We start from the raw sequence: 72,089 nt of genomic DNA, 5'->3' as shown, positions 1-72,089 counted from the left end.
TAGTTCAGATAATACGTAAAGATGGAAGTTGATCAGTTGTATATCTTTTTGCTGATTTTTTTCTTTGGTTTTTTTTCTTCTTTCTTTCAGCCGGTTTCCCTTCTTCACCTCTTTCTCTTCTCTTCTCTTCTCTTCTCTTCTCTTCTCTTCTCTTCTCTTCTCTCCTCTCCTTCTTTTATTTTCTTCCTTCGTTTCCTTTCTTCTTCCTCCTTTTTTTACTATCTTTTTTATTATTATTATTATTATTTTATTTATCCTTTTCATATAAAACAAAAATAAATTAAATTAGTAGCAAATATATATCATAACTGGTCCACTTTTTTAACTTTATATTCGTTTTGACTTTTATTTTATTTTAAGATAGTCTGAAATTATTTATATTTTTATTTAAATTGGGAACCTAAAATTTAGGTGTCTACATAATGCTTTTAATGCTTTCTTGGACAGAGTTTAGAAAATGTTTTTATTTTAGAAATGGATGTTCAAGTTTTCACTAATAGACACTTCACTACAATTCCCAATTTATTCAGAATTTTAAAATGGTTAGTAGGATAGATATCAAACTTCAAAAGCTTCACAAAAGGCTTGTGTATCGTGATTTTTTTAAATATCGTTATCTTTCTCACTTGAATTAAGGGGTAACCTTTTACTCCTTCATGAGTTTTGATATCCTTTGACTCCTTCTAGAGTTTATGATATCCATTTTACTCTATTCGGGTTTCTAGGATGCCCATTTACTCCATTAGGACTTAGGGTAATCTTCTACGCCATCTGAGTTTTGGGCTAACTTTTAATATTGTAAAGATTTTGATGTTATATTTTATCATGATATATATGTTATTCTCTTCTTTTTTTAATTGACGTTGTTTACGTTAATCAATTTTTGATAGATTTTGAAAAATTAAGATTTTTTCTAATTGATGACTTCTACGTCAATCAATTCTTAATGGTTTATTTTTATAATGTTTGTGTATCATAATTTTAAACGATCTTTATCTTTCTCGCTTGAATTAAGGGGTAACCTTTTACTCCTTCAAGGTTTTTGGTATCCTTTCACTTATTTTTATAGTTTATGGTATTCTTTTTCCTATTTGACGATTGTTGTGGAATCAAATCTTGATGATTTTAGTTTGTCAAGATATTTCCTAATTGACGATTGTTGTGTCAATCAAATCTTGATTATCTATTAATGACTTAATATTCATTTCTTAACGCTTTTCACGTTAATTTATTCATTGTCCCTCTTTACAGACCAAATGTTCAAATTGACTTTATTTATGCCAATCAAATATTGCCGTTCTTTAGAAGTCAAGATTCCTTGTTAACATTTATTCCATTGATTTCATTTCTGGTTTATTCCTTAAGTCAAGATTTTTACAACAATAACTTTGTATTCTTAATGAGAGTTGACAAAATGTTTCCCCAGTCAAAATTTATTAATACAATTTTTTATTTATTTTAAGGTTAACCCCCCCTTTTTTTGCCCTTCGTTTTTATCGAAAGGGTTTAAAATAGCGATGCATTTTTTTTTAACAAAATGCCCATTGTACAGGATTTCATCATCACTTCTTATTTCGCTTTTGTTTTGGAAGTTAGAATAAAATATTGATTTTTTAACATGTTTTGATTTAGTTATTAGGATTTTTAGGATTTAAAATCTTTTTAGAGTTTAGTCTTGAATACCAATTTTTGTGGATCATCTAAAGAAGTCAATTTTTTTTTCCGACTTCAAAGTTATCACTCTTGAATTCAATCTTGTGTGTAAACGATTATTTTGAAATTTTAATTTCTCGTGGGAGTTTGATCAAAGTATTAAAACTTTGATGCTGATTTTTTTATTATAGGCCTTACTTCGAGCCACATTTCTTTGAATATTTACTTCATCTTTATTTCTTAGAGAATGTTTTGCAACTTTTGGCTTTGAATAGAGCATTATTGACTCGGGGTATATTTGATAGAATCGGTACACTTGAGTTATTTTTTTCTTTTAAAAAAAAGAAGTCAAATTCTTTTCGACTTCATAGTCATCACACTTGAATTCAATCCCATGTAAGAAAAAATGATCTAACAAGATCATTATTCACAAATTTCATACAATGTATAGTATTTGACACCTCTCTACACATGAGAGGAGAAAAAGTTCTATCTTCGTCGATCAAAGTATTGACGGATGAAAGGGAATCAATTCCTTGGAGACCAGAAGAGTTAGCTTCCTGATCTGGATCAGCTATCTTGGGAATCCAAACAATGTTTTCTAGGGAGTCGCACCAATAGTTTGTTCTTTTTTTAATCACACAAACAGAAGGGTTATGGTTATGAAGACAGTCTGAAAAGATTTCGAGACCTAGAAAATTTCTTTATAAATTTGGATTGGTAAAGGGTTGGGTTAAGTCATAGAATATGGTGCTTTGTCCATTCAAGGTTGGCGAAATAGTTATGCGATTTTTGGATATCATTTCCTCGTGGATTTTTTCGAATCCTATAGGCACATATCCTAAACCATGGAGATCCATGTTGTAACATGGTTGAGGAAATGATGGCATACCATTGGTGTTTGGGCCTAAACCCATGTTAGGTAAATATCCCATTTTGCACATCATTCTATAGAGGGGAGGCTAAACGCACTAAAGTTAGGGTATTTGGATGAGTCATTACCTTATGGGAAGATCAGACATATCTCGAACTCTCTTAGTTCAACCTTAGAGTGTCAATATGGGTAGACTCAATGACTACTGTAGTGTTAGTCTCACCGTTGACTGTGATAACCTGGTCGTTGGCTATGAACCTGAGTTTTTAGTACAGCGTGGAGGCTAAAGACGAGGCTTGGTGCAGCCATGGTCTTCCTAAGATTAAGTTATAAGAAAGTTTCATGTTGATGATGCAAAAGTCAACTTCAAAGGGTATGTCAACTACCTGAATGGTGCATTTAAGGCAACCCATGATCTCACGAAAAAAGTTGTCGAAACCTTTGACACATAGGTTAGATGGTAGGATATTATCTCTAGATACGCCTATCTTCTCAAGAGTCCTCCAATGACATATGTTGAGATCAGATCCATTGTCTATAAAGACCATTGGAACGGTCTTTCCATCTATTTGCACAAAATATAAAGGGATTTATCATGGTCTGATTCAGTTGATGGAAGATCCTTGTTTTCAAAGCCGATCATGTTATGTTGGGAACTAGCAGAAATAATTCATACTAATTCCTCTAGGGTAGTGTTGGTAGGGACATTATCCTTGCTTAACTCATTGATTACTGTTTTCTTATACTCAATAGAGTACATCAGGAATTCTTACATGGAAATGTTAACATTCGTCCTTTTAAGTTGACTTAAGAGGCTCTCTCCTAGGTTAAGAGCTCTGGTCTCGTCTTCCATTCTTTTCCATACTGGTAGTTGGGAAGTGGATGGCACATTGGCCATTGTGGTCTTCATGAAACTAGGTTGAAAATCAGTTCCACCACATGGTTCCACGATATCTATCGGTCGTAGGTGTGGGAAGTCATTTTTGACTTCCACCATTAAGAAGTTTTACTAGAATGGGTTTTGGACTTCTTTTTGTGCCAGGGATTAATCATGTTGATTTATGGTTCAACTTCATGGATCAAGTCCAACAACGTATTGGTGTCAAAGGATGCTTCATCGATTGTGAACATGTTGACTTGGTTATCCAATAGCGGATTCTTGGCTATCTCCGGCTTGGCGATCACATTCTTATCGATCAAGTCATGGAATAAATGTTTAAATGAGCTACAAATATCGGTAGCGTGTCCCTTTTGTTGATGATAGTTGCCCCAAACATTCTCATACTTTCTCAAGAATGGTTTGTCCGTTCTTGGGGTTAGGTTTGATAAGATGTTTCTCTTGGAGAATCTTCATCACCTGACTCAAATACATCCTAGGTCGTCAAAGACTCTAGGAGGTTTATGATAGGATCGACTTTATCGATAGAGACGGGGGTCTAACTATTGATGAAGGCTTATAAAAAACGGTTTGAAATAAATCTTGTTAGAGATTTAATTCGCTTTCTATTCTACGCAAACCCTTGTAAACACTTGAAACAGAATCAAGGCGGAATTGTTTACTTAGGTTTGAAAGTCAAGATGAAAAATGTGAAGATGACAGAAATGAAAAGACACAGTTGTTTGTTTATGGATGTTCGAAGCAAACTCTCCTACGTCACCCCTTCTTCCAACCACCGGAAGGATTCACTATAATATAATTCGAATAAAATACAGTTTGCACACACTTAGCTCACTATTGAACAGAACACACTTTGTTCAATTTACAAGATGAAGAATATCACTCAGCTAATGGTGTTTTTGATTCTAGCTCTCTCTCTTGATTCACACACAATACAATCAGAAAAGCAGCTTGCGACTTGAATATTCAAAGAATTGATATCTCAGTAGTTCTTCTCAGATAGTATTTCTTAGTTGATCGAATGGCAGTTCGTCCGTTGTACTTGAGATTTGATAAATACTGGGCAGAGACTAACGGTCGAATCTTTAGAATGATACGTGGCACTCTTCCATTGGAAAGCCTCTATAGTACACATCGGGTTCTGAGCACAGGGATCGTGGCCGTACACCAACTGGTAGTGTGCCGAATATTCCATCAGAGATGTACCTACAAAACAAGTAATATGAGGGAAATTCTCTTACGTGGCATTCGTTGGTTGGTTGCATATAGCCATCGTACTGATCTTCACTAGAAAGTGGAGCAGGAGTAGAGTACAACTATAGCACGTGGGTAGGCGGGTGCTAGCTTCAAGCATACTTCTTAAGCATATCATTAGACGTATTTCAGTTAGACGACCTCGTCTAATGAAATCAAACGTCCCCGTCTAAGAGCAGAATCCATTAGACCGCATGGTCTAATGGGATTAGACTTACGTCTAATTACAATCACTTCAGACTAATCTGAAGGAGTTAGACTACACGTCTAACTTTCACCAATTAGACTTCACGTCTAATCTTTCACAAACCATTAGACTGCACTTCTAACTCCATTGAGTTAGACTGCACGTCTAATTCTGGTTCTACTTCAGACTTGTCTGAAGTAGTTAGACTACACGTCTAACTTTCAGGTTCTATTAGACAGCACGTCTAACTCCACAAGTTAGACTGCACGTCTAATTACGGTTCTACTTTAGACTTGTCTGAAAGATTTAGACTACACGTCTAACTTTCTCTTTCCATTAGACTGCACGTCTAACTCCACTGAGTTAGACTGCACGTCTAATTACGAGTTCCATTAGACTGCACGTCTAACTCCGCTGAGTTAGACTGCACGTCTAATTCCGAATATATTAGACTTCACGTCTAATTACAAATTCATTGGACCGCACGTCTAACTCCACGAGTTAGACTGCACGTCTAATTCCAAATATATTAGACTGCACGTCTAACTCCACGAGTTAGACTACACGTCTAATTCCGAATATATTAGACTGCACGTCTAACTCCGCGAGTTAGACTGCACCTCTAATTCCGAATTCATTAGACCGCACGTCTAACTCCACGAGTTAGACTACACGTCTAATTACGGAGTCTATTAGACTTTACGTCTAACTCCATTGAGTTAGACTGCACGTTTAATTCCTCGAGTTAGACTGTACGTCTAACACCGCTTAGTTAGACTACACGTCTAACTTAGCTAGTTAGACTACACGTCTAACTCTGTGCATCTAATGCCAAATCGGTCTAATGAGCCTCATTAGAATCAAGTCTAATCAGATTGTTCTTTAATGCACCTGCATCAAAAACAATTAGACGCATAAGTTATTTCATCATCAAAATCCCAATTGTCAAACTATTTCAACACAAAGTCAAAATAATTTGACCCAACAATTTCCTCCTTTTTTATGATGAAATTGAAGACCTACATATATAATAAAATACACATTCATCATATAAATAACCTTCTTTTCACTTACAACAAACTTCACAAACTTCCAAAACTAATATTCAGAACATAATTAAAGAAACATTGTTTGAGAAACTTAAATAGAGTAAGAGATAAGAAATTATTGTTCTTCCCTTTTTACTCGAGGATCGGTTGGGCTCATATCTTGACCGCTTAACAGATTTAGAAAAGGAGGAAGACTGCGACCACCACGACCGCTTCCACTTGATCTCCCACCACGATCACCGCCACTTGCACGACTTCTTTGATCAATACCAGATTGCCTACCACGACCACCACCACTACTTCGGCCTCCACGATCACTACCGCTTCGACCTCCGCCTCTTTTAGTTGACCTTGGATTTTCATCGTTGCTCGGCGCTCGTCTAGATCTAGTTCCAGTTGACACACTATCACTTCTTATACTTGACTCACCTTGGGTGATACGGGGTTGATCTTTTTCGGCATCAGCTTTTGCATTCTCTTTTGCTTGGAATTTTCTTGCAATAGAGTCAGCAAATTCCAGTCATTCATCATCATTTCTTCTTAAGAAACCTTGAATTTCAACCATCTGTTTTTTCACCAGTCTGAGTTCCTCCATAGTCTCTCGATGACGATCATCATTGATGTGTCTTTCAAGGTCCATCATTCCAGATTGACGACTGTAGAGCTTCTTTTCAAATTTGGAGAAGTTTAAATTTGAGATGTGAGTCTCATACGTGTTCTTCTTCAGAGTATTGTTCAATTCATTAAGAACTTTGACAAAGTCAACAAATTCCTCTCTCTCTTCTTTCTGGGTGTTCAAAGCCTTTATCATATTTGATCCCATAGAGACCACGTTCTTCTGAAGAGACGAGAGTACAGAAGTCATGGACTTTAGAAGCTTGATACCGTCAGCAGAAGATTTTTCATTAGATGAATTCTCTTGAGATTCTGCTGCCATACTCTGAATATGTTCAAAATGGGTATGAATCTGCATGGATTACTCCGATTGATCCTTCTCAGACACGTTACCAGTTTTATTTAGCCCTTCTTTACCAATTCCCTTTCAGCCCTTTGAAATCTTTCATACTGATCTCCCTTGTAGTGAAGAGGATTGTTGATATTCTCATGAACACTACCCGCAATTATCTCAGGGAATGGAAGGGGCCTGACATAACTAGCATTTTGATTCTGTTCCTCCTCAGATGAGGAACTTTCTTCTTCATCATCTTTATCTTTGTATGGTTCCTCCTTAGATCTGATGATTTCTGGTTGTGTCACTTCAGCCTCCTTCTCTTAGGCTTCCTCTGTTCTTACAATAGGGGATTTCATAGATTTTTCATCATTAAGAGCTTGAGCAGACTCCTCAATAACATCTTCTTCAACAACTTCTTCTTCATGAGTTGGAAGACCTTGTTCAGGCTCTTGAACAATCACCTCTTCTTCTTCTAGGAGAAGATTCTCTTGAATGGGTTGATCCAAAAGACGTCTTTCTTCAGCAGAAAGATTCCCAAATTCAATTAGTAGAGTAGCATCTAGCTCATCTGTATCATCATTATCATCAGGGATATCCATTGGTTAATCATCAACAAAATAATTTTCTCCAGAGCAATTAGCGCCATGAACGTATCGAGTAACAATTGAGACGTAATTATCCATAATGTTGTCTAGTCTTTTCAGAACTTTCGCTTCCACTTCAGAGCCTTTCTCAATGGGGTTAAAGTTTGTCTTTCTAGCTTCAAGAATTGGGAATAACACTCTTCCTCTTAAACACGTTTTAACAAGATCCTTTCTCTTCAGAGCTTCAGGAACATATGAAGTTTTGGCCCACTTGAGAGCCTTCTTCTAATTAGCTACATGCTTCTTCCATTCACAAATTATTTCATAATTTGTTAATGCTTCATTGTATTTAACAGACAATCTTTCCAGGATACAGGATTCAAAAAGTTCCATCTTTTCAGCCATAATGGCTTTGACTTGATCTAACACGAGGTCAACAATGCCTGTTGCCTCCGATACATCTTCATTAACAGCAGTTGCAATATTCTTACCTTTTCCAGCAACCTCGACAGGTTTTGGAGCAGGTCTAGGTTCACTCAAATACAATTCCACCCAACATCCTTGTGGAACGCATCAACTCGTACGCAGATTGGGGTTTCTTGCACAATTAGTAGGGAGCTATACACGAGTGACCTTCCCGGTTACTAAGGATTCCTTAGAAATGGGATTTAGCAGGAGAGATTCTCTGATAGAAACAGAGGACTCCTTTTCAGCAGACTTTCCAGTAACAAGGGTAAGGACAACACCTTTTTCTGGTTGGTAAATCTCTGTAGCACCTACGACTACTTGATCAGGTTGAATAACGGGAGACTCAGTCATGTTAACATTTTCAATATTTGGACCAGCTGACTCAACAGCGGGCCCTTCAGTAGATTCTTTTTCAGGAGTAAAAACATATTCAACTTGTTCCAACACAGGAACACCAAACTTAGGCACATCGGCCAATGGACTAGAAGAAGTTACCTTCATGGATTTAGACGCGCGGGGTGCCTTAGACTTCTTTTCTTTCGAGACACCGGATCTCGAGGGCTTTCTTAGGATGGTCGCCGGAGAAGACAGAGAGGACATGGGAGTAGAAGAAAGTGCACCTGGACCTTGCCTGATTCTTGAATCGACTGATTCAGAATCCTTCTTTGTAAAGCTTTTTAGACTGGAGGAATTAGCCTCTAATTCATTGATGGTCTTTGATCTCTTCACCCCCGTTGACATAATAGAAGTAGACGACTGTCTAGATCGAGTAGAAGGCCTACCACCTGTCTGATGACTAGAGGCACCTGAGGCAGATTCCATATTGTTCTTCATTCTCATCAGGGTGCTGGCGACTGTAAAGGCAGAAAATACCCTGGGAGAATTGATTTGCTCAGGTTCACCCATCGGAACCCCCAAATGCTCCAACAATCGACTAAGTTGAGCTGCGAACGTTATGCTTTCCTTGTTTGCCTGGTTGATAGAAAAGCTAAGGTTCTGAAAAAGAGTTGAAGCCCAGTTTACCTGGATTCCCTTTGAAATGGCGCACCTATAGTCAAAACGATCTTGACTATAGAGATGGAAGAAACCAGCCTTCCCTTGGAGTGCTTTTGCTATCACATCGTTTAGCAAAATAAAGTGAGGTTTGAGGACCTTCTTACTTCCATTTACGTGAATCATCGAACCATCGATAGAAAAAGCCTTCTTCATCTCTTGCATTATATCTGATGAGAGAAGCATGTCGAACGTATGCCCCTCCGTCGGAAGTTCAAAGAACTCCGCATAAACAGTCTCATCGAATTAAACTTCCACGCCATTAACGGTTGCTACGATAGAGTTGCTTACCATTGTTGCAGATTTGAAGAACTCACGAACTTCCTTTTCGGAGAATATGAAAGGACCTCCAAGTTATTTTCTCAACCAAGAATACTCTAGGGTTTTGAACATATCCACCACTTCCGGCTGATCGAAAGTGTAGACCGATGGAAAATCCACCTGCAATGTACAATGACCCAACGTGATTCTCTTATTCACCATTTTTAGAGGAATATGAACAGACACAAGATTAAGAGAGATTTAGAGAGAAAGATGCAAAGAAAACTAGGGTTTTTAATAATCTTGAGAGATGAAAAGCTTTCAAACTCATGCAAGGATGTCCTTATATAGATAGATAAAAGATATACAGAATAACCGTCACTTTTCTTAGGGGTATGGCCCATCAATTAATATTAGACGTTCTTTCCAAAGAGTCATCATTAAAAGTGAGGGTATATCAGTCATTCACTCTAAACTTGAAAGACACGTGTCTTCATGTTGTTAAGAGATGAATGTTTAATATTTGAGCGGGAAAAAAAGATAGCTCTACACGTGGGACAACTGTCATTGATTAGTCTAATCGGCACGTAGTTAGACGTTTTTCTTACTGTACATATCCATACAACTAAACGTCTACTAGACGGATGGGTCCATTAAACGCATACGTCTAATTCCGTGTTGTGAAGATTACGTCTAATGTCTATTAGACGTGTACGTCTAATTACGCATGAACACCACGTGTTAGACGTGTGTTTGGTTAGACGCGATCATCCTCTTGCTCATGACGTAAAAACGTCTAACGTCTATTAGACGTGTACTTCTAACCGCGTAGGTTTTAAACCTCAACATATAGACTTATCTGTATAGATTGTGAGCAAAAATATGTCTAAGTACAGACCGTTTCTTTTAGACACCCTTGTCTAATAGATCGATTAAGATCATTTGTCTAGAGAGTATCTTTACTTTCAAAGTAATTTTCCCTCTCATTTTGTATAGGGACAGAAAAGCATAAGAAACAGTTTTTGTGGTCCAAAGACCAAAAATATTTTTAACAAATAAAAATATTTAATCTATTAGAATGGCAAGGGTCATTGTTGATCTTCTAGGCTGTATACTCAAAAGAGTATTTTTCCTGCTTCCTTCCTGCAATGCTCCTGCATCACCTACAAAAGAAACTATTTACATATTTTGGTACTCATATTTAATTGGGTCCTCGATCAATTAGTCCCTTAGGAATCCATATTTGAGCTATTCTGATGGATTTCCCATTTTGCGTTGTGATTAATGCATAAGATTTTGACTTAGCAGATGACTTCCTGCTAGCCACTGATCCCTTAACTTTAAAAGAAGACTTTCGTTTAAAACTCTTTGACTTAGAGTCAGGTTTTAGATTGCCAGATTTGCTGGCTGCTTCTAGCTTATTCTTAAGCCAGCTAACAATCGGCGGAACATAAATTATTTCATTTTTGAAACCTACTTCTTCATGAATAGGATGAGATTCAATGTCAGTCATACTCCCTTTGACAAAACTTATTAGCTTAACTTTGTCAGTTGCTGAGTTTGACTTTTTGCAGGACAGGTTATGGTCATTGTTATCAAATCCCAATCCGGATATAGATCCAGCAGGTTTTAACTTGATGATCTGATATTTGACAGCTTCTCCAGACCTTGTCTATGCATAGACAATATAATTTAATCTCTTGTTTTCAGATGAAAGAGTTTGAATCTGTTCTTTGAGCATCTCATTCTTAGATGACTCTTCAGTTTGAAATAGAATCGGTTAGTTTACATCTGATGAAGATTTAGTTTCATTTAGGGATTCTGCTAGCTTTCTGTACTCGATGACCATGTCATCTAGTGCATCTATCAGTTGTTCCCTTGAAAACCTTTTGGAAGAGAAGTAAAATACCTCAGTCTCCTGAGTTATTTCTTCATCTTCTCTTGCCATGAAGCAAGCCACCTCTTCTTCATCACTTTCACTAGATGAGAAGTAGGAATCACGGTTGTTTCGTTTGTTCTTCCCATCACCTACCATAAGAGCCTTCTGCTCTTTTCCATCATCCTTTGCATCTTCACGTTTCGGCTTCCGGTATTCCGATGCATAATGACCTTTAATACCACAGTTAAAACACGTAATATTAGCTTTATATTTATTAATGTCATTAGAATTTGAAGAGTTTGAGTTAGAGTTGCTCTTCTTCATTAGTCGCCAAACTTCTTCACAAAGAGATACATGACGTCGTTGCTCAGCTGCTGAGCTGCCATCTTCACACCCGGAGCAGTTGGTGGCTCTTCAGCAGTCACCAGCGCCTTGGCAATGATAATGGATGTGGATTGATCTTCTTCCATCATACAGTTCAGCTCGAACTCATAAGCCTTGAGATCAGCAAAGAGATCAAAGAGAGAGATCTTGTTAAGATCTTTGGATTCTCTCATTGCCATCGTCTTTATGTCCCATTCTCTTGGAAGAGCACGCATGACTTTAATAACAAGCTCCCGGTTGCTATATGTCTTGCCTATGATGGATAGGGAGGAGACAATCTTGCTGAATCTGGTGTCGAAATCGTTCATTGTTTCACCAGAACGCATCTTGAAGCTATCAAACTACTGAGTGGCAACCATGATCTTATTTTCCTTGGTTTGCTCGTTACTCTCACACAGTTGGGTGAGTCTGTCCCATACCTCTTTGGCAGTATCGCATTCGATAATTTAGTTGAATATTCTATCATCGAGAGATTTGTACAAAACATCAAGAGCCATGTTATTGAGGTTGTTCTGCCTCTTTTCTTCAGCGGTCTAGTCAGCCTTCTCCTTATCGATCTTGATAGGGCCTTCTGTGACAACACTCCACATGTCGTCATGAAGAGAAGATAGATGAGCACGAACTCTTTTCTTCCATACAATGTAGTTTTCTCGAGAGAAGGTTGGAATGGCTGTATCACTGGCATCTTTGGTTATGGTCAACATTTTTCTGGAAAAACTTTAGAATAGAAACTTGGCTCTGATACCAATTGATAGGATTGGCTTTATTGATAGAGACGGGGGTCTGGATATTGATGAAGGCTTATGAAAAACGATTTGAAAGAAAATCTTGTTAGGGATTTAATTCGCTTTCTATTCTACGTAAACCCTTTTAAACACTTGAAACAGAATCAATGCGAAAATGTTTACTTAGGTTTGAAGCTCAAGATGAAAAATGTGAAGATGACAGAAATGAAAAGACACAGTAGTTTGTTTATGGATATTAAGAGCAAACTCTCCTACGTCACCCCTTCTTCCAACCACCGGAAGGATTCACAATATTATGATTCGAATCAAATACAGTTTGCACACACTTAGCTCATTATTGAACATAACACACTTTGTTCAATTTACAAGATGAAAAATATCACTCAGCTAATGGTGTTTTTGATTCTAGCTCTCTCTCTTGATTCACACACAGTACAATCAGGAAAGCAGCTTGCGGCTTGAATATTCAAAAAATTGATTTCTCAGTAGTTCTTCTCAGATAGTATTTCTTAGTTGATCGAATGGCAGTTCGTCCGTTGTCCTTAAGATTTGATAAATACTGGGCAGAGACTAACGGTCGAATCTTTAGAATGATACGTGGCACTCTTCCATTGGAAAGCCTCCATAGTACACAACGGGTTTTGAGCACAGGGATCGTGGTCGTACACCAACTAGTAGTGCACCGAATATTCCATCAAAGATGTACCTGCAAAACAAGTAATATGAAGGAAATTCTCTTACGTGGCATTCGTTGGTTGGTTGCATATAGCTATCTTCACTAGAAAGTGGAGCAGGAGTAAAGTACAACTATAGCATGTGGGTAGGAGGGTGCTAGCTTCAAGCATACTGCTTAAGCATAGCATTAGACGTATTTCAGTTAGACGACCTCGTCTAATGAAATCAAACGTCCCCGTCTAAGAGCAGAATCCATTAGACCGCCTGGTCTAATGGGATTAGACTTATGTCTAATTACAATCACTTCAGACTAATCTGAAGGAGTTAGACTACACATCTAACTTTCACCAATTAGACTTCACGACTAATCTTTCAAAAACCATTAGACTGCACGTCTAAATCCACTGAGTTAGACTGCACGTCTAATTCTAGTTCTACTTCAGACTTGTCTGAAGGAGTTAGACTACACGTCTAACTTTCAGGTTCTATTAGACTACACATCTAACTCCACGAGTTAGACTGCACGTCTAATTACGGTTCTACTTTAGACTTGTCTGAAGGAGTTAGACTACACGTCTAACTTTCTCTTTCCATTAGACTGCACATCTAACTCTACTGAGTTAGACTGCACGTCTAATTACGAGTTCCATTAGACTACACGTCTAACTCAGCTGAGTTAGACTGCACGTTTAATTCCGAATATATTAGACTGCACGTGTAACTCCGCTGAGTTAGACTGCACATCTAATTACAAATTCATTAGACCGCACGTCTAACTCCACGAGTTAGACTGCACGTCTAACTCCACGAGTTAGACTGCACGTCTAATTCCGAATATATTAGACTGCACGTCTAACTCCGCTGAGTTAGACTACACGTCTAATTATGAGTATATTAGACTGCACGTCTAACTCCACGAGTTAGACTGCACGTCTAATTCCGAATATATTAGATTGCACGTCTAACTCCGCGAGTTAGACTGCACGTCTAATTTCGAATTCATTAGACCGCATGTCTAACTCCACGAGTTAGACTACACGTCTAATTACGGAGTCTATTAGACTGCACGTCTAACTCCGCTGAGTTAGACTACACTTCTAATTCATCGAGTTAGACTGTACGTCTAACACCGCTTAGTTAGACTACACGTCTAACTTAGCTAGTTAGACTACACGTCTAACTCTGTGCATCTAATGCCAAATCGGTCTAATGAGCCCCATTAGAACCAAGTCTAATCAGATTGTTCTTTAATGCACCTACATCAAAAACAATTAGACACATAAGTTATTTCATCATCAAAATCCTAATTTTCAAACTATTTTAACACTAAGTCAAAATAATTTGACCCAACATTTTAGGTGTCTTTGGAGGCGTGGATTTAGTAGGGATTATCATACTTACCTTAGCTTGTAGAGGCTTGTTTGACCTCGTCTTTTGAGGAGGACGTTTCTGTCAGGCAGTTGTTACTTGGTGTACTTCTTTCTTTTGCTTTCTTGGGAAACGAATTGGAGGTGGGGGAGCTTTGACTGTTTTCCCTCTCTCCCTTCTTTCTCGATGGCATCATGGAGATTATTGAAAGTTCTCAACAATTTCTTCATATTTTGGAAGGTTTTGACGGCGAATCCAACATAATATCGTCCGTTAACGCTTTCCAAGATCATATCGATCTGTCGATGTTCGCTCAAGAGGGAATCAATGGTCTGTAGATACATTATCTTATGTTGGTGATACCAACGTAGTACAACGTCATCGGGGTATTAAGGGAATAAATGGAGAACTGTCGGTTCTTCAAATCGCAATGGGGTCATTATAGAAGTGCACATTTTGAAAAAGATTGACGAATCGTTTTTTCTGATGTACTTGGATATTCCTGGTAGCTTAACACCTAATGGGATGACTGCTCGTTCGACAGTTTTCATAGAAGCTTTTCAGTCATAGTGTTCCTGAGTATTTTTAACTTTAGCTATTTTATTTAGATGGACTTGCATCTCTACTTGCATGGTTTGAACTTGAGCCATCGGGCGTTCATATTCCGTTAGTGGTGGTTGATCAACCGCTATAATTTATCTTTCTTTTGGTTTAGGGAGTTGTGTACTTTCTCATGTGTACCATGTTGATCTTGTGTAGTTTGGTCAAAATCTTCTTCGGAGTCTTTGTAGAGAGAGACTTCCTCTTGAGTTTGAGGACTAGTAAGACGGGAGTTGATGAGAGTGAACATAACTGGGATAGACTAGGTGGGAAATCGAGAAGAAGAATGCATGTTTTAGGATGTGGACGAGATTTGCTAATTAGCTAAAGAGTTTGTGATCAACGCAAGTTGTTCCATCACATGTTGCAAAGCGGCATTCATTTCCCTAAATTTGGCTGTAGAGACCGTTTTAGGTATTGGGACTTCTTCGGTCATTTGGTGGTATATAAAATATCCGGTTTTTTATCTCTCTTTCTAAGGGTTGTGTCGACTATCGCAGTCATAGACTATTGCGAAAAGAAAAAGGTAGAGTTTGTAATTGTAACAAAGTACAATGTAATACATATGCATGTAAAATGAATCATGCAGAATGGATATCTTCTTTGTGATTCAAAAGCATGCATAGAGTTGTTATACAAACCATACTCGTTAAGTTTGTTACAAATATATGCCTCTTGTTAAGATTTACAAAGACAGTAGCCTGTTCCTACACTAGAAGCTTCATTCTCTTCATTTTTCTTCACATGCTCGTATTATTTGAGAATGATAGTCAGGTAGTTCACCTTCTCCTTTGGGATTTCCATCTAAGAGGCGTTGTGCCATTTCTCGAGATATCCCACATAGGCCTTGTGGTTAGTTGGTCTGTCTATAGCGATGATATTTTCCGTATATGAAGGCATAAAGTCACAACCGAACTATTTGATAAAATCGTGAGTGTAGTAGGAGGTAATCCATTTCAAGCCCATAAACATGATCATGAGTTCATCATCCATCATGTATGTCATCTTTTTGATGGGATACCACATAAGTAACTCCCTGATTTCGTCATCATTCTCTACCAGAGGTTTAGGCAAAGAATTTTTCATCCTTCGGTATTGAAGAGAAGGGGAAATGCTGTCTCTAGGATATACTAGTGGCATATGTCCAAGTTTTTCAAGCAATCACACGTAGATAATTAGAGGAGAGCCTCTTTTTCACAATAAAGTTTAAGAATGAATCATTCAAACCCATCAACGTTTCAGCTAGAATGATACATGGGGGTTCTTTGTTTCCCCTACGCATGTGGTATTCTACCTCCAAGATTTTGGAGGATGGTTTATCATTTGTTGGCGTTAGGAAGAAGTGAACTAGTAGGATCGTTACCGTCATCATGGATGATTCTAAAGTCAAAAGAATTTCTCCATTCTTCACTTCAATCTTTGTCCACTTCAGGAATAGTATTGGATGTTGTCTTGGTATATCCATACTCCTCTTACAAGAGCTTCCTCAAGGACATTGATTCTAAAAATTCTTTTAGATGTAGAACATTCTTGTTGTCCATCATTAGGATAGCTCGAAATTCTTCTATGGTTGGGCACATTACCTTTCTCCCATGAAGTATATCCATCCCACGGGGCTCCACATTTTTTGCATTTGTATCATAAAGGTGTGATTCGTCTTAAAGTTTCTGAACATCATGATGGAGTTTAGTCCATATATTTCATGGTTCCACTCGTTTTTGTGGAAACTATTGATCCACGTGACTAGTGAGATATCCTTCAACATTGACATCGTCTATAATTTGGAAATTCAAAACATTTACAAAAATGCGCTTGTTTTGAAGAAGGAACATGTTTGAGATGTTCACTTAGACTATACATGCATACACATAATACATATATAGTAGTCACATAAGGGTTGTAGTGACAAGGTTTTGGTTGTTTGGGCACGGTAAACAACTGGCTTGGTGAGAGTATCCATGTTTTTTTGTGCTAAAGGGAATTATAAGAGATTATCATTCACCGATAATGGAGGGGGTAAAACCATCACCACAAACTAGGGAATATTAACTCAATTAGGAAGTTTCCCTTACATCCACAATGCATAGGTCCTATCGGACGGCTCATCGCCAAAGGGTGGGGTCGATCCCTTCCATTCTAGTTTTTCCTCTTACAACATCACTCGTTTTGTAACAAATGTCATTCCTCATTGACAATCGTTGCACATAAGTGTAGAAGTATTGAATCCAGTCGTATACTTCTTTGCAAGTAATGTGAGGGTGATGTACCCTTTCAAGTATATACATTTAATATGATATAATTTATGCATCTCTTAGGTGTTGTATCATTCGGGGTATACCTATTAAGTTGAAAACGTGATACAAACATTTTTCAAAAGTGGGGTATACCTATTAAGTTGAAAACGTGATACAAACATTTTTCAAAAGCCAAGTTTATATTTGTAAGTTAAACATTTAATCCCAGCAGAGTCGCTAGAAAGCTGTAACCCCCGGAAAACCCTTTGGTTTCGGAGTAGCTTTAGGTTCAAGAATTTCAACATCGGTTTGCGTGTCAGGAATCTTTTTAAAATAAAATATTATTTTAAAAGATTTTAAATTCTTGACAGATTTTGAAATTAATTATAAAAATAATTAGTTTTGGGTTCAAGTTAAAATAATTATTTAAAATTATGTAGATTTGTTATAATCAAGTTAAAATTTGATTATTTGAAAATCTGTGTTTAAATTAATTAAAATAATTAAATTAAAAGATTATTTATTTGAAATAGAGTCGCCAATTGATTTTTTGAAAATTAATAAAAATGCATACGTGTACAAACGTATTTTAGCCAGAGTTTCTATAAGTTTGTAGTTTGATGATACTCGAGAAAGGGCTTTCACGCTTCATCCTCAGTACTCGTTTTAAAAACGGTCTCTACTTATAAATTTGGCTTTTGAAAATCGGTTGAATAACGTTTTCTTTTAACCGATTATTCTTTCGGTCCTAGACCTACATATGTTTTTTTGTGTATTTAAAGAATTTTAACAACAATTATTTAAATGTTGGTACATGTTGTTGATGATGACTAGGGAGGAAAATACCTTAAGAACATTTGTTTAAAAGATATTAGGGTATAAAAATAAATCCTAAATAAGCCTTTGGCAAAATATTTTTGTGGAAAAATCCCAAAAATATTTTGAAATTATTTTTCTTTCAGGATATTTAGAAAATAGTTTGGAGTTTCAAAATTACAAAAATAATTTTGAAAATTGAAAATTGGAACCAAATAGGCCTTAGGACCGGTGTCCTAAGTCCTATGTTTGTTTTTTCGGTCAAGGCTAAAAAGCCCTCAGTCCTAGTTAGGAACCCCTCAGTCCGAATTTAGGATCCTGGCCCGGGGTACGAAAGTCCCTTGGTCGGGGTGCTAGGGCCTCTTGGTCCTTGGCTAGAATTCTTGGTCGGGGTGCTAGGACCTTTTGGTACGGCTAGAATTCTCGGTCGGGTGCTAGAATTCTCGATCAGATGCCTCGGTCCTAGGTAGAAGTCCTTGATCCTAGTTTTGGGAGTTCTTGGTTGGGTGCGAGACTTCTCAGTCATATGTCTGACTTCTTAGTCGAACCTCTCGGTCTTATGTGGAAGTCATCGGTGTTGAGTTTAGGAGTTCTTGGTCGGGTGCAAGACTCTTCGGTCCTAGGTTCGATTTATCGATCGGACCTCTCAGTCATAGATGAAGAACATCGGTCGGATCTCTTGGTCCTAGATGAAAAGCCTCGGTCGGACCTCTCGTTACTGGTCGGACTTGTCGGTCCTAAAGAACATCAAAATTGTAGGTTTTGCAATTTTGATAGAGGCTTGGATCCTTTGATCCAAGAGCTTGGGTAGCTTCACAAAGTTCCCAAGAACATTAAAATCATCATCTCAAGGTATCATTCGACCTAGGTGGTGATCAATCTGTTCAAAACAGTTTATGGCCAAAATTGGGTTTTTGGTTTTAAAGATGTTTTGAAGTAAAAGGAGCTCGCCAATAGCTTCATTGTACTTCATATACTTTTTTTGGTAATAACATTTAACACCATTTCATTAAGAAGCACAAAAAGTGGGAGGGACAATAATCAAAACTAGAAAACCTCTAGTTTTGATTGTAAGATGACAAACAAACGACCCAAAAAAATTGAATGGTAGTAGTCAAATCACATTACAAACACATATTACAATGAACAAAGACTATAATCTATATATCTCAACCTGTGTTGTGTCAATGTCCTCCTTTTTGACCATATTTCCTTCTTCCACGTCCCATTCTCTCTCATTTTTTTATGAAGGGGGGTTGAATGATGATGCTTTTCTGCTCACATTGTTTAATCTTCCTCTGTATGAACCCGTACTAATATGATAAAATGTATTCTTCTTCAGGATTTCAGGGCTTTTGTCACTGCTTTTCTCCACTTCAGTTTTACGTGTTTGAGAATCAACAACCTTAGTTTCCTCTTCATTTTTCTTCTCTACTATTCTTTGTTTTCATCTTTTACATCTTCCTCTTCCTTGTCTTTAGGTTTATCTTCTTCAGCATCCCCGATTTCATCAATTTCATTATTTTCTTCATTATCGGATTGGACCTTACTTTCTTCCTCTACATCATTGTTTTCTTCCTTCTCTAATTCTTCCTTGATTTTTTCCTCTGGATTTTTTCCTTGTTGACTGCCTTTAACTTCCCCAATATACTCTTTGATTCTTGATTCTTCCATTTTATTTATCTTCTTCTTGGGATTTCAAGACTTTCAGTGGAAAGTATTGCATAAAACACCCATATGTGACCTCCATTCATATGAAAGTTCCATGACAATAGACTTTCATTTCTTTTCAACTATTGTCATGTTCATTGGTAATGTACTTCGATGATGCACTTCAATGCTTATTCTATCAAAAGTAAGTTCTCTTCTCCTTCTGTAATTGAGTCCATGTATAATGATTTTCCCAATTAACTTACAAAGTGACTTTGAGTTTCTTCATTGTACACGTGTGTTAGGATGTTCTAAAGCTTAAACCATATATGGGCTATTTCCTTTGGTTTGTCAAGCAGGTTTAATTCTTCATACAATCTCTACAGCTTCATACAATTGTATTCCAATATAACTATGCACATGTTTCATAATATCATCCAAGTTTTTTATCCCTTCTTGAACCATAGAAAATAGAGATCATGTATGTTTACAAAAACTTTCTCTAGTCTCTTTTGATCTCATTGTTTCATTAAGGATTCATTGGTGATTGGGAAAGATACTTTGTTCTTCGCTATGTAATTTCCAACCACTATATTTTCCATTCCTTAACACATTTTTCCTCTACTTCAGTTGACAGTTTACATTCAAAAGGAGAATTGAGTACCTCCAATTTTGTTTTAACATCGCCCAAGTATATTTATTTTTATAAACATAATCCTTTACTTTCTTTCTTGCATTATTTTTCCAGACTTCGTTTACTCTCCAACTGGAATTGCTCCTGATAATATAGGTCTTTGATTTAGGAGACTTCATTAACTCCTTCATTGTTTTAACTGACAGATTTACTAATTTTCATACTCTTCATTCTTTAGTAAATTACAGTCATTAAGATAGTGTACATTCAATTGGACGGGTGTTTGCTACATTTTCTCTTTGTTGAGCATAATCTCTCATTTCTTTGCGTGCATCAGGAATTTTTATTTAATTTTTAGTCCAAAGAGATTTGTTCTTTTATTATAACCAACTTTCCAAATTCCTTTTTTCTCCCCTATTTTCCTGCTACATTTTTTTTCAGAATTTTTTTCAGTAATTAGTTCATTACCTTTGCTGCATTCCTGTTTTTCCTAAATAATTTTTTCAGCATTCCTATCAATTTTATTTTCATCTCCCTCCATTAAATTTACCATCACAAATTCTTTGACTTCCTTATCCTTATTGTTTTTATTTCTCCTATTTTAATGATGAACAAAACAAAGAAACAAAACAGAGTAATTACATAATATGGTACACTAGAAACTATAACTATTATAGAATATGGTAAACTAGAAAATCTATCTTCAAACCAAGCTTTGCAGATGAATGACCGACCTTGATACCGTTTCGTTCTTGTCGATCGTGCTTGATTTGATAAGCGTCCTTGAGTGACTAGCAACCGCGACCACAACAAGTAAACCTTGCCGATTGTTCTATTCGTGTCGATCGTGTTGTTCGCGACGATCGTGTTTTCGTGATGAGAGAATTTGTTGTATTTTCGTTTATTTGATATTGATATTTCTTTTACCTTTTTGTCTTTAATTTTAATCTTTTTAAAATACACAAAATATTAAAATAAATATGACAAATATATCCTAAATTATTTATTTTAATCTAATGTTTTCTAAATTTATTTTAAGATAAAATGAGTAAAAACATTTATCCCTAATAATTTTATTTATTTTATTTGATCATTTTCCTTAATTAATTAGATTTATTTATTACAATAATTAATCTAATTAATTAATTTTTATTTAAATATATCATAAATTATTTTTTTAATAAGTTGGTATATATATATATACTAAAATATTAATACATAATTATATATATTAAAAAATAATTAATACAAAGAATTATGGGTGTATATTTATATAACTAATTATTAAAAAATATATAAAGTAAAATTAAAATTGAAAAAGTTTTATATTCATAATTAATAAGCATTCATTTATTTTTTAAAAATATATATTTTTAAGAATTTAATTTATTTTTTTGAATAAATTATTATGAAATTTTAATTAGAGCATAATTTTAAAATATTTGTAGAATGTAATATATAATTATATATTATAAAATAATAAATATAAGTATAATTATTGATATATATATATATATATATATATATATATATATATATATATATATATATATATATATAATTATTTATTAAAAGATTAAGCGAATAAAAAATATAAAATTATAAATTAAATTATTGTTATTTAATAAAAAGATGGAAAAAATTAAACAAATATTTAACTTAAATAAAAAAAATATAAAATATAAAAATAATTTAACAAATTAATTTATATTAATTTAACTATTGGTTTATATTTAAATATATAGATTTAAGAAAATATAAAATTAAGCATCATTATATATAAAAAAAATATTATATAATGAGAGAAAAAAATAATTATACATATATGATAAAATAAAATTATATAAAATTAATTATGAAATATATATTTATATATATATATATTTATATGTGATAAAATAAAAATCTTTCATAGAAAAAAACTCTATTTATCGAAGAAATTTAAAATTGAGCATAATTAATTATATATATATATATATATATATAAATAATTAATGAGATAATATATATAATAAGAAAAAGTATTATATATATGAAAAAGAAAAAAAAATATAGAATTAATTATGAATATATATATATATATATATAATTAATGAGATAATATATAATAAGAAAAAATATTATATATATGAAAAAGAAAAAATAATATATAAAATTAATTATTAAAAAAATATATATTTATATAATGAGAAAATATAATATATATATATATTAAAATAAATAAAATAAATAAAAATTTATATATATTAATTAGAAGAGATAAAGGATTGATGAGAGAAAATATAAATTTATATAATGAGGAAAAATATAAAAGAAATAAACGAATGAATGAGGAGAAAACTTCTAAGTTGCAGATTCATATGCAAATTACGTATAGTGATTGATATAGATTTTGTTATTATATTTGATATCATATATATTTACATTATCAGAAAGAAAATATAAAACAAATATTATTTTATTAAAGACAAAGTTGGAAAGAAATTAATTAATTAATTAGGAGGGAGAATATATTATGAGAGATGAATTATAAAAGAAATAAATTAATTAATTATGAGAGAGAACTTATTTCTTCTTATATGGCTTTATATATATATATATATATATATATATATATATATATATATATATATATATATAAAAAAAAAGAATGTATAAAGAAATAAAAACAACCCATTAAAATAACACACTAAGAATAATACTTATATGAACTCAACTCAGAGTCGGTCCCGAGCTTTGGACTGCCCTAACTAAGAGTGACAATTTGAAACCGACCCACTGAAACTAAGCCGAACCGAACCGATTGGTATGATTTTTCCCCGCTTTGACTGGGGATTGGGGAAAACCCGAAATATGTTGATCGGGGTTCGGGGCGGGGATGGTACATATTTACATGCACCGAACCGATCCCTGAACCGAACCAATAAAATATAATTATATTTATTTAATAAAATATATTAATTAATGTCATCATTACTTTTCTCTTTTTCATTGAAAACATTTTTTATCTTCCTTCTATCTACACGATATCTCTAATTATCTTTTACTTTTTACCTCTTCATCTTCCTTGATCCTCGTTACCATTTCTCTCTCTAGGATTTATTTTAATTTTAGTTACATTTTCTTTCTTCTACATACATGATTCTTTCTTGAATCTTGAAGATATTTTCAGTTTGAAGGTTAGTTGACCTCTTTGCTAATATTATTTTACTGTTTTTTTACTAATCAATATAAACAATATGGCATCACATCTTTTTTGTATGGTGTTTTCTATATTCGTCTTTGTCTTTCACAATCTTTGTTACATCTTCTCTCGACTTGACGACGATATTTTTGATTTCAGGCCAGTTTAGTTATTTTATTTCCATTATAAACAATTAGTTTAGATCCCTATTATTTAATTTGTATAATATTTGTGTCCGATAATTTTCTTTTGCTATTATATTCATGTATAATATTTTTATGATGTTATTAATCAAGAAAATTGTCGTTGTTTTGTTATTTATTAATATTCTTTTTTATGAATGTAGAATCTAATGTTATTAGTGCCAATTGAACATGGTACTAGCCTACTAGGTCGTTTTTGAATGTAGTAAGAGATGATGAAAATGAGAAGAAGAAGAAGGAGGTTAGATTTCTTTATTGAATATGTATAATTAAATATATAATAATACTTCATTTTATTTATTAATATTTATTTTATTAAAACAGAATGTGATCGAAGATAAAGAATGGAGATTTAGTCCATTAAAGTTTATGTTATATTTTGAAATATTATTATTATTATTATTGGAAGTTTATTTGTTTTGGTATTTAATACTTTAAAATTATTATTATTGAATGTTGTTTTTGTTTGGTATTTAATATTTTGATAATTTATAACTCTATATATATATGAATTATTTTATTTTATTTTATTATTTTTATTTTAAATTTAAATTGTTATTCGGTTTCGGTGCACCGCAGGGAAACCCTGTCCCCGATCGGGGCGGGGATTGTTTATATTTAAAAACCAAGTTGGGAATCGGGACGGGGTGGGTAAATTCGGGGCGGGGATGGTATTGTAATTCACCGAACCGAACCGCCCCATTGCCATCCCTAGCCCTAGTCCCCGTTAGAAAAAAGCTCGAGGTCGAGTTAAAAAAATTAATAAAAAATGACTTTTTTGTGAGGTTTGAACCTATAACCAAATAAAGGTTTTAAGATTTTATCTAGAACCACTATACTACAATATCTTATTTTTTAAATTACAATATATTTAATTAAAACTTTATTAATTTTAATAAATGGGCTGCCTAGGAGTGGGCTGCCCTAGCCCGAGGGCTTGCAGGCTTACCCCGGGCCGGCCCACCTAGGATCTCTCCATCTCTATTAAATACTTATACAAGTTGTATTTCATATACAATTAACCATAATGGAAAATAGTAGGACAATTCGATTTAGTGTATGTTTTGGTTGCATTACCCTACTCATTTTCAACTTCTTGGCATCCTCTATTAGTGCTGGCTTCTTACGTCCACCAAAGAGTGAGGTCCATATAAAAAATGATGTCGGAGAAAGCCATTACAAGTGCAATGTAAATCAAGGGAAAACGACTTAGGCATGCAAACTTTAAATCAAGGGCAAGAATTTATGTGGAGATTCCATCCTAATTTTTTGGAGACAACCCTCTTCTTTTGTTATTTTCATTGGCAATCGAAAGTTATAACTGTTAATATCAATGATATCAAAATAAGTAAAAACTATTGTAAGCTTGATGTTGATTTTACAAATGCTTTTGGGTGACAAAAGTTGATGGTTTCTATGTAAGCATAGACAATCAACTTTACTAAAGTATATAATTGGTAATTATTTTTATATAAATATCACATTTTGTCACATTATAATAAAAGAAAAATGATGTTTTGTATTGGTATCATATACTTAATAAAATTAATTCTTGGCTATCTCAATATTGGTTTGTGAAATTTTATCTTTTGATCCATTGTCTTCTTTCTAGTTAATTTATTTTCTTTTTATTGGTCAATATTTAGTTTTAAGAGTTATTATGCTAACTAACATGATTTCGTGATTTCGTGTGATGCAAACGGACACATATATAAAAAATCAAAATTTTTATATAAAAATATTGAATCACACCATATAATATATTAACTGTTGCTATATTTAATAGTTTAAAAATATTTAATCAAATACCATAAACATAAATTTTTACTTTAATTAAATTTTGTTATATAAAAATTGACACATTTAAGTTCCATTTTTTTTATTTACATCTTTACACGTGAATTATAAAAAAATTAATAATTATTTAAATTTTATTACATAAATTTTACCATTAAATTGTGTTTGATATTAATTTTATAGTATCATAATTGTTAGACACTATATATATTAAATATATAAGTTTGAGAAATTTTAATATTGTGTATATATTCTTTCACATTTCTATTTTTATTAATATTTTGTGAAGTTATCTGATCTCAAATTTATTATAATTTTTGTTTATAAAAACTTTTTTTTAAATACAACTAAAATAAAATAATACAAATATGGTCATTTATTCAAAATTTTAGTTTTTTGGTTCTATTAATTTAATTTAAAATTTCCTTTTTTTTAACGTGAATTATCACACATCTTAAATTGGAGAAAATAATATTTGAGAAAAATATGTTTGTATTTTTTTATTTTTTAACGTGTATCTTAACGTGTATTTTTTATTTCAGCTTCTACTATATCCTCTCAAAAGTCAAAAATTTCGAAAAAAATTTTATACTTTAAAAGTCAAAATATTAATTAAAATATATGTGAAATGTCTATTAAAAAATAAAATTGAACCATCTTTTTTATGTCAACACCGTAAATCTCTTGTTGCAAACCCTTAAATATTTATACTTAAATGTTATTATATATATAATTTTATTTTGGTTAAACAATAACATTAATTATTATTTTTATTAATAAAAATAATAATTCAATTTTATAATATTTTGTATAAAAATATATATATTTATAATAATATTATAAATTAAATTAATAAATATTTATCAATTATTTAAAACATATCAAAATATAGAGTTAAATATATTTTATATTATTTATATATATATAATCTATTTATTATATTTTTATATTATATATATATATAATTAAAATATTTATATTATTCATTGAAATATAATTTTATTTATAGTTTTATTATTACATATTTTATTAAGTTTTCTTATACAAAAATTTAATAATAATAATAAAATTCTAAATCCTTGGAGTTAGAGAATTATCGGGTTCCTCTTGATTTCAAATCCTCGTCTTCTTTTGCTTCCCATTTTTTTTCAAATTAAGATCGAATTTTTTTCTCTATGTCTCTCTTACGTCGTCGTCGCCCTCCTTCGTCGTGTCTTCGTCTCCCATCTTCTCTTCTCGTGCTACTTATACCTAAGGAGAAATGAGAGTCAATTTAAGAATGACCTAGACCTAAGGAGAAAGGAAAGACGAATTTGATAAAAAATTCATATAAAATGTATAAAAATAAAAAAATAATTATTTTCTTTTCTAAATCTACGGAGACAGAGAATACTCGTCTTCCTATTGATTTCGAATCCCCGTCTTCATTCGCTTCCCATTTTTTCAAATCAAGATCGAATATTTTCCTCTATGCCTCTCTTGCGTCGTCATCACCCTCCTCCGTTGCATCATCGTCGCTCTTTTCCGTCACTTCGGTGTCGCCCTCCTCCTCTTCTCGTGCTATCTATACCTAAAAAGAAAGAGGTGTCGATTTAAGAAATACCTAAACCTAAGGAGAAAGGAAACACGAATGTAACGCGAGAATTTGATAAACCGTGAGAATTTGATTAGAAATTCATATAAAATGTGTAGAAATAAAAAAATTAATTAATTTTAAATTTGAAAAAATACTTTTCAAAATCTACGGAGGTAGAGAATTCTCGGCTTACTATTAATTTCAAATCCTCGTATTCATTCGCTTCCCGTTTTTCTTCAAATCAAGATCGAATATTTTCCTCTAGTCTCCGTTCCGTTGTCGACGCTCACCTCCTATTCTCGTGTTAACTATACCTAAGGAGAAATGAGAATTGATTGAAGAAAGACCTATACCTAAGGAGAAAAGAGAGACAATTGTACTGGGAGAATTTGATGAGAAATTCACATAAAATGTGTAAAATTTTGGTATATATCACCCTAAATTTTAGCTTTAAACATTATTATATATATTATCTCCGTTCGAGCAATTTGTACATATGTTACCCTTACCTTCCCCACAAATTCACACAAGCATTAATGTAAGGACTCACATATGTCATTTTACCCATACTTTTGGTCTTCCCCATCAATCACAAATTAACATACGCATTTACGTAGGGACTCACACATGCCATCCACATCGACCACAAATTCACCCATTCATACCCACTACGTAGGGACTCACACATGCCATCCACATCGACCACAAATTCACCCACTCATACCCACATGCACAATCATTTATAAATTCGCATAAATTGAGACTCGAACTCTAGTCTTTAATATGAAATGTGAACTCTAGTCTCTAATTTAAAATTTTATGTATGTATAAATATTTAATCCTTGTTAATTAATAATAGATAAAATATATAATGAATAAAAGAAAATTAATTAATTAATTATATAAATAATAAATATGCATATAAGGATATTATGAATAAAAAAAATATATTTATATAAAATTAATAATAAAATATACTCTATATAGATTTTAGGAGAGTGAAACGCTTAATTTTATTTTTAAATAAATTAAAATATTTATAATTTTTATTTTATTAAAAAAATATAAAAACTATGTGTAAGAATATATATATATATATATATATATATATAAATGATGAAAAAGAAAATAAAAAATAAATTAATTATTGGTGTTACACCAACGAAATTAATTAGGAAAAATATATTATAAATATGAGAGAGAAAGGAATATAAAAGAGAAATTTGTAATTTTATTTTAAGTTTAATAACTCATTTAAACTTATTATATATTATATATAGTATTATTATGTATATTATAAATATATAAAAATAATATTAAATATAAGTTTATATAAAATTAATAAAGAAAAATAATATATATATAATTAGGAAAGAAAAATTAGTAAAATAAAATAAAAATTAATTAGAAAAGATAAATTAGTAATTATGACAAGAGATAAATTAGTAATTATGACAAGAGAGAGTTGGAGACATAAAATGTTATAAAATATAATAAGCATGTGAGATTAAATATAAGTTTATATAAAATTAATGAAGAAAAAAATATATAATTAGGAAAGAAAAATTAGTAAAATAAATTAAAAATTAATTAGAAAAAGATAAATTAATAATTATAGTACGAGAGATAAATTAGTAATTATGAATAGGTAATTATGACAAGAGAGATAAATTGTTATAAAATAAGCCTATGTGAGATGTGGTGAGAGCGTGAATACCACCATACATTTTATTTATTAAGCATCATTAGATATATATATAGATTATTGTGAAGAAATAAAATGTTCACGAGAATAGGATTGTTGGTTTTTCAATAAATAAGAGGTCGGTAACATTGGGATTGGTGGTTAGCTTGTTGAGGATAAGAGGCGGTAACATTGGGATTAATGGTTATTTTGTTGAGGATAAGAGGTTGGTAACAAATGAGATATTGGTGGTTAAAATATATGAATCAAATATTTGATTCACAAAAATGTGAGGTCATGAGGGTAAAGGTTGATTGAGATTAGTAGTTGGTTTGTTGAGAGATATGAGACGTGTGAATGTGTGATTGAGATGTGGTTGTCGAGGGATAAGAGGTCGGTAACTAATCATTGGTGGTTAGTTTGTTGAAATGGATTGTTGAGATGGTTGGGGTGCAAAATGCTCACGAAATTATAGATCAATTGAGCATTGGTGGTTGGTTTATCGAGCAATAAGAGGTCGGTAACATTGAGATTGATGGTTACTTATTGAGGATAAGAGACCGGTAACAAATCATATATTACTAGTTAAAAATAGATGAATCAATATTTGATTGACAAAAGTGTGAGGTCACAAGGTTAAAGGTTGATTGAGATTTATGGTTGGTTGTTGAGAGATAAAAGATGTGTAAAAGTATGTTGGGATGTGGTTGTCGAGGGATAAGAAGCCGGTAATAAATGTTCGTAAGGTCACAAGGTTAGAGTTTGATTGAGATTGGTAGTTGGTTTGTCGAGGAAAAAAGACGTGTCAAAGTGTGATTGGGATTGGTGGTTGGTGTCGATGAACAAGAGGCGCATGAAATTGTGATTGTGATTGGTGGTTAGTTTGCTAAGTGAAAAGAGGCATGTGAAAGTGTGATTGGTGGTTAGTTTGTCAAGAGAAAAGATGCGTGTGAAAGTGTTAACTATGTTGTAAATGATAAAATAATAATATATTTTTATTTATAAAACATAAAACAAAACATTTAAAATTACAATTCTGAGCTAAAATGAGTGGAATTGAGAATTATAAAATACATTAATTTGGATTCCATTGGAAATCTAATTCCAATTTTTAATCTTTAATGCTCCACCAAATCTAATCATTAGAATTTGACATTCAAAATCCATTTCCAAGATTACCAAACACATTATAATGGTAATTGATCAGATATTATGTAATTTTATTAAAACACCATAGGATCTGGTGGTTGGAGCAGATTGTCTTTATTATCGTATCAACATCTTTTACAATCACTTTTGACAAACAAACCATATTATCATCACCGACTTATTTACCATCACTTGTTTAGTCAACTAACAATTTCATTCATGTATTTAACCAACAATATTTTTTGTTCTCCAATAGACCCCTCATTACTAATCTCGTGACCTCGCTTCGAGTATTTTATACATTGATCATCTCATATTATTACCGTGACCACTTACCATCACTTCGACAAAACAACCACTAATCCAATCGACCTCTATTCTCGTGACCTTGTTTTCATACTTCGGTCAGCCAATCATCTCCATTCAAATATTTAATCACCAATAATTTTTATGTCCTAATTGATCTCTCATATTATTAATCATGTGGTCTCACTTCGAGAATTTTACATCCCAACCATCTCATATCATTATCATGATTTCTTACCCCCCCCCACTTCGATAAACCAACCACACAATCTAAAACGATATTTCATCTCGTAAAATCATACTTTAAAACTTCGGTCAAATAAACATCTAAATTCATATATTTTTAACTACTAATATCTCTCCTTTGTTACTCGCTTTTTATCCTTCTTACCGTGATTTTTTTCGTTATTCATCAAAAATAGAAAGAAATGATAACAAAATTGATGAGGAAACCTTCATTTATTTATTTTTCTCATCAACTCATCGACCTCTTTCTCCTCGAACTTTTACCCTCATTTCTCGGTCAACCAACAATCTCATTTAAATCACAAAATATCATATCTTCCTTAACAGACTTCTCTGTTTCATTAATCCTATGACCTCACTTCTGCATCCAATCATCTTAATAGTACAAACATCTTTTTTCTATCATTTCGACAAATCAACCACCAATCCAATCGACCTCTCATCTCGTGACCTCATTTTTACATTTAGGTCAACCAATCATCTACATTCACATATTTAACCACCAATATTCTTTGTTTCCAATGCATATCTCATATTACTAATTTTATGATCTCACCTCAAATATTGTGCACCTCAACCACACAATCCAAAATGACTTCTCCTCTTGTAGCCTCGCACTTTCATACTTTAATAAAATCAACATCTCAACTCATATAATTTTTAACCACTAATATCTCTCCTTTATTATTGGCCTATTATCCTTCTAATCGTGACCTCTTTTAATCCCCCTCCCTCCCTCCAACTTCTCCAAATCAACCACCAATCACAATAGATCTCTCATCTTGTAACATCACACACTTTTATATACCCCGCATCCCTCACCATTTAACTACCAATTCAATCAACCTCTCATCTCGTGACCTCACACTTTTTCATACGCATCTCTCTCTCGACAAATCAACTACCAATTCCAATTGAGAATTATAATATCGTGACCTCATACATTTTCACAATTCGGTCAATTAACATATCATTCACATATATTTTTAACCATCAATATCTTCATTTGTTATCGGTCGCGTATCCCCTTACAACGACAATTTTACCCCCACTTTGGCATCCTCTCATCTCGTGACATCACATTTTTTTAAATGTCTCTTATTCCTCGACAAATTACACAATAATCACAATCGACATCTAATCTCGTGACTCAACGCACTTTCACACCACCAAATCTCAATCGACTGTCCATTCCTTACTCCAACAAGGCATTTGATTCTGAAAAACCAGATTCAATAGCTACATCCTATTTCTTAATAGCACCAGCCTTTTTTTATTCCTTCTTCCTTCAAAGAGCGCTAGGCACCTTTTCAACTATCTCATTAGCTAATGCCCAAGTTGTTGATTCATGTGAGGTTGCTAGTCATTTCGACGAATAGGTTCCTAGAGATTGAATGGACATCAACAGATCATCAAAGGAAAGGTCAGATCAATAGCTAAGATATCCCACGCGCATGCTGTCGCCTTCAGAGGATCTTATTTCAGACGTCAGATCGCACTTGTCCAGAGCTCATGGTCCATCAGAGGTAAAGAGGCCCGAACGAGTGGCTAGTTCGTTTGAGTTGCTTCGGGAACTCAATTTCCTCGCTCCAAAGGAGATTCCGACATCCTTCTTGTCATCTGCCTCAAATGAATGGGGTTAGTGCTTTAAATGGAGTTATCATGCTTGTGAAAGATAGCTATTCAAAGCATGCCCGATAGCACATATTTTTATTGATTATATATATATACAGGATGCTCAGTTTAGTATTACATATGATAAAGTGCTTTAGTCACTCTTCTCTTTCCCTTCATGTTGTCACCAGCGCTGCTGGGAAAGGTCCAATCCGATCGCTCCGAAGCTTTCACGGGAATTATCTCTTTATTTCTAACCTCACTTTCGCAAACCAATATTTTTATTCAAATATTTAACCATTATTATTTTTCATATGAATTTTTATAATAGTTTTAAAATTCCACATAGTGAGATTCGAATATTGATCTGTATTATGTACTATGTACACTTTAATCACAGAGCACTTAAGATTAATGATTTGTATTTATAATTTTGTGTATGAATATTCATATAATATATATATCTATCCATTCAAAATAAAACCACTCAATTCACATTAAAAACTTCATTCTCTAACTTAAAAAGAATAAAACTTATAAAACTTAATAAGAAAAAATTGAAAATATTACAAGTCTATCTTTGGTTGAATTAGTAAATAAAAGTTATATAATTTAGATGGTTAGAGTATTGCAGTTACAAGTTATAATTTATTAGTTGCAACTTCAAAACTTATATATTTTATTTTTAATTTTACTATCAATTCATAATAAAATCACTCAATTTATATTAAAATCTTTATTCTCTAATATAAAAAGAAAAAATTTATAAAAATTAATTAAAAATTAAAAAAATTACAAATTCATTTGTTTATATATATAAATGTTTTGTTGAATTTAAAATATAAAAGTTATATAGTTTGGGTTGTTAAATTATTGCCCTTACAAGTTATATGTTGCAAATTTAAGACTAGTATATATCATTTTTATTTTTTATTTTAATGAATCGCTCCAAGTTTTGAGGTCGGGTCATCCCGCAAACTAACAAAACTCGACTGGTTTACACTCACATAACAATTATATGTTGTGCTGGGAGCATAAGTAATTTATATAGTTGATGGTTATTATATAAATATAATTTTGCTGAAATAATTTTATTATTTCATGCTTAAGACTAGAGTTCGAATCTCAAAACATTCAAATTTAAATTATCAAGAATGTTTTCTTGACTATACTTTAGATTTTCAACAATCTCATGAGGTGGGTGGTGGGTGATTTGTCGAGTTTGAGGTCGGAATTGTTGGTTGGTTTGACGAATATTTGAAAGTGTGAGGTCATTAGATGGAGTTCGGGCTAGTTTGTCGAGTTTGAAGTCGAAATTAGTGGTTAATTTGGCAAGAATATGAAAGTATGAGGTCACGAGATAGAGGTCGAGTGGTGGGTGATTTGTCGAGTGTGAGGTCGCAATTAGTGGTTGGTTTGACGAGAATTTGAAAGTGTGAGATCACGAGATGGAGGTCGGGTGGTGGTTAGTGGTTGGTTTGACGTTGGATAAGGGGTCTGTGATCAATTGAGATTGGTTGTTGATTTGTTGAAGTGAGAGTAAAAGAGAGGTCGACTAAGATTGGTGAGTGGTTTGTCGAGAAAAAAGGAGGCATATGAAAAAGTGTGAGTCACAAGATTATGGTCAGTTGGTGGTTTGGCGAGGGGATAAAAAGGCATATGAAAAAGTGTGAAGTCATAGAATAAGGGTCAATTGGAGGTTTGTAGTTGAGTTTGATGAGAGATAAAAGATGTGTCATCAATTGAGGTAGACTAATATTGGTGGGTGGTTTGTCGGTGGGATAAAAAAGGCATATGATAAAGTGTGAGTTACAAGATGATGGTCAATTGATGGGTGATGGGTGGTTTTTCGAGTGTGAGATTGGAATTAGTGGTTGGTTTGGCGAGCATTTGAAAATGTGAGGTCACGAGATGGAGATCGGGTGATGGGTGGTTTATCGAGTGTGAGAACGGAATTAGTGGTTGGTTTGGCGAGCATTTGAAAGTGTGAGGTTAGGAGATGGAGGTCGGATGGTGTGTGGTTTGTCGAGTGTGAGATCGAAATTAGTGATTGGTTTGGCGATCATTTAAAAGTGTGAGGTCACGAGATAGAGGTCAGATGCTGGGTGGTTTGTCGAGTGTGAGGTCGGAATTAGTGGTTGGTTTGGTGAGAATTTGAAAGTGTGAGATCACGAGATGGAGGTCAGGTGGTGGGTGGTTTGTTGAGTGTGAGGTCGGAATTAGTGGTTGGTTTGACGAACATTTAAAAGGGTGAGGTCACTTGGAGGTGGGTGGTTTGTCGAATGTGAGGTCAAAATTATTGGTTTGTTTGACGAGCATTTGAAAGTGTGAGGTCACAAGATGAAGGTCGGGTGGTGGTTAGTGGTTGGTTTGACGTTGGATAAGAGGTTCGTGATCAATTGAGATTGATTGTTGATTTGCTGAAGTTAGAGTAAAAGAGAGGCAACTAAGATTGGTGAGTGGTTTGTCTAGGAATAAAAATACAAATAAAAAAGTGTGAGTTACAAGATTATGATTAGTGAGTGGTTTGCCAAAGGGATAAAAAGGCATATGAAAAAGTGTTGAATCGCAAGATTATGTTTAGTGGGTGGTTTGTCGAGGGATAAATAGACATATGAAAAAGTGTGAGTCACAAGATGAGAGGGTCAATTGGGGTGTTAGTGGTTGAGTTTGACGTGAGATAAGAGATGTGTCATCAATTGAGGTCGACTAAGATTGATGAGTGGTTTTCCGAGAAGATAAAAAAAATAGCATATGAAAAAAAGTGTGAGTCACAAGATGATGGTCAATTGTGGGGTACCGAAAAAATAAAATATATGTAAAACATTTAGTTTAAAATTAAATCTTATTTTAAATTAATTATATTTGAATAATATTAATTTTATCTAATATATTTTTAGATAAATAATATTATATATATATATATATACTTATATGTGCATTTATTCATGCTACTTGATTATATATAAATATGCTTTATTAAATAAACTTATATTAAATAAATATTTAATATATTAAGTTAAGTGATAGATTAAATTATATCAAATAAATATTTAATATATTAAGTTAAGTGATAAGTCAAGGGTTTTAATCCACTGATAAATAAGTGTTCATACATATTAATCTTAATTGTAAAAATATTTTTACCAATTTAAAAAATATTTGAAATGTTGTATATAAAATTATTTTAAATAATCAATTAATTTTTGCATTAAAAATATATTAATTAATTTTATAATCTGTAAATAAATTTTACATTTTAAATATTAAAATTTGCAATTTTATTTTTCAATTAATTTTTAACTTGTTTAGTATTAATTTTTATTATTAAAAAAATTGTTTAACAGAAGTAAGAGGGAAATTTGAGGAAATGACCCCAAAAAGGGGGTTAATAGCCGATGGTGCGGGCCACTAATTTTTATAGCGCTGGTGACCCCCAAATTTTTTAATGACCATTTTACCCATGCGTCACGCACCCTCCAGATGCGTGACGCACCCTGAACCCTATAAAGACTTAATTTTTTTTCATTTTCGTTTCATTTTCTCTCTCATCCATTCTTCCCTTTCTTCTCCGCCGTGAACCCTAATGGTGGCGGAGAAGACTTTCTCTCTTTTTCATCGCTGAAGAACCAATCGAAGAGGCACCGTGGACCATTCCACCATATTCAATGGCCTATAGCTGCGAAGAACTTCCAACGGCGAACGACGACGACCGAAGATAAAATTTCCACTATATTCGTTTATATTTTGTGTTGATTTCGTTTACATATGATTGTTTGTGTTGATTTCCTTTACATGTGATTGTTTGTGTTGATTTCTTTTACAGAACATCATTGATTCGCCCTGATTCGTTGAATGCAGGTTGGTTGGTTGGATGCGTCACGCAGGGTGCGTCACGCAGGGTGCTTCACGCAGGGTGCTTCACGCAGGGTGCGTCACGCAGGGTGCGTCACGCAGGGTGCGTCACGCATGATTCAGCTCAAATCCCTTCCAATAATTCAGGTAACAAACAAATGTGTTTCTTGTAGAGTTAGTTAATCCATCCAGTTCGATTTGATATCTTTAGTTATCTGGAAATCTTTTATGTAGTTTCTTGATTTGGTATAACCTCTAACAGCGTCCAAGAAAGGAAATTTATTTATTTGTTTGTTTGTTTGTTTTTAGGATCCAAATAATAATAATAATTTGTTTTTGAGGTTTAATCAATTGGTTTGTTTGTTTGTTTTTATGAACAATATTACAGTCTCATCTTGTTGTAGAGAAAACAATGATATGATTATCTCATCTCCAAGATCAGAGAGTGAAATCCTTTCATCAACTCATGCTAAGGCATTCTCATATAACGAGCTAAGGAACGCCACCAGAAACTTTCGCCCTGACAGTCTTTTTGGCGAAGGTGGATTCGGTTATGTATTCAAAGGTTGGATTGATGAACAATTGTTCACTACTTCAGGCCAGGTTCTGGCATCGTTGTTGCTGTCAAGAAACTTAAACCTGAAGGCTTCCAAGGTCACAAGGAGTGGTTGGTATGTTTTTTTTTTTCTTTTTTTTCAGGTTGTAATTATTTTGCTCTGTTTTTGACTTCTTCCAAGTATTATTATATACAGACGGAAGTTAACTATCTTGGCCAACTTTTTCATCCGAATCTGGTTAAGCTTATTGGGTATTGTTCAGAAGGTGATAGGTGATAAGGATAAGCTCTTGGTTTATGAGTTTTTGCCAAAAGGGAGCTTGTAGAATCATCTTTTCAAAAGTGAGTTAGTTTTCAACATATGCCAATAAAATTTTGAATTTTTTACTTTTCACTTAGAAAATTATTACTTAGAGAATGTGTTGTGTAAGATTTCAATGCAAAACTGTCGGATTTTGGGTTGGCCAAGGCAGGACCAACTGGAGATAGGACACACGTATCGACTAAAGTGATGGGTACCCACGGTTATGCAGCACCGGAATATGTTGCCACGGGTATAGATTAGAACTTTTGCAAGATTCTGTTTTTTTCTTATATATAGAATCAACTTTCATACATTATTTTTGTGATTTTGTCAATCAACAAACAGGTCGGGTTGACGACAAAAAGTGATGTGTATAGTTTTGGAGTAGTGTTACTCGAATTGCTATCTGGTCGTCTAGGTGTTGACAAGTCAAGAATGGGTGTAGAACAGAATCTAGTGGAGTGGGCTATTCCTTATTTAGGGGACAAACAAAAACTATTCAGGATTATGGACACAAAATTAGAAGGACAATATCCTCAAAAGGGAGCTTTTATGGCTGCTAACCTTGCTCTGCAGTGTCTAAAATCAGAGCCTAAAGTACGCCCAAAAATGTCACACGTTTTAGCCACCTTAGAAGAGATCCAGTCCTTGAAAAACACATCCAAAACTCGAACTGCTAATGACTCGAAAAGTAACTTACCACCAAAAACGCATCATTGCTCGCCCATGAATACGACACATTCTGCTGCCTCTCCATTACCAGCCCATCGGCAGCAGCCTCGAGTACGATGAACAAATCTTTTTTTTTTGTTAGAATTGTCTTATATGTTGTGCCAATTTGAGTTTTGCTGTAAACTCTGTACTGTGTATATATACAACACCTTTGTTATAGATTATTCTTCATTTAAGTTGGTTCAAACATTTAATTTATTTATCTGTTTTTTATTTGTTATTTGATAAGAGAAGTGTGATTGAGGTAAATCTTTGAATTTTGAACGAAATGATTCAATGGTTTAGTTTCAAGTTATAGAGGGTTAAACAAATCTGGATAGTTACAAATAAGTTGTGATTTGTGAACCAGAAGTTGTGATTTGAGGTAATGTAATGTTTTACAATATAAAAATTTACAAATAAATTGTAACAGAGTTCCAAGATAGTTAAATTGTTATTATTTGAAGTTAAAACATGTAGTAGAATATCTCATTTCAACATAAAAGGCACAAACACTAAAACTGATATAAGCAACAATTCTAACCTGACTCGATTTTACCTATTTCAAACCAAACTCGACTTGATTTTTTCATGGTTCAATCCGCAAAAACTTCGAAAATTCAGTATAAATCAAATTTCAAATATTTATAAAGTTCCCAACATAGGGTGACAATTATTGAGTAATGTCTGATTTACAAACCAATGTAATTACATATAAAGTTCCCAACATATTTGATTTACAAACAAATAAGAAAAAATTTATAAAAGACAGTATAAAGACACATATCATCTGATCTTTGTTGATCATAAAAGAGATCGATCAGATCCAAAAATTAGGGTTCTTCGTCGTCATTATCCTGCACCAAAATGATTAACATGTCGATCTGGCTCTGCAATCTCACGTTCTCTCTTTCTACATGAGACCTTTTATTTCTCTCCTCCAACAGATGAACTTGCAAGTGTTCAACACATTTTGCATCTTCTTCCAATTGCTCATTTAACTCATCAATCTCTCTATCCTGAGTTTTGAACAGACAATGGAGAAATATGTGACAAACTATGTCATCAAATTAAAAATAGAAGCTAATCAATCTACTACAATCCTAAACTACAAAATCTGGCTTTTATGGGCCACACAGCTTGGATTGACACCAGATAGCTATATAGATCCAATTTGAGTAAGATTTCATAATCAAGAATAAACTAACATGCTTCAAGCCTTCAACACTCTAAAATCAGTTGTCAGTTACCCTCATTTCTTCAAATAATAAATTGGGTATTTCAACAGGGCATTTCATCAACCCAATATATTTGAACTGTTAACACAAAAAAGAAATAACATATTCAAATGGTTGCTACTATCAATCGAGAGACACTGTAACAATGAAATGCAAATACTAACTATAAATGGTTTGGGGTGCGTCACTCAGGTGCGTGACGCACCTGCGTGACGCACCTGCGTGACGCACCTGCGTTACGCACCTGCGTGACGCACCCGGATTTCGCCGCCGGTGACATTTACCTAATCAATCCCTAAACCCTAACAAACAATGTGTTCAAAGAAAGAAATAAAGGAAGAAGTAAGCATACCAGTAGAAGAAAGAGACATCTCCTTCGTTGGGATTCCTCCGTCTTCGTTGGGATTCCTTCGTTGGGATTCCTTCGTCTGTGGTTGTTTTTTTTAGAGAAAAGGAGGAGAAGGGAAGTGAAGAAAGAGAAGAAGAAAGAAAGAAATGAAAAGAAAGAGAAAAACTGGAACTTTTTTTATTATATAGTAAGGGCATTGTGGACTTTTCACAATGCCCTCAGGTGCGTCACGCAACCGGAGGGTGCGTGACGCAACAGGGGTATTTTCGGCAGAAAATTGTTTGGGGGTCACCAGCGCTATAAAAATTAGTGGCCCGCACCAAACATAATTAGCCCCCTTTTTGGGGTCATTTCCTCAAATTTCCCAAGTAAGAAGGAAACGCAACAATTGGTAACCTAACCGGTTTATCAAATAATCAATCTTTTTCTTAAAAAAACATCTTACAAATTTAGAACAGTAGGGGCTTGTCTAATCATGCTCGATACAAGATTATAATCCAAACCAGCATTCACAAGACAATCAAATCTCTTCTTCAACTGATCTCCTCGTCCTCAGAACTGTTTCAATGCTTTCATCATCTCATCCGAATTCTCTATGTAACCTATTCTCAATAAAGACGTATTTTTATCAATAAACTTACTAGATAAGACAAAAAAAACATTTGAATTAGTTGAACTCGATGCTAGATGAAGTAACTTAAGAGGGTCGTCGAGTAACATTTGGCATAAAACTTCTTTCTTCACTTTTAATTTCCTCAACACGGTTTTCGGTCTTTTGAATCAGTGTGTACACAAAAGCTCAGTATTAGATGCAAAAATATTGACTATATCTTTCCCATCCATTCTAACATCTAACATAAACGAAATGGAATTCAACTATAGACCTAATTTTAGCAACCGCCCGACTAGATCAAACGTTCCTTTCTCAAGATTGTGAGTTTAAGTATTGATTGTCAGAAAATTGAAAGTTGTAGGTCTTTATTGTATTTTATATAATTAGGGTTTATTTATTTATTAATGGGCTTGGACCTGTATGTATAAGTAATTTAGGGTTTCTAGGTTAATTACTCTTTTATAATGGTTGTTTGTAAAGGTTAATATAGAACACTTGAGAATAGTAAGATTTTTTCCGCTTCAGCAAATCTTATTGTCCTTCCCAATTTTCCAGGTTTTCTTTCTTCATAATCATTTTTCAAAGATCCAATAGTCAAAATCCAACATTTGGTATCAGAGCTAGATTGACGAACATGACGTCGACACGATCAACTAGAGATGCAGCGGCAATGAAGATTGGAAGAGAAGGAAACGTGACGCTCTCCTATCCGTTACTCATGAAGAGTAACTACTATGTGTGGGCGTTGAAAATGCGGATAAACTTACAAGCACAAAGAGTGTGGGAAGCCATGATGCTCGACGATGTCGACGAACGGATGGATAGAATGACTCTCACCGCCATCTATTAAGCACTCCCTGAGGACGTCCTTCTCATGGTGGTTGAGAAAGATTCCGTCAAGCTAGCGTGGGAGACGCTAAAGACAATACATGTTGGAGTGGAGAGAGTCAATAAGGCAAAAGTGAAAACATTGAAGACATAATTCGAGGCGATTCGTATGAAGAATGGGGAATCGGTGAATGATTTCTCCATGAAATTAACATCCATCGTGACTGGTATTCGCTCGTTGGGAGAGAAGGTGGAGGAGATCTCCGTCGTCAATAAGTTCCTTAGAGCCTTACCACAAACATACATGCAGATCATTACAACGATCGAGTAATTTGGTGACCTTAAGAATATGATCGTCGAAGAGATCTTCGGTCGTCTCAAAGTCCACGAGGAGAGACTTCGCGGCTATGGAGACCAAGAGGAGGGGCACCTATTGATCACGCATGATGAATGAATGTCACGAATGAAGAAAAACGGAGAAGCCGAATTTTCTTCTAGATTGTCGAGTCACAATGGCAACGATAGAGAAAACAGAGGTCGTGCAGAAAGCTCACCTCGACAAGAAGACACCAAGCCTCGCAAAGACAAGAGCACAGTGAAATGTTACGCTTGTCAAAAGTATGGGCACTACGCGTCTGAGTTCCTTAACAAAAGGTCTGACGATGAGGCAAACCTCACTAGCTTCTATGACGAGGAGCCAACATTAATGTTTGCTGAGATAGTGACGAATGCTCTTCCGAAGACGATGATGCAAACCTCACTATCTTCTATGACGAGGAGCCAATATTAATGTTTGATGAGGGAGACGAGAAGACAAACCTTGAAGAGTTCATGCAAGAACCGTCCAAGGAAAAACAGAAGTGGTGTTGTTCAATGAAGAAAAAGTCATGGAGAAACTCCTCGCAAGTGGCGATGAGTGTAATCACACCGATGTGTGGTACCTTGACAATGGAACAAGCAACCATATGACGAGACATCGAGAGAAGCTCAATGAGCTCTACAAGAAAATTACCGAAAATGTGAAGTTCAAAGACGGAAGTAAGGCGCAAAAATTTCCTAATCCAGCTTGCAGGAAAATCTATGTGAGTAGAGATGTTGTATTCGAGGAGGAGGAGAAGTGGGAGTGGTGCAACAACAACAACAAGCTCGTAAAAAATTCCGTGAAGTTCGGAATCCTACAAGATGTCTATGCGGAGGCACCACTAGTAGAGATAAATCTTGATGAATTGTTGTTTCTCACCACTGACGAGCCAACAACATATCACGAGGCGGTAGTTGAAGAGTCGTGGAATGAGGCCATGAACAAAGAACTCGAGTCAATCAGGAAGAACAATAAATGAGAGCTCACCGCCTTACCACCCGGTCACAAGACCATCGGGTTAAAGTGAGTTTTCAAGTTGAAAAGAGACAGCGAAGGCAACATCCTCAAGCACAAAGAGAGATTGGTAGCAAAAGTCTATGTGCAGAAGCAATGCGTTGACTTTGAGGAGACATTTGCACTAGTGGAGAAACATGACATAGTTTGGCTAATTCTTGCCATCGCAGCTCACCGTGGATGGGAGATTCACCACTTGGATGTCAAATTAGTATTTCTCAATGGTGACATCGAAGAATAAGTCTATGTCGCTCAACCTGAAGGCTTCATCATTAAGAATAAAGAGCACAAGGTGTACAAGTTATACAAGGCTCTCTACAGACTACGTCAAGCATCAAGGGCGTGGAACACTTGCCTCAATAAGAGAATGATGAGTCTCGGTTTCATGAAGTGTTCTCAAGAGAAGGTTGTGTACACGAAAAACCATGAAGAAGAAGTACTCATTGTTGACGTATACGTCGACGACTTGATTGTGACAGGATCATGCATCAAGGGTGTTGAGGAGTTCAAAAAACAGATGATGAAGGAGTTTGAGATGAGTGATCTCAGACTACTCTCGTATTATCTTGGTATCGAGGTGGACCAGAAGAAAGATAACATCGAGGTGAAGCAGGAAGCTTATGCAAAGAAGGTATTGAAACATTTTGCAATGGAGGATTTAACTCGAGCAAGTATCCTATGGAAGCAAAGTTGCAACTCGGAAAGGATGTAGAAGGAAGCTTAGTGGATCCGAAGGAGTATAGACGTATCATCGGGTGTCTCAGGTACTTGACGCACACTCGACCTGATATCTCTTATGCAATTGAAATAGTGAGTCGATACATAGAGAAGCCTACCACTCTACACCAACAAACAGTAAAACACATTCTTCGTTACGCGAAGGGAACGACGAATTATGGGATTCAGTTAAGAAGAGGACGAGAAGTTGAAGAACTTGTTTGTTTTACTGACAGCGACCTAGTCGGTGACACAGGTGACATAAAAAGTACTAGAGAGATGGTGTTTTATCTTAACGGGAATCTGATCACTTGACAATCTCATAAGTAGCGAACTGTTGATTTATCTTCATGTGAGGCGGGGTTTATAGCTACTGCAGCGTCATGCCAAGGACTTTGGTTGAGAAACTTATTAAACGAGGTTCTCGGATGCGAGTCGAGACCGGTAACCCTTTATGTTGACAACAAGTCCGCAAAAGCATTAATGAAGAATCCGGTGTTTCATGGACGTAGCAAACACATCGAGACTCGGTTCCACTTCATCCGTGAATGCGTCGAGAACCGATAGATCATTGTAGAGTTTGTAGGCACTAAAGAGCAAAGTGCAGACATTCTCACTACGGCACTAGCAAGAGTCAAATTTGCAGAGATGCGAGAGCTTCTCAGCGTGAAGAATCTCGAACCAAATCAAGTTTACGGGGGAGATTGTGAGTTTAAGCATTGATTGTCAAAAAATTGAAAGTTGTAGGTCTTTATTGTCTTTTATATAATTAGGGTTTATTTAATTATTAATTGGGTTTGTACCTGTGTGTATAAGTAATTTAGTGTTTCTAGGCTAATTACTCATTTATAATGGTTGTTTGTAAAGGTTAATACAGAACACTTGAGAATGGTAAGACTTTTTCTGTTTCAACAAATCTTATTGTCCTTCTCAGTTTTCCAGGGTTTTCTTTTTTCGTAATCGTTTTTTAAAGATCCAATAGTCAAAAGCCAACAGAAACTATAACTATATCGAATCTCATATGCAAAACACTATAGCCAACTACACTGAGAAAATGCATCAAGTCAAGCATTCTTCTCCAATTGTAGGTTTCTTTCCCGGATAAATAACCGCCAATTCAGTCATTTCCAAGACCTATCTCGGTTAACATTTTAAGAACTCCCACGAAGTCTTTGTTCACACGGCCAATCAAAAGGGAAGGGCAACAAGCTACAAGCTTTATGACGGTTGATTTGTGTAAACCTAATTCTTCATAAGACTTGAGCTTCAAACTTAATGTCCCATAATCATACCTAAATATTTCACTTGCCTCTTTGTACATTCTACCAATCTTAATACGAGGAATTCCATAAGCACAAAGGACATGATAATTATCGAGAAAGCGTTCATCATCATGCAAGATTGCAAGAACATCAAGTTGCGAGGAAGAAGTGAATCAAGTTCAGATGGGTGTAAACCTAGGCTCTACAGAAAAGGCTCAAACTCATTAATGGAATTATACCTGAAAAAATTGGGCAAAGATCTTGACACATCTTGTTCGTTTTCAACTGAAGAGATCAGCCAATGAAGAAAAATTAGGAGAATTTTTGCTTATATGATCAGCATCAGTGAAGTGAAAACCACTGGTGCAATGCAAATAATCGAACAACGCCTCTTGGACATCTGTTCGTGCAACCCTCGAAATTCGACTAATTTTAGAAAAAAGATTCGTACTCTTCTTCAGATTCTAAACTAGCAAAAGATCAATGTTTCAGTTGTACAACATTAGGGAAAGGCTTAGTGGAGCATGGATTCTTAATAGAGATAAAATTAGAGAAGAACAAACCGCTAAATTTACAGGTCATTTCCGACAAACAGGATTCTCTATACCTGACTCTTCTAATAACAGATATTACCTATAATAGCATATCGTGCCGGACCTAAATTGGGCTGCCCAAGACAGATTTTTTCCCTTAAAATATTGTCATGAAAGTAAGGACATATTAAAATATTGACATGCTCTTCATTTAACATTTTCATAACATTTTGTTTATCTTTAATAGTATTATTTTCTTCATCTCTAAGGCTGGAAGAGAAATTTGATTTTTTGCATTGAATAGTCTATAAATCGAATCCACTGGTGACTTTGTCATTCATAATTTCATCCAAGTTTGTTTCCAAATTTGATGAAACCTCACTCTCTTACCAATTTTTTTGTTCTTTATCCTCGTATAGAGTACCCTATAATAAAAACAATTATTCATTTCCTCTTAGCAATTAGCATGCAAATTATTGGCATTTAACCTAATTCACAAATCATAATGTCTAAACTAAGCATTTGTAATCTATAAACTAACAATCTAACTGTTAGCATTATCTAATCTAGGCATTTTCAAACTAAGAGCCTGACATTATCATAAACTCTATGTTAAGTTAACATATTAAGTGTACAGTTTACTAACATTATAATTTATAACATAAACATTTTCCAGAAAAATAAATGATTCAAAAATCAATCTGAAAATACAATGGTTTATCCCTAGCCTAATGTAATGGTTCTCATAAACTAACTCGGAAATATTAGATCAATATGATAGGACATAGGTGAGAGTAAAAAAAAGGTACCTAGAGGCTGGACGGAGATTGAGCAGTGCCGACTTAGAAATATTGTCTGAAGAACGACGGTTGGAACCAAAATAGGAAGAAGAACTGAAGAAGATTAAGTATATTCTGAAATGGTGTGAATCTGGAAAAAGACTAGCAAAAAAAATCTGGAGAAAGAAATAATTAGGTTCATTGGTTCGGATGCACCACGTTATTCCTTCAAATTTCATTTTTCTAATTTTTAACAAATGCTCTTTTAGGGTTAGTTCGATGTTACCAGTACAGGTAGTGCAGGTATCCACTAAGAAAGCACCATATGTACAAAGATAAAAAAAATCAACAAATAAAGGATGTGATGCTTCACTTTTGTGTATATGTGTCATTTTATGAGTAAGATACTTGTACTGGTAGCATCGAATTAATCATCTCTTAGACGATTCTAAATATTTTTTGATTTACTTTTACAAAATCAATTTGGAATGTTTTAATAATAGTGAATTTTAATCTATTAAATATTTGAAATTTTAAAAAATATTAAAGTTCTTGTTGTGTGTAAATTCCATTAAGAATTCCTTAGGTTGAACATGTTTAGTGTTATATTTTTTTAATTCAAACAAAGAAATAATATATGTGGATTTTAACTTTGTAGGGTAAATTTTTAATGTTTTTATTTTAAATAATAAAATTATAACTTATATTTTACTAAAATAAACTATTGCAAGTTTACAATTAAGGTGTGTTTAATTAAAGTTTGAATTAGAATTAGAATTAATTAGGGTATAATTTCAATTATTAATTTAGTAGAAAAATTAAAATTAGAATTTAATTAAAATTCAAACCAATGTGTTTTTATAATTCCAAATTATAATTTTAAAATTTTATTATTTTTTAACAAAAGTATCTTATTATTTTATCGTTTCAATATTGTTAAACTAATAATTTTTTATTTTAAATTTAAAAAGTTAAAATGTCGAATTAATATTTTTTTTAATAAAATTAAGTAATTTAACCTTTTGAACTGATATATTATTTCATATTTTATTTTTTTAATTATAAAATTAATATGGCGAATCGATAATTTTTTTAATTTAAGAAGTTAATATGTCGGAATCGGTAATTTTTTTTTTAATTTAAGAAGTTAATATTTCGAACCGGTATTTTGTTTTTTAATTTAGAAAATTAATAAATTGAACCGACATTTTTTTTTTAATTTAGTAAATTAAAATATTGAAACGAATTTTTTTTTTAATTTAGAATCTGACATTTTGACAAAATCTCTTTTAACACTTTAACTATTCTAATAGGTTGAGTCAAACATAGTATAAATAATATATATTCAAATTATTTATATTATATTCTTTTGTAAACATAAGGTTTGAATTAAATTACAATTTTAAAATTCTAATAAAATTTAAATTAGAATGTGAATTTCAATTCCATTCTATATATATATATTATATATATATATATATATTATATATATATATTTATTTATTTATTTATTTATTTATTTATTTATTTATTTATTTATTTATTTATTTATTTATTTATCCTTAGATTTTCTCTTTAAGTAAAATCTTAAATTTGAGTTTGAGAAAATATTTATTTTTAATCATCTCCTTTGTAAATCTCCATAGCAAGGATTAAGAACTATGAAGAATGCATAGCTATAAGAGAATCAGAGAATTTGTCTGAAGGATTTTGATTCAAGAAAAGATAATCATGACATCGATCGATGAGTCTCTCATGACAAACTAATAGTAAATTTAAGTATTAATTTTATATGGACCTTATCTAGATTTGGTTTCAAGTGGCAAGGAAAGAATCACTTTCTAGCAATTCAAAAATATGAAAACCACATAAGAGATATCAAAAATATGAAAACCACAACTTTCTAGCAATTCATTGACTTTCAAAATTTCAGTAAAAGCTTACAAGTGGTCTTCACAAGATCCCATCATAAGAGATAGCTGGTATATATAAAACACACAGTGATGCCAGCTATAAAGAAACTTACAATTATATGCATGAATATATTATTGATCCCAATATATATATTGAGGAAGAAACTGTTGAGGGGGCTTAATTTGTCTATGGAATAATAGTGGGTATCTATTATTATTATTATTATTATTATTATTATTATTATTATTGGTATATAAATTCACTGTACGAAATTTGGACCTTTAGGCAATGCCACAGGTCATTGCATTCAGACCATTCATAATGACCTAATTTTAAAATATTTTTTGTAACTCAATCTGGGTTTACACTAGATTTCGTAGATAATTTAATTTAGAAATATTTTATTTATAAAGTATTAAATATTAATTTAAATAAGATAAAGTTATGTAATATAAATTAGTGTAACATATATTTGAGATATAGGTTTCGAGGGAGGGAAAACTGCAATAACAAACATTTGTTTTATGGATATTTTTTTGTTCACAAAAACTAAAACATTATTTAAATTAATTAAATAAGTGTACTCCCTTAATTAGGTCAAATTATATTTGTGGTATCTCTTTTTTTATTATGGGTCGGAGACTATTGACATAGTCCATCAGGTGACAACATTGTATGGGAATGGAAAGTATTGTATGGCATCATATTGTCTCAACTTGTATGCAAATAATATCAATAGAAAAGAAATTAGCCAATTAGGTAGAGACTTTTATGCAACTTTGACTAAATACAATAAGAAATGCGAAACAATTTCGATTGCTAATACTAAATCAATTACTAAGATCATAATGATTTCAAATATATGGGAGTTAGTTAATTACCAATTCAATGTCTAGTCATTTAAAAAAAAATAAAAATTTGAATCATATATAAAAACATGGTTAAACCTTTGGACCCATTTGACATTAGCTTTGTGTTCCCAGATAGAGGGTCTTTCAAAGATGAATATTAATGTTGGCACAATGGTCATTTTCTCTCTAGCCACTACAAGTTATAAGAATCTTAATGAAAATGGAAAATGGATTATGATTTATTTTGATAGCATTTTATATATGTCATTCTACATCTATCAAATTTAGAATCCAAGTTAATCAAGATTTGTAATTAAAAGTTATATTATCCTTGTTAAAATGTATTTTAATCATAACTTAAGAAACCTTAATAAACTAATTATAATATACAAAGTCATAAAATAAAATATGATAGATAATAATTTGTTTTAATGATTGAAACATGTTTTGATTCATAACTAATGAGACAAACCTTGTTTTACAAAAAAAAAAAAAAAATTCGGTTCCTTCCCATCTCAATTAACATAAAAATAAAAAACTTTGCATTAAGATGGTGCATGTAAAATATACTTCTTATATAGTATTCCTTTTCTTTTGATAACCTATTTCTATTATATAGTAAACTTATTTTTTGTTTTTTTAACTTAACTTTATTAATCTATTAGATCATGAAATAAAAAAAAAATTCTGATTTCATTTACAATATAATAATTGAATAAATATTTTTTATCTTTAATTTTGGATATTATTTATTTTAAAATAACTCTTCATACCTTATTTTGTAATTTTTTTAATAAGAAATTTTGTTGCATTAAAAAATCTAAATAAAAATATTTGGCAAATAAATTTTGTTTATCAATTTTTTTTTTTTTAAATTATCATTTTCATTGACACTTTAATTTTAAAAAAATGTCTTATACCTTATAATAATACAAAAACAATAACTTCATACAATTATATCCAAAATAACTTTAATTTATTATTACACTTTTTAAAGTTTGACATTTGACCTGGTAGGCACTATATATACATGAAAGGTATATATATTTTTTTTGGCACGTTGTCACATTGGGGCATTAGTTTTCTACACCAATATCCCTTATGTTTAATAAAGTCTCATCAGATTATCTAATTAATTATTTATTTGTTAGTTAATTTGTAAATTAAATATTTTATTAATAAATATTTTAATGGGGTTAACTTAAATATATTTTTTTTCACACAATACCTTCTCTGCCTCTTTATTTTTCACTTTATTCAAGACTTTTTATTTGTTGTGACTTATTTTTTTACATTATTTGTTTAGTATTGTGTTAACATTCAAAAGCAGCCTGATAACATAGAAAAAAAATTGATAATCATAATACATAACTAAGCTCAAATAAGAATAAGAATGATGTATGAATTTAGCTAAGATAATCATAATACTTAATTAAGCTAAAATAAGAATGATGTATTAATTTAGTTTCATTAGCCACTATGTTGATGTTGTTGTTGAAATCCCTTTAGATCTTTAAGGAAAATAATTATAAAAAAAGTTTAGTGTTTAAATTTGTTATTTATTTTTTTTTGTAATAGACTTATTAACGATTGATTTTGATTTTAGATAAAAAAAAATTAACGTAGATCCACTGTTAAAAAAAATCGTGTCATTATTTATCATGTGTTTCTCGTAGTCACGGTACTACCGTAAATATATATAAACAACTATTATTATTGTGCATATTAGGCAAATTCACAACTCCAACTCTTATTTAAATAGTATTTACAATCCAACACAATATTATGGTTTATAATTAAAATAAAATTGATTGAATTTAATATTTTTTATATTAAAATTTAAAATATATTTAAATAATTATAATTTTTTCAAAATATTCAATCACATTAAAAAAATAATTTACCCCATATTGATTATTATCTCCAATTCAATTTTTTTTTCTTATTTAATGATTATTAAAAGAGAGAAAAAAATTAATTAATTATAAATAGTATTTTAAAGAATAATTAATGTATAATGTATTTAAATATAATAGCTTATCGTTTAATTGATAACTTAATCTCTTGTATTTAGTACAATAAATATATATATATATATATAATTATATTCAAATAAAAAAAATAAAACTTAACTATTTATTTATTGATTGGAATTAAGTTTTAACTTATTTATTCATTCATGATAGAAACCAGTGAAAAAATAAGGAAATCCAAATAAGCAGTAAAAATTAAATGTCCCGTCATCTCATCATCACCCATTCAATTCCGGCCACCGTGTAGTTTGTTTATTATTTATTTATGTGTTAATTAGAAAAATTATTTATTTATTTATTAATTAATTTATAATTTATATATTTTATAAATAAATATTTTTAATGAGGTTAACTTAATCTTTTCAAACAATACACTTTGTTTGTCACTCTATTCAGGACTTTTCATTTGTGATGATTTATTTTTTTACATTATTTGTTTATTATGTGGTAATATTCAAAATCATTTTTTACCCCCTAATACTTAATTAAGTAAAATAAGAATATATTAATTTAGGACACTCACTATAATGATTTTATCATGTTTTGATGATTTAATTTAAATAATCAAAAAGAGATAAATTGTTAAGTTAAAGTTTATAATTAAGTTTAAGTGTATCAATATAACTGAGCAGTGTTAATTGAGTTTATGTATGGTAGAAGTGAAGAAAATCGGAAAGAGAATCCGTTCGATTTTTCTATTCGGCTTTGGCTTTGTAGAAGCGCGCTCAGTTTTATGTTCGGCTTTGCAGAAGCGCGCTCGGTTTTCTATCCGGTAAATGTCAAGTTCGGTATTTTGAAGAAGCACATCTAGTAGTTTGTCCAAATCGGTTTTTGGACAAAGCGCTTCCGATTTATGTCAAGTTTGGTATTTTAAAGAAGCGCATCTGGTAGTTTGTCCAAATCGGTTTTTGGACAAAGCGCTTCTGGTTTTATGTCAAGTTCGTTATTCTGAAGAAGCGCATCAAGTAGTTTTTCCAAATCGATATTTGGACAAAACACTTCCGGTTTTATGTTAGCTTTAGTATTTTGGAAATCTTCCGATATTTAACTAGTTCAGTTTTATATATTAAGGTCTTCTGGTATTTAACCAAGCTCGGTTTTATACAAGGCGTTTCTGGTATTTGATCAAATTCAGTTTTATATGAAGTGCCTCCGATTTTTTCAAAAGTTCGGTTCTATATCAAGGCCTTCCGGTATTTAACCTATTTGGTTTTATACAAGACTTCCACATCAGCATGCATAGTAATCAACGGAATAATGTCACATTTAATATTTAGATTCGACCGTTACATTAACTACCATGTATCATTATACAAACCTTCTAAGAAACTCAATAGTCACACGTTATTTAAGTAGGGCTACGATACTTAAGTGCGACTACAATACTCAAGTAGAGCTACGCTACATTAGCACGCGGAAGTTAAACTACGCTACATCAGCACACAAAGCTCTATAACACGCTATCATTTAATGCAAAGAAGTTGAGCTAATCTTATAGAAGACTGCCATGTGCCAAGCGAATTAAAATATCATATGACGTACTACCATGGCGCGCATCCAACCGAAACAGGACAGGTGTCCTCTGAAGCAAATTTATCCGTTGAGAAGATGTATTTAAGAAGAAGTTGGAGGACAACTTGTGCGTCTATCTCTCTCTCGATCTCGGTCTTTTACATAGTTCTACACGGTTTTTTAAGAAATTTTGTGAAACTATTCTCAAGCGCTAAGGATCTAAAAGTTTACAAGTGTGTTAGATCATTACGTTGTATTACATATTGTTCTTTCCGTGTGAGACTTTGGTATCGTAAGTTAAATAGAGGTTGTTCTGTTTAATAGAGTGTGTTGTACTATGAGTTCGGAAACAGCAGTGTCTAAGTCCTAGTTGTCCGATTGGGTTTGCGTAAGCGTTGTATTTAAACCAAATCTTCTAGTGAATATCCTTCTCAAGGTTGAGAAGAAGGGGTGACGTATGAGAATTTATTCCGAACATCTATAAACAAACAATGTGCTTTGTGTTCTTTACTTTCTGAATTGTCATTTCCTTTATTTGCCGCTTCAAGTCTAAACTAATAGTTCCGCACTTGACTCTGTTCAAGAGTTTGTGAAAACTTGTGAAAAATAGAAACAAATATTAACTTCTAAAAGAGTTAATTTCGAACGAAGGTTTTTTGCGGTTAACAATACTCGGTCAACACCTGTTATTGTTGACTCATTTCCTAACCATAAGAATTTGTTTCTTTAGCCTCTCTATTTATAATCACAATACTTAATTAATCTAAAATAGTCTCTATTGATAATCATAATACTTAATAAGTTAAAATAAGAATAATGTATGAATTTAGTTTCATTAGTCTCTATTGACGACCATAATACTTAATTAAGTTAAAATAAGAATGATATATGAATTTAATTTCATTAGCCTCTCTTTTGATAATCATAATATTTAATTAAGTTAAAATAAAATGATGTATTAAGTTTCATTAGCATCTCTATTGATAATCATAATATTTAATTAAGATAAAATAAGAATAATGTATGAATTTAATTTCATTACTAACAGATCTAATTAAAAATGATTTAAAGAAAATCAGATTTTTTAATTTTTTTTTTGTTATTGATTTGACTTATTAGAGATTGATTTTAGATAATGATAGAAGGATTAATACATTTTAAATTCTATAATAAATTTTAAAAAATTAATATATTTCAAAATTAAACTTTTTCATTATTAAATAATTTGATTGATAATAAATATATAATATACACATAAATATATAGAGAAATGATCTCAACGAATGATCAGCGAAAACAAGGCCACGAATCCTACGTGACCTTGCCAGCTAGGAGAGAGAAAAACCAAAAAAATAAAATAAAAAAAAAACGTTTAAGTTTCCCTCTTTTTCTTCTTCCCCTATTTCTTCTTTTCATTTCTCATTTTCGGCGATCCCCGACTTCTTCTCTAGCGATTTGGCTCTCCGGCATCCCCGACTTTTTCTCCTTTCTTCATCGTCTTTCGATCGAAAATGGTAGGTCTTCCTTCGTGTATTTTCACTTCATTTAGATTGTCTTCTTTCGTGTATCTTCGTGGTCTAGGGTTCACTACTATTCTTTTCAGGCTGGTGGTCCAGGTACATCGCCATGCAAGACTCCAAGATCTCCCAGATCTCCAAGGACAAGGTAAATAAGACATCTACTCTTTTAGAATCGTAGATCATTTGATAATTTGAAGATCGGTTAGGGTTTAGGGCCAGGGTTAGAGATTTTGATGATTTTAACAATAGAAAACTATGATTATTGTGTATTGGTGCATTATGGGTCCCGAAAACTTGGTTTTGGGACCCGAAAGTATGATTTTATTGTGTTTGGTTGAATTATGGGTTCCAAAAGTGTGGTTTAGGGTCCCGATAGTGTGGTTATATTGTGTTTGGCTGAATTAAGGGTCCCGAAAAATTGGTGTTTCGGGACCCAAAAGTTTGATTCTATTGTGTTTGCATGAATTATGGGTCCCGAAAGTGTGGTTTCGGGACCCGAAATGGTTGTTTCATGTCTCGAAAGTGTGGTTATATTGTGTTTGGCTGAATTAAGGGTCCCAAAAGTGTGGTTTCGGGACCCGAAATGGTTGTTTCAGGTCTCAAAAGTGTGGTTATATTGTGTTTGGCTGAATTATGGGTCCCGAAAGTGTAGTTTGAGGACCCGAAGTAGGTGGTTTTAGGACCCGAAATTGATGGTTTCAGGACCCGGAAGTTTGATTCTATTGTGTTTAGCTGTTATGGGTCCCGAAGTGTTGTTTCGGGACCCGAAATAGGTGGTTTCAGGACCCGAAATAGGTGGTTTCGGCACCCGAAAGTTTGATTCTATTGTGTTTGGCTGTTATGGGTCCCAAAAGTGTTGTTTCAGGACCTGAAATAGGTGCTTTCAGGACCCGAAATGGGTGGTTTCGGGACCCGAAGTTTGATTCTATTGTGTTGGCTGTTATAGGTCCCGAAAGTGTTGTTTTGTGACCCGAAATAAGTGGTTTCAGGACCTGAAATGGGTGGTTTCAAGACTCAAAAGTTTGATTCTATTTTGTTTGGCTATTATGGGTTCCGAAAGTGTTGTTTCAGGACCCGAAATGTAGGGCTGTGCAAAAAAACCGGAAAATCGGTAACCCAACCGAACCGATAGTTAACCGGTTTCATTTTAACGGTTTATTGGTTAACTTGTTTTAGCGGTTCCAATTAATCGGTTTTTTACCGGTTAAACGGTTCGGTTTTCGTTTTCCCTATTTTTCTAATGGTTTAACCGGTAAACCGGTAATAATTTAATTATATATTTTTATATTTTATAATTTGTATTAGTTATTTTATAAATAATTTTTATAGAATAATTTTTAAAAAATATTATAATCTATATAAAATTTTACAAAAATAAATTAAAAACAAATTAAAATAATTTCATTAAAATATGTAAAATTATTTTTATAACGATAACGTGGAATTATAAATTAACAAAATCAAAATAGTTAAGCAAATTAAAACTTGATGTCTTCAAAATTCAACCTTCACTTTATTTAACTTTCTCTCCAACAAGTCCAACACGGAAACACCTAAAATCAAAGTTATAAATTATAATTTACCGATTCCACTTCCCATTCTATCGGTTGAGAAGGGGATTCAATCATATTCTACTTGGTTGGTTAAAGACTAATCGACATAATGAATTTGAATTTTCTCAAGAAACATATAAAAACCTAACCGAATAACTATAAAATATATTATATTGTTATAATAAATTTATATATTATAACATATTCCTAAATATATCAATAAAAGATATTATTATAATATAATATATTTATAATAATAATATAGTATATTATAATAGAGACAAAAAAGGATGAAGAATAGTATAATAGAAAAGTGAAAACAATAATTTTTAAAAAAAATATTTTATAAATTTATTACTTAATTTAAAAAAATTGAATTATCGGTTCCTAGTTAAACTCGGTTAACCGGCCAGAACCGACCAAAACCGGTAGAACTAGAACCGGTAAAACCGATACCATTAACGATTGGTTAACCGGTTTGTAAAATAAAAGCCAAAACCGGTATTAACCGGAACCGTTTAACCAGTTAATCGGTTAACCGGTCGGTTGAACACCCCTACCGAAATGGGTGCTTTCGGGACTCGAAATGGGTAGTTTTAGGACCCGAAATGAGTGGTTTCAGGACCTGAAATGGTTGGTTTCAGGACCCGAATTTCTTTATTTATTTGATTATCTGTTTCATGGTTTTTAAATGTTTATCTTTTGTTTTTGTAGGGCAAATAAACGTAAAAGGAATGCCCAAGAAACCAATGCAGCCCCCAAATCCTCTAAAGCAGCAGCTCCCAAAGTAGCCCCAAATCCCCCAAAGCAGCTCCCCACAACTTATTTTTAACTAGGACATCGTCTTTTGGCCTTTTCAATCTTCTTCAACTTCTGTCTCAAGAACAAAAAGAGGTTGTGAAGTCAATAAGCTTTGGCTCTCTACTATCATTATCGCTTTCAAAATACCCCGGGGAGATCTCTCGTTATCTAGTTAGACAGTTTGACTGTAGTAAATGTTCCGACACCCTAGAGAATGACGTGGAAGTGAAAATCGAAGAAGAGGATGTTCAAATGATATTGGGTCTCCATAGAGGGGAGATGGACATTGTAGAATACGAGAATAACGAGACCGATGACAAGTTGAAGGCATTTAGGACTCGATGGGGTAACCCTGTTAATGGCGCCCCTTTAGTGACTTGAAGGATTAGTTCAATCATGCGCAAAAGTGAAGGAGAATGGAAAACGACATTTCCAAGGAAAGAAGGACCCTTTCTTGTCTCGAAACCACCCTTTCGGGACAAGAAAGCACCTTTTTAGAGTGGTTTCGGGACAAGAAAGGTGATTTCGGGACCCGAAATGACCCTCTAAGGTCCCTAAACCAAACTTTCTAGTCCTGAAACCAAAATTTCAGGTCCAAAATGGTAGGTTTCGGAACATTTTGACTCATTGAAATGTACATTTTTTATACTTATTGGACAATCGGGTACCTTTCGGGTTCAACAGGTGTGGATTTGTTCAAGTTCAGTGCTTCGGTTTCCTGAAAGTTCAAATAGTTCTGAAATAAATCCATAAACCTTTAGATCTGTAAATAAATAGATCTGTAAAATTTAAACCATAGATCATCTGTAAAATTTAAATTCTAGATCTATAAAAACAAATAATCTAGATCCTTAAAAAGGATACCATGGAGAAATGTCAGGGGGAGAAATAAATGCAGCCGGAGAAGAGAAATAAATGCAGTCGGAGAAGAGAAATAAATGCAGCCGGAGAAGAGAAATAAATGACGTCAGAGACGTTTCAGAGAGAGAAAGAAATGCAGAAATATAAAGCCTTATTGGTGAATTATAATTTTTTTTTCTCACACCTTACTTTCGTTAACCATTCGTTGTATTTATCATTCCTCAAATATATATTACTAAAATAGCGTAACTCCACTATTGAAAATTGTGTCATTCCTTATTGTATGTTTGTCGTTGTCACCATCTTACCAAAATATATAAAAAAAATATAAAAAAAAAAATCAACATGCACTTCCTCATCTGCCTATATGTTCGTCAAATTATTTGTTATTATTAAGAGATATAAAATTCATAATTAATTTATAATATATTTAAATATAATAGTTTATCATTTTAATTAATAACTTAATCTTGCATTTATTACCATATATATTGTTTTTTACAAATAAAAATTAAAACTTAAATATTTATTTATTCAAATTAAGTTTTAACTTGTTAATTTGTTCATTCATGATAGAAACAAGGAGAAAAATAAACAAAATCAAATAAGTCATGTCATTTCATCATCATCCATTCAATTCCGACCACCGTGTAGTTTATTTATTAATTATTTATTTGTTAATTAGAAAAAAATATTAATTTATTTGTTAATTAATTTATAAATTAAATATTTTATAAATATATTTTTTTAATGGGGTTAACATAATTTTTTTTCACACAATACCTTCTCTTTCAAATTTTTATCGTCACTCTATTCAAGACTTTTCATTTGTGATGACTTATTTTTATATTATTTGTTTATTATGGAGTTAACATTCAATTAATCAAGATCAGAATAATTTATGAATTTAGTTTCATTAGTCTTTCTGTTGATAATCCTAGTATTTAATTAAAATAAAATAAGAATGATGTACAAATTTTGTTTTATTATTCTCTCTATTTATAATCATAATATTTAATTTTTTTTATCTAAAAGTATTTTTAGTTTAAACGGGATCTAAGAATATGGAATGTCATACTAGTTCTCCTGTAATTCTCAAGAAAATAATTATAATACTTAATTAAATTAAATTAATAATAATGTATGAATTTAGTTTTAAGTAGTATTTCTATTGACAATCATAATACTTAATTAATTAAACTAAATTAAGAATAATATATGAATTTCATAATACTTAATTAAGCTAATATACGAATGATGTATGTAATGATGTATATACGAAATAAATTTCATTAGTCTCTATTGATAATCATAATAAGCTATAATATAAGAATTTTGTATGAATTTAGTTTCATTAACAGTTATCTTGATGTTGTTGGAATTTCTTTAAATCTAATGTAAAATAATGATAAAGAAGTTGAGTGTTTATTTATTTATTTATTTATTTTATTGTTGAATTGTGATTAAGTTATGAACTCAACTGGTTTTGATAATTAATTTAAATAATTAAAAGGGGAGAAATTTTTTTATTGTGATTAAGTTATGAACTCATCTGGTTTTGATGGTTTAGTTTAAATAATAAATCAGTGAGAAATTATTGAATTGTGATTAAGTTATGAACTCACCTGTTTTGATAATTTAGTTTAAATAATCAAAAATGAAAAAATTGTTAAATTATGATTAAGTTATGAACTTACTTGATTTTGATCATTTAGTTTAAATAATCAAAAAAAAGAAATTGTTAAATTAAGGTTTTAATTGATTTAGGATAATTTAACATACTTAATTTCGATGATTGATTATTGATGAAATGATTTTGGTAATAAATGGATAAAACTAAGTTCAATTCCTGTTAGTCATATCAATTATATAAATATATATATAAAAAATAAACATCTTAAATGGTGTAATGGTAAGTATTCTTACCTATCACGCGGGTGATCCGAGTTCAAATCTCACCCAATGCAAATTTATAACAGTTAGAGTTTTATTATTTCAGACAGATGGGTTGAGAGGTGCGCGGGGAGACGTCTTTGTGTAAGAACCCTTTTGGACGGCTGTTCTATGCTTTCCCGGTATCTTTTGTTCATCCGTCCAGGACGAATTCTGCGTGCGCTTCGGATCCTGCTCCTCTACATGAATCATATTCATCTGTTTCTTCTTCCTCAAGTGCTCACCTAGCAGCAACTCAAATGGGGCAATTCATGAAATTAGAGGAAGCATCGGAGGTCAACCATTTTGACCTGGGTGAGACATTAGAGTAATGAGCATGTTCACACTTATATAATTGTCTTTCCCTAGAGGTTCCCAAATATATTGGCCCGGCATGTAGAGTCCGGCTGGGGGACTCGCGAGATAGTCAGAAGATGTTGGGAAAATCACTCTTTTTATATCCCTAGTCTATCTGCTCCCTTCAAGGCATAACATTTCAGGACTTATGTCTTCTCCTTACCGAAATCTTAAAATGAGTAATTCAGATATAATCGAACTTTTGATTGATCTAGGCACTTAGGATCCTATGGATGAGGATATGGTATCTTCTCATTGAATTTCATTTAGAGCGGAGGAGGAGCCTTATAAAGATCGTATTGATTCTTATCAAAAAAAGTTGAGGTTGTTCAAAGAGGCATATGCCAATTAAATGGTATTCTCGTAGCAATTGGGGTTATGGATTTTAAGTTTATGGGGTGGAATCCGTAGTCGGTGGAAATACCCTTTTATAGCGAGTTTATTCAAGTCTCGTCAGGAATGATTCTCATAAGTTCATTCCCTCTCTGGGAGGCATCATTCGGATACAATTATCACTACATCTTTCTTATCTAGAAAGAAAGCACCTCTGAGGCCTTTTGTTTTAATTCCAAGAAAGAACAATTGATCAGCAGCACCATTGTTCTTGATCTAAAGCAACATTTTCAAAATGACTTCTCTATTTTCCAAGTTCATAAGTGCCAGAAGACCACATGGCTATAAGAATAAAATCGAGGATATGAAAAAGATGCTACCATGAATCAAATTAGATCGACGACACTAAAAATCATAAATACAACTAATTAACTAGAACCAACCAGATCAGACCGAGGAGAAAGAGGAAGACCTTTCCCAACGAAGATTCCAACCATGACATACACTTCCAAAATGGCACGGTCTCTAGGACGAAGAGAAGCAAAGATAAGAGGTGAGATATAACTGATGTCTTGAGAACATCAAACTGAAGGTTTGATTATTTCTTTTGACGTCCGGATACTTTGATCCCAAGGCATGGGAAGCTTCGTATAATTCTCAGAATTATTTACAACATCATCCCAATTAGGGGTGGGTCGGTACGGTATACCTTAATATTTTATTCATACCTTACCTAAAATTTCGGTATTTAAAAAATGCATATCTTTACCTTACCTTGATTTCGGTATACCTTGTTTCGATATACCTTAATTTCGGTATACAAAAAAATCATACATTTATCTTACCTTAATTTCGGTATACCTTATTTTTAGTACGGTATCGATATTATACATTTGATACCTAAAAAATATATTAATTTTAAAAAACTCAATCCCATCGGTAAGGTAGAGATTGCATATATGGAATAATATTTCAGTATAATTATATTTTGATATTATTCAAAAATTATATTTCTATAATTAAATTAATTTCAAATTTATTTAATTATTTACTTATATAAATATATATTAACTTATAAATACTATTTCGGTATTTCGGTATATCTTGATATACCTAAATTTTAAAAATCTCATACATTTACCGTACCAATAATTATGGTATCGGTATCATACCTTACCTTTTTTAGGTATACCTTAAGAGTCGATATTTTCGATATATTATGGTACGGTATTTTCGATATACCTTTAATATCGGTAATTTTCCTCACCCCTAATCCCAATGTGTCATTCAATCGGGATGATGTCCTATTCATTTTGAACATTTTAATATATATAAAACGGGTTTTTAGTTTTAAGCCTTAATAAAGCGTAATGAGTTTTTTAATAGTTTTCTTATGTTTCATATGGTTGAATAAAACCAAAATATAAACATTAATTGTTCGTTTTAATCAATTTAAGAACTGGATTTTTTTATTTTTATAAAATAATTAGCTTTTGATCAAATATGATTGGGATGGCTTGGAATTGGTTCCAATATGTTCCCAACATCCTTAGTAATATGTTGGACAACTTTCTGGGTTGTTGTTCTTGAGCAATAACTCAAGAATAAAAACCTAATTTTGAAACTTTTCAAATTTGGGAGTTTCTAATTTAAGTTGATTGATTCAATTTTGTTTCAATAGAAATATTACATATGATCTTAGGATCGTTTCTCAATCAAATAATCAGACAATCGGACAATATATGAAACTAGCAAAAGTAAAATATAATTTTTTTAATTCAAATTGGTAATTCGAATTACGATGTGATTGAAAGCTTACTTGGAGTTAGAGAACACTCATTAACTCTTAGAGAAGCTTCTTGAATGCCTAAATTAGAGCCTTATGATCTTACACGAAAGTTCATAATTTTCAGAAAAAGCTTGAACCTTTAATGGTAAATTTATTTTTTAGGGTGATTGAAGACTTGAGAGTGGATCTCTTATCTTCGGTTTGCCCAGAGAAGGCTATTTATAGTCATCCAAGGTCGGTTCATCAACCAATTGTGTTAGATTAAGTGAAAAGATATTGATGGTCTTTTGTTTGATCTTCGATCAGTTGTTGGTATATGCCATATTGACACCTCCAGGTATAAGGGAAATGATCACTGGAGTAAGGTGATCATTTCACCTTTTGAAAGAAGTCAAAAGGTTGATAAACGACTCCATCTTGAAAAATTAAAGATGAAATTGTTCTTATCAAGTTCGTCGTCGCGGGGAAGAAGACAAACCAGGTGAAACGACGTCGTTTCGAGAGAAAAATTGAACGATTGACGCTCCATTCGTGTTCCGTCGTGTTCGAGCTAATGGCTCTAAGGCGCGCGTTAGTAAATCTAGTGCTTCGCGAGCGCGCATATCCTTCGTTGTAGACTTTCCCCCCAAGTTTACTTTCTGATCAACTCGCTTGAATGCCTTTTGAGAACTTCCTAACTCCTACTGACTTAGATGATTTATAGACTAACTAATTGACTTCTTAATGAGTTTTCGGCTCATGGTTCGAAATGAATAGCCCTGCTAGTGACCGCCTTCCACCCCTTTGTGCTAATTGACCACTAACTTAATCCCACATCCGAACCCATGCATTCAATTAGAAAAAATGGGCGACACAAATGGCTCTCGAGCGTTGGAACTTCTAGCGCTTATCCAAGGGCTGTGAAGTCTGCTGCACTGATCTCTTCAAATTTCGGTTGTAAGGTCCGACCCTTTTCCAGTATTGGAGCTTGCTTGAAATTAATATTTTGCAATCCTTTTTTACTCCATTTTCATCCTACAAAATATACAAAAGATTTTTAATAAATATGAAATTTATTTTGGCAATTTATTTAATTTTTTTGTATTTTTTGGGGTTTAATAATAATTTATTTTGGATAAAATTTATACAACATTTATCCTAAATTATTTAATTAATTCCCCTTGAATTTCTTAAAATTAATTTGAGATAAAAATTAGTATATTATTTATCCCAAATTATTTTATTTACTTTTTTGGCCATCATTTTAATTAATTGTGATTTAATTATTACAGTAATTAATCTCATTTAATTATTTAATCATATTTTTGGCCTTAATTTTAATTATTTTAATTTTATTTATTCAAAAAAATTATTTAAAAAATATATATTTGGTAAGTAAAATTTTAGTGCTTACAAATAGTATTTGGTTAATGTTCGTTGAGATAGTCATAAATGACTAAGGTTAATGTCACTTGATGGGACATAAAGGGGATGAAAAGTTTGATAAACTTCTCATGTTAGTTACTAATAAGTAATAAATTCGATCATATTTAAATGATCATAAGGCTATCATCAGATAATTTTATGCGGAAGTTGATGAGTTTGCCACAAAAGTTACTAACAAGTAACATGTAGAGCGATCATATGTGAATGAGCGTCGTATTATCTTTGATAGATAGGTTTACGTGAGAGTTTATAGGCTTTCTTATAGAAGTTACTAATAAGTAACATGTTGGAACGATCATGTATGAATGATCGTAGTACTATCAATAGATAGGTTCATGTGAGAGTTGAAGAACTTGCTCACGAGGGTTACTAACAAGTAACATGTTGGGTCGATCATATGTGAATGATCATAATACTATCAACATATAGGTTTATGTGAGAGTTGGAGAACTTGCTCACAAGAGTTACTAACAAGTAACATGTTGAGTAATTATAGTGTAAATGGTCAAAACACTATTAACAAATAGGCTTATCGTGAAAGTTGATAAATTTATCACGGAAGTTACCAACAAGTAACACTTCTAGAGCGATTATACGTGAATGATCGTGAGTACCTATTGGCTAATAGGATTTATTGGTAAATATTTTTATGTGATCATAAATGGTCATGATACTATCAAGAAATATATTTTCGTGAAAGTTAATAAACTTATCACAGAAGTTACTAACAAGTAATGTGTTAGAATGATCATATATAAATGATCGTGGTATTATCAATAGAGAATATATGTTTACGTGGAAGTTGATAAGCTTGTCACAAAATTTACTAACGAGTAACATGTTGAAACGATCACATATAGATGATCATGTGTTAGAAAAATTAGATAGTTAATTAAATAAGTAATTAACTATCTAAAGAACCTAATTAAATTCAATTCTATGTGCAGGTACATACTTTCAACCTGACCGGTCAGAACTATTTTCCTAAAACATCACAAACCGAAACTTCTTATTTATCTTCTTGGAAGTTCGGCTCAGCTAAAATTAAGAACCGGTCAAGTTATCAACCGATATGTGTCCGATTGGATCAAATCCTAAGGCAACATACATTTTCACCGGACAGTTTAAATCAAAACAAAATCAAAGATATGGATATATTGGGAGTTGACGTGTTGATGCAAACATATATTCTTTGGGAATGTGCAAAGGAAGTTCTTGAAAAGTTCAGAATGTGTCACTTGTCTTTTGAAACAAGTCTGCTGATTAGACTGCAGGAAGTTGTCAGATGAACAGTTACCTGATTTAGTATAAAACCAGAAGCAACCTCCAAGGAGCAGGAAGCCGTCAAATGTACAGTTGCCAAGTGTACAAATACAAAACGTACAAGTTACCTGATTTAAGTCGGCACGACATCATACCTAAGGAAGCTTCAACCGCATTAAATGCATTGCTGGTCCTTTTTGATTGGCCATCTTAGAGAGAGAAATATGACCGTTGTCATATTTCCACTATAAAAAGAAACTAAAGAGATGAAGAAAACAGGCAGGCTCTCTCTCGACTCTTGCTCCGTGCGCGATCATTTCACTCTTGAGAACATACCTTGAGAAATTTACAAAGTTATTGAGTGATAAAAACAAACTATTAAGTTCTGGGGATTTACACATTTGTAAAAGTATATTACAATACTGTGTGAGTATTGTAAAGTGAACATCGAGTAGTAAATAAGACTTGATCGTGTGTTGTATTGTTTGGTTGAATATTCCTTAGTGAATATCCTTCTCGTTGTTTGAGAAGAAAGGGTGACGTAGGAGTTTAATCTCCAAACATCCATAAAATCTGTGTCCTGTGTTCTTTACTCATTTCTGGTCATTTAACTAACTGAACAGATTTCCATTTAGTCTAACCGACCCTTCTCCATTCCTATTTCTATATGATCTATGTGTGTTGCTTCAGGCTGAAACAAACATTTCCGCCCTTGAACTCGGTTCAAGAGTTTGTGACAGTCTGTGTGGTATTAAGAGCGGTGTTGATTCCTAACCAAATTAGCGCCAACCGTTGTGTGTGTAAGAGGTTTCCTTTATCCAGACTCTGGTCCCCTATCGACAATCTCGATCCTAACAAGTGGTATCAGAGTAGTTAATATTAACACCCAAACAAACAAAAACAAGCAATTATGACTCACAATGAGAAGCCCCCTATACTGGAAAGTGAGGAGTTTATCGACTGGAAGATTCAGATGTATCTACATATGATTACCATGGATGATGAAATGATATTCATCATTAAAGAAGGTCCGATAAAGATCGAGAAAGAGAGAGGTGAATGGACAACTGAAGATAAAAGAAGAAACAACCTAGACAACTATTGCATGAGACATATTTTCAAATCTCTGGACAGAAACACTTTCGGGAAAGTCGGAGACTGCAAGACTGCAAAGGAAGCCTAAGAAACAGTGATTCAACTTCATGAGGAAAACCAAAGAACTAAAGAAAACAAGATATTAGTGGCAACTCAGAAGTTTGAGAATATCAAGATGAAGCAAAGAGTTCAGTGATCGGTTCACAAGTGTGGTGAATGAGTTGTCCGCACTTGGAAAGAAGTATGACAACAAGGAAACCATTGTTAAAACTTTGAGATCTCTTCCCAGCGTTTGGGATATAAAGACTATGGTGATGCGAGAATCTAATAGCCTCCACAATATGAAGTTGCATGATGTGTTTGAAGACTTGAAGGCATACGAATTCGAGATGAGATCTCGAATCGAAGATGAAGCCTCAACGTCAACCGCAACTAGAGCCCTGGTGACATCGGTGGAACCAGCAGCCCCCGTACCAAAAACTTCTGTACCGATCAAAACCGCCGAGCAGATTAGTGAGGAAGTGATGGCCATGTTAGCAAAGAAATTCGGAAAATTCATGAAGAAGAATCAACCATCAAACAACTAAAACTACAACTACGGTGATAAATCTAACATTAGATGTTTTAATTGTAACGTTTTAGGTCATTACAGGTCGGAATGTAGAAGACCAAGATGAGACGACTGGAAACCGGTTGATAATAACCAGAGGAATGATCATCAGTAAACCGATGAATGGAAGGAGATTCAGAAGGCATTGATAACCGATGATGGTGAGAGCTTGTGGGCTCATACCGATTCGGATACCGATGACGAATGAATCACCTGTCTCATGGCTAAGGAGGAAGAGGTATTTGATTTCTCTTGTGAAGAGTTTACTAAAAAAATATCTAGTTAATGCACTCAATGACATGGTTGTTGAGTTCAAGAACCTGTCTGCTCTTGTACCAACCCGGCCGAACTTCCACACCGTCGAACCAAGTAACTTCCAAACATGTGAGTCGATTGGAACCAAGACTAATGAACCGATTGAACTATACTTTGAGAATGAGAAACTTAATGAGACAGTTCAATCGTTAACCGAAGAAAATGAAAAATCAAAATATGTCATGGCTGCTTGGAAGAAGTTCAGTGAAGCCATAAGTTAGATGTCAACCTACCAAAGACATCCCAAATGCAAGTTTGGCCTTGGATATAAAGGCGGTAAATCGGTTAACCGGAAACCTTCCAACGAGTTGAATCTTAACAAGAACAAGCTTCCATTTATTAGCTTTGTTAAGAGCAGTTCAACCGATAATGAGGCAGATCATGATTCAAAACTAGCCAAAGAAATTAAATATGTCAGTCCAACCGACACGGCAAGATGGATTCATCCTAAGAGAAGGAAAGTCAACCGGCCGGTGAGAAAAGAAACCGATAAACATTTATATAGGACTAATCAATACTCACCACCATGACACAATGAGGTATTTACAGGCAGACAGAAAGATGTCAAGCCAGGTACCGGTAAAATTATTAAAACTACTATTGGGAAAGTCATCCGATTAATTAAAGTGTGGATTCCTAAGGGACTAATCAACCACGGACCCAAGTAAATGTGGGTACCAAATATGTGTAAATGTTTATTTTTTACAGATTAAAAAGAACAAGCGACTGGGAAATTCGGAATGGTATCTGGACAGCAGTTGCTCCAGACACATGACCGGAAACAGCAGTTTGTTGACCGATATTGTTCAGGAAGCCGGTGCAATGATCATTTTTTGCGATAAAAGAGTAAGATTGTCCATGAAAACATAACTATAAATAATATACTTTTTGTTGAAAATTTGCATTTTAATCTGCTAACTATCAGTCAAATGTGCGATGTAGGATATACGGTTGAATTTCATAAACATGCATGCTTAGTTAAGAATTCTCAGTGTAGCGTTTACTAACCGGAAACAAGTTAGGAAACATTTATAAAGTGGACTGGAAAACTAAATCTGAAAACCCGGTTTGCATGATAATTAAGAATGATCCAAACTGTCTTTGGCATAAACGGTTAAATCATTTGAACTTTAAAACCATAAATTATATATGTTTTAAAAAGTTAGTTCAAGGATTTCCTAACATAAAGTTTGCAAAAGATAAAGTTTGTTCTGCATGTCAAATGGGGAAACAAATAAAATCAACTTTTAAAAGCAAAGGGAATTGTCAATCTAACCGATGTTTAGAATTGCTTCACATGGACTTATTTGGACAGGTTAAGATTACAAGCCTAGGCGGTATGCATTATACTATGGTAATTATTAATGATTACTCTAGATATACTTGGGTGATATTTTTGGTTTCTAAAAATAAAGCTACTCCAAATTTGATTAAAATACTTAGAAGATTGTAAAATGAGAAATCAATACGCATAAATAAGATTAGAAGTGATAGAGGAACCAAATTTACAAATAGTACATTAACGCATTTCTTGAGGAATCTGGTATTAGGCACGAGTTGTCTAGTGCTAGAACCCCTCAATAAAACGGATTAGCCGAGAGAAGAAACCGAATTCTTAAGGAAGTCGCAAGGTCCATGATAGCCGAATCGGGTATTGCTCAAAAGTTTTGGACCAAGGCTATTAATATTGCATGTCATACACAAAACCGATATAGGATTAACAAACGGCTAAATAAAACACCGTTTGAAGTATACCATGATAGAGTTCCTAATATCCGGTATCTTAGGATCTTTGACTGTAAGTGTTACATTCACATCAACGGAAAAAGTTATTTGACCGCTTTTGATGCAAAATACGATGTCGGTATAATGTTGGGTTATTCGGCAGTTAGTAAAGCATATAGAGTGTATAACACTATGACCTTAACTATTGAAGAATCTTCGCATGTTGTTTTTGATGAATCGGTTGAAAACAATACCGCATCAACCCTTGATCTACACAATAGGTTCAAAAACTTGAATATTCAATCTGATGATGAAGACGAAGTTTCGGTTTTTAAAAGGTTTGTCTATGACCAAGCGGTTAATGCTGAGACTCAGCCGGATCAAGCTGCTTCACAGTAGGAAGTTGACACCTCAGTGTCTACTGAGGAAATCGGTCGATTTGACTCTGATCAGACTATTGATATGTTTAATCTTGATTAGATAACCGGTCATTTGGAAGACATTACTAGACCGAACCTTAAAAGGAATAAAGATCATCTTCCTGAGCTTATAATAGGTAATCCATCATCACCCACCCAAACTAGGCATCAACTTTTGGAAGAATATGAAAACTCTGCTTTCATATAACAAATTGAGCCGAAAAAGGTGGATGAAGCATTGTTAGATCATTATTGGATCTTAGCAATGTAAGAGGAACTAAACCAATTTGAGAGAAATAAAGTCTAGCATCTAGTTCCAAAACCGAAATATCAATCGGTTATAGGAACAAGATGGGTGTTCATAAATAAACTCAATGAAAACGGTTTGGTTACGAGGACCAAGGACAGATTAGTGGCCCAAGGATATAAACAGGAAGAATGCATTGATTTTGAAGAATCATTTTCTCATGTGGCCAGACTTGAAGCTATTAAAATCTTTCTTGCTTTTGTTGCTTTCAAAAATTTCAAAGTTTTTCAAATAGATGTTAAAAGTGCATTTTTAAATGGTGAGTTAAGCAAAGAGGTTTATGTTGAACAACCTCCAGTTTTAAAAATCCAGAGTTAATTAGCCATGTGTATCAGTTAGATAAAGCCCTTTACGGTTTAAAACAAGCTCCTAGAGCTTGGTATGACCCTTTAACAAAATTCTTGTTCAATCATTATTTCACTATAGGTTCAATGGATAAAACCTTATTTAAATTTGAGAAGAAGGGACACATCTTACTTGTTCAAATTTACGTGGATGATATAATTTTCTGTATAACCGATTCTAAGCTATGTGATAAGTTTTCGAAAATGATGACCGAGAAATTTGAAATGAGTATGATGGGGGAGTTGAGTTTCTTCCTAGGTCTCAAGGTTCGGCAGATCGAGGGAGGAACATTCATCAACCAATCTAAATATACAATAGAATTGCTAAAGAAGTTTGGAATGGACAATTTCTCTACAGCCTCCACTCCAATGAGCTCATCCACTAAGTTAGACAAAGATTAGGACGGTCAAGGAGTAGATATTACAGCTTACCGTGGGATTATCGGTTCATTATTGTACCTAACAGCTAGTCGACCGGACATCTTGTTTGCGATCAGAGTATGCGGAAGATTCTTAAAATATACTGCTGCCAAAAGAATCTTAAAATATTTAAAGGGAACTCAAGATGTGGGACTATGGTATCCAAAGGATTCAGTTTCAACCTAACGAGCTATTCTGACGCAGAATACGCAAGTTGTAAAATAGACCGGAAGAGTACCGGCGGTACATGCCAGTTCCTAGGTGACCGGCTTCTTTCTTGGTACAGCAAGAAACAGACTTCGGTTGTTACTTCAACCGCAAAGGCGGAGTATCTTGCGGTCGGACGCTGCTGTGCTCAACTCCTATAGATCCAACAGCAACTGAGGGATTTTGGAATAATTGATGAGGAATCTATGATCTTCTGTGACAACACCAGCGCGATAACTATTACATACAATCCAGTGTTGCACTCAAGAACAAAGCATATTGACATCAGGAATCATTTCCTCCGGGAGCATGTGCAGCAAAAGCACATCCGGCTAGAATATGTCTCGACCGAACAACAAGTAGTTGATATCTTCACAAAGCCACTACAAGAAGTTAAATTCTCTTTCTTTAGAAACATTTTAGGACTTGCTGATAGTAGTCAACTTCTTTCTTAAATGCTTCTGCATGCTTTTAAAAACAATTTTTGTTAAAAAAAACCCCGGGGCATGGTCTTAGGGAGAAGCTCACGCTTCTCAAATTACGCTCTTGGAATTTTTGAAAAACTGATCGGATATCTTTCAAAAGGTCTACATTCCATTAAAAAATGGTCAAAGTTTTATCCATTATGTGCATGAAAATCAATAGGATAAAAAGTCAAGTATGTTAAACTGGACATTTGTCTCCGGTTGAGATTGGTTAAATCACTTTAGCAAATTATTTGTACACAAATCAAGCGTTTCAAGTGATTCGGATAAAACAGATGGAATTATTTTCTAAACTAAATAACTATCGCCTAACCAGCGGTATTTCTTTAGAATGAAATAATCTATCTCGAAAAAACGGTCATGAAAACCAACCGATTATTTACATCTTAATTTCGGTGAGCTTATTTTCCAGTCAATATGGGACAGCTAGACATTGTTTGTCATGCATGTTTGAAAAATGATCCTGTGAAAAAGGAAAGAGTCTAAATCTCAAACAATGTTAAGACACGTGTCTATCACTGTTAAAAGAAAGACTAACACTCCACCAAAACAGTATGTCTTGAAAATATAATAAATATCTGATTCTCATCATTACTTTTCTTGGAAATGACCCTCATATCTAACTATAAGTATGATACAACTAGATACGTTAACCGATCTCTGGCCTTTTAAGTAGCACATCCCTTCTCACTTTCATTCACACTTTCTATCAAACTTAAGAAAAGCATCAAGCAAAAATGCCTTGCTTTCTTGCAAACAAAATTCTTCTTGTTAACTTCGAATCGGTTTCTCAATCTAAAGAAGTTGAAATTCAATGTTTATTTCGATCTCTTGAAAGCTCTGGTCTACGAAAATTCTTGGAGGACCGATACATCATTGACTACAATTTAGTCAATGATTTTTTAGCACCGTCAAGGTCATTCATAAGGATATTATCCTCGCTAAAGTCCACGACAAAACTTTCCTTTTTAGTGAGATAGATCTTGCACTAAGTTGTGGTCGACTCACTGAGGGCTTCACTAATCTCACCTTCTCTCCAATGGTCATCAATGAGATGCGCCATCATTTTTCTGCATTTATGACTCCGATCGACACCTGGGGACCCAAGAGCTCCCTTCAAAACGAGTTCCAGATTCTGAGTGAAATTCTAGTCAAGAATGTACTTGCAAAGGCAAACACTCAAAAATACACCCAGAAAATTTTCGAAATGATGGTTGCCATCACCGAAGGCACTTCGGTAAATTGGTCCTGGATCGTATTCAATAACTTGAAGGAGATTATCATTTCCAATAAAGGACAAACTGGATATGCTCCTTAGTTATGCAGTATGTTCTTTAACATCAACGTCTATCTCGGCCCAAGTGTCATCCTATACCCGAATCAGTTGCTGACAAAGGAAAGGATCCAAGCATACCTTCGCCGGCTGGACAGAGCAAAAGCCAGAAAAACTTCGGCTATTGGTTCATCCCACTATTAGTTCTAGGATTCATCTACTTTAAAATGTGTATCTCAAATTCATACCGATTATTTTAATGGCTTTCGGTTATGTAGGTTATCGGTTTTAATGGAATCTGTTCTTAAAAATTTTGGTCTAATTATTAAATGCTTAATTTCTAACCGGTCATACTCTTAGGGAGAAGCTACCGCTTCTCTCATTTTAAACCGAAAATTTCAAAAACAAAAAAAAAGTTGATTTTCAAATAATACTTACACTCAAATGTTTTTCAAGAATCTTGACCGATCAATATAGGCAGGTCAGTCTATGTTACACTTTCCCAAGATACCTCTCTAAAAAAAGGAATATTTTGTCCAAATCTCAAAAAGCATTCATTTTGGAAATATTGACAAGATATATCATAACTGATAAATCCTCTCATTAAATGAAAACATTAAATTTTTTTAAAACCATTTCCCTATTTAAAGAGTGTCTTGCCATTATTCCAAATCACAACATCTTTGGTATCTCTCTCTAGATTAAAACTCTCTTCTCTCTAACTCTCAAGATGAACTCAAACCTTCGAACATCCCTAATCATCGACTTTGATTCTGTTTTATCCTCTAGAATAAGAGAAATCATTTTTGGTCCTCTTGTCGACTATGGTCTGCGGAAGTTCTTGGAATGATCCAAAACCGAATTTTTCAATCGAGCCGCTGTAACGGACGATGGAAGAATTATCGTTTTCATACGAGATATATTCTTCCTGATCTCTGAAGAATCGTTTGCTGAATTCTTCGGATGGAAGTGAATATATGTCAATCTGTTGGGCCATTTGGGTCCATCCCAATCAGGCAGTCAATTAAATGAGCAAAACCTAAGAATGTTGCTCATTCTATCACTTTTAGAGAGAGAAGACATTCTGCAAAGAAGAGAATAAACAGAGGAGAAGAAACAGAGGAAGAAGAAGAGAAGGAGAAGTAGATCTCTTACATTTTCACCTTCAGGTTCCAATCTCTTGTTGTCTTATATCTAGACTAGCTTAAGTCTGAATGAAATTGGTTTTCTCTGTTTGTATACCTCAACTTTGGGTTTAAAGTTGAGAAGAATATTTGTATCTGTTACTTGTTTATAGTGAAATTTGTTGGTTGGCCCCGTGGTTTTTTACCCTCTAGGTTGAGAGGGTTTTCCACGTAAATTTGATGTTATTTTTTTGTGTTTGATATTCTATTTTAGACTTGGATAACATGTGCATTTACCCATCTCACATTTCTAGATTATAGTATAAAAGTAATCTTTGTTTCAAAATTCCCAACAAGAGGTATCAAAGCTGTTAGGTTTATTTTGAAGAGTGCTTTTGTAGGTTGAGATGGAAGGAAATAGCACAATGATCAGGTTGACAAATAATAACTAGCATATTTGGAAATCCAAGATGGAGGATATCTTTTACTATAAAGACTTGTATGAGCCGGTTGAAGGAGATAG

General features: G+C 33.1%; 1 protein-coding gene and 2 pseudogenes across 1 annotated transcript; 2 read left to right on the top strand and 1 right to left on the bottom strand.

The window, feature by feature from the left end:
- The first annotated feature begins 31,818 nt into the window (after nt 1-31,818).
- Nucleotides 31,819-37,485, top strand: LOC124936064 (annotated as a pseudogene).
- Nucleotides 37,486-42,174: 4,689 nt separating this feature from the next.
- Nucleotides 42,175-42,839, top strand: LOC124936045 (uncharacterized mitochondrial protein AtMg00810-like). Its single transcript, XM_047476500.1, has 2 exons — nt 42,175-42,438; nt 42,480-42,839. The coding sequence occupies exons 1-2, from the start codon at nt 42,175-42,177 to the stop codon at nt 42,837-42,839; spliced, it is 624 nt and encodes a 207-aa protein (XP_047332456.1).
- Nucleotides 42,840-43,506: 667 nt separating this feature from the next.
- Nucleotides 43,507-64,869, bottom strand: LOC124936035 (annotated as a pseudogene).
- Between the last annotated feature and the right edge of the window lie 7,220 nt (nt 64,870-72,089).

The sequence above is a fragment of the Impatiens glandulifera genome, chromosome 1 (assembly GCF_907164915.1).
Source record: "Impatiens glandulifera chromosome 1, dImpGla2.1, whole genome shotgun sequence".
Lineage (NCBI taxonomy): Eukaryota > Viridiplantae > Streptophyta > Magnoliopsida > Ericales > Balsaminaceae > Impatiens > Impatiens glandulifera.
The sequence above is the reverse complement of the archived record's forward strand: the minus strand, read 5'-3'. Positions and strand labels throughout refer to the sequence as shown.

What these genes read in the sequence shown, in the direction of transcription:
- LOC124936045 (XM_047476500.1), top strand. Translation starts at nt 42,175, where the DNA reads ATGATGAGTCTCGGTTTCATGAAGTGTTCTCAAGAGAAGGTTGTGTAC. An exon ending in AGGAAGCTTATGCAAAGAAG is followed by an intron (nt 42,439 to 42,479) that starts GTATTGAAACAT and finishes AACTCGAGCAAG; the next exon opens with TATCCTATGGAAGCAAAGTT.